Genomic DNA, 57569 nt, shown 5'->3' with positions numbered 1-57569 from the left:
TCTTTAAAGGGCGCATCCACTTAGAAATATGATTTTGATGCATACTTCACTTCATGACATCTGCGCAGATGTTGTTCGTCTGCTTGCTTGAACACCTGCAGCTTTTATGACATCACAGCTATTTTTCAGTCACTTGGGTTCGAGCTTTAAATGTGAAACGTTTAGATTAAAGAAGAAATAAATCTCAAGTTAAGCTGGCCTACATGCCCCCATGGCACAGAGGCAGGCTGTCCTTAATTCAAGGACAATAGAAGGGTGAAAAGTAAGTTGTAGCAATGAATCTTTAAATCATGCTTTATCAATTTTAATAATGTAAAATATATATGGTTAGATATTTAATGATATGAGGTGCGTCAGATTTTGACAAGCTCTAGAGGTTTCTGCTTACTAATGAGAAGTTTTTTACTTTAATAACTAATAACTCTTTTTTTAAACTATTCTTCATTAGGTCAAAAAATGTTGTTACATGTGTTTCCCTGTGCATATTATTAATATAAAAGAGATTATAAAAAACTTTCAGATAACCTCGACATTCATGGTATAAATTTAGGAGTGGCAGAGAAGTACATGAAGGTTGTGCAGAGGCAGCGCTGAGGTGTGCAGTAAGAGTGACAGAAGGCTTTGACTTTACACCAAGGCTCAACTCTGAGCTGCTTCTTGTTTGCAGTGGTGATGATGAACAGGTTGACAGATGAGGTCAGACAACAGTCTCTGTGAACTATATGTTTGCAGATGATACTGTGATCTGTAACAACAGCAAAGAGCAGGTAGAAGAAAGCCTGTAAGTAAAAGGAATGAAATGTCCTGGTATTACAGCACACATCTGTGAATGAGAAAAAGGTATAACAGTGAAGCTGCACAGAGCACAGGTGGTGAAGGTGGATGAGTTTAAGTACCTGGGGTCAGCCATCCAAAGCAGCAGTCAATTCACAGGAGAGGTGAAGAGGAACGTGCAGACAGGGTGGAGTGTGACAGAAGGACAATAGCAGGAGTGAAAGGGAACGTTCATATCCACCAAATCAAAACACACACACACACACACACACACACACAAACAACTAAATTATGCTGAAAACACAGTAGACACCAACAAAACCACATCACTGCTGTCAGAGCACATTCACCGACCAAACACAGCCTGGCTAACTGCTGCAGCTGTGCAATGGTTTCTCAGGGGAAATGGGTGGCAGAGGAGTTCAGGGAAGAGACAGGACACAACAACAGGCACACAAGGCTGAAACTATGTTTGGATCAACAGTTTTTATTATGGAAGGTATCAACAGGAAGCAAGCATTCTTGCTGGGTGAACAAGTGTGTTTCCTGTATTTGGCAAAGACAGAATCAAAGAAAAGATAGCGTACTGCAATGTACAAGAAAGGCAGTTTTTATTTATGCATTTTTAGCTTTGCTGATGCTATAATCTAGCAATAAATCTGCCAGCAGAAATGGTGGGGAAAGAAAAAGTAGTGCCACAAAGCAAATACCTTTACAGCAACAGCTTCATTTGGCCGGACTGTGAGAGCGCATGGATATTGAAAAAGCACAGCCTTTAAATCACTCTTAATTCAAACACAAGTTAATTAAAAATCTCAGAAACTTGGCCGTTGTACATGTAAGCTCACTGTTTTCAGTCACTGCACAAAAAAAGCACATTTATTAAACTGTGAGATGGGGTGCAGATATTCTTCTGCGTATGATGTTCAAAGATGAGGCTTAAAAATGAGGGGAACTGAAGAAGAGCAGAGAAACAGTCTGAACAAGCAGCCAAGTAAAGCCGATCCTCACTCCTGACATTATTTCCTTCTGCGGCTCCGTGGCCTTGGTTCCTTCTTCCGGTCATCTCCCCGGCTGATTCCACAGTAATAAACCGCCGAGTCGCTCTGCTTGGAGCCTTGCACCACCAGTGAGCCATCGGCCGCTATAGAGACTTTACTGCGGGGAACACCGTTGCCGTATTTCAGTTTGAGTCTATCCATAGACCTGAAGGAGACAAGGAGCTGTGGTCCCTGTCCTGGTGCTTTCCTGTACCAGCTGAGGGTGGTGGGCGCGGTCGGGGCAGTGGTGGTGGTGAGCATGGTGAAATTGGAGGTGTCCAGCAGAGGGCACTGCAGGGTGGCATTCTCTCCAAGCCTCACCTGGATGGTCGATGAGGGATCGACAGCTGCGTGGTTCTGTAAACCTTTACATGAACAACATCAAAGCGTTTGATATTCCTCACATACTGAAATGTTGTGTACAGTAATATGAACACGTAAAAAAAGCTTGTAGTGGAAAATCAAAACCTACAAAGTGAGTGTTAAAAATAAAAAATTAACATGGGAAAAAATGTTATAACATGTCATAAAATCAGAAATGTTTGGGTCCAGATTTGTTGAATAAATGTTAAAGAAGAAAATAGCTTAAAAATGAAAGTATGTTAAAAAAAATCTCAAAATATTACCATTATGATCAAAAACTTTAACCTTTTGGAAACGTATTAAAAAATGTGCCTGTTTTCTTTGCATTCAACTTTAAACAACATCAGCGTTTAGTTTGTTTGACCAAGATTTAAAACAGAGGAAAACCTTCTAAATTAATTTTTAATGAATGTTTATTCAATCAAACCTGTAAGTCTGTAAGCCAATAAACATTTTCTCTTTTGCACTCTAATCTCTTAATCCTGCACACAGGAAGCTTCATTTTGAACAGATTTTCACCATAAAATCCTTTTAAATTGGCCTAAAGTGGCGAACAGAGCTTCAGCCTGTCGACAGCGTCTTCGTTAAACATCCAGTTTTAAAGTCGGTGAGTCAGTGAAGTGTGAATTTGAATTCATTAATTGACGACAGAAAAGACAGAAAGTAGAACTCACCACTGAGAGCGAGCAGGATCACCCGGACCAGCAGAGACTCCATCATCAACTGACTGAGGAAGCTGCTGCTGCTGTGAAACCAGCAGAGTGTTTCAAAACAAGACTAACGGATAACAACACATGGCTCAGTATGTGAACGCTGGATGTTTTTCCCTCATGTGAGACCTTTAGTTCTCATGTATGTAAATGTGGTAACACTTCATTCATATGTTAGCTACATTTAAAAAAAATGCTGAAAATTTCAAGATATTTCAAAGAAGGTTTTGTACTAATCAGAAGAGACATACTTTTAACATTTAACATAGTTAGGTCCAGATATATTTGGACACTGACACAAGTTTGTTTTTTTACCTGTCGACTGAAACATATAATGGACATGGACATAACTCTCAGCCTTCGTTTGGGGCTATCCACATTTCAGTTCGATGCAGGGTTTAGGAGTTTCAGCTCCCTAACATGTGCTACCATCTTTTTAAAGGCGCCGAAAGTAATTAGACAACTGACTCAAAGAATATTTCATGGGCAGCTGTGAGGAATTCCTTTGTTATGTCATTATCAATTGAGCAGATAAAAGGCTTGAAAGAGTTGATTTGAGGTGTTGTGTTTGCATTTGGAAGATTATGCGGTGAACAGATAACAGTCAAAGGAGCTCTCCATGGGTGAAACAAGCCAATCTTAAGCTGCAAAAACAGAAAAAAGCCCATCCGAGGTATTGCTACAATATTAAAGGTGATAAAAACACTAAGCTTTGGTTCAGTCAAACCCCAACCCATTTGACCTTAGAACTGAAGAAGCTTCTCGGATGAGAGGTGAAAAGTCCAGACGCTTTTCTTTGCAAGCTCCTTTGACTACAATGACCTGGATGACTGAGAACCTTCACAGACATGACAGCATATATTGCTCTGCACACCTTTCAGCACTGATCATGCTTATCTAGACGTGCAAGCTGCCAGTTCCATATGCACTAATGCAGCGGTCTCCAACCTTTTTTGCGCCACGGACCGGTTTATGCCCGACAATATTTTCACAGACCGGTGTCCCAAAGTAGGTATCCCCGACATAATTTGTTTCCCCTGTGCTGGGAGTATGCAGGAAGTACTGATGTTTTCATTTTGTGAAAAAGTGAAAAATTAGTATCGTTACGTTACCATTCAGTTTGAAGGTTACAACAGAAAATTATATATTTATTGCTCACGAGGTATCAGATGGGATTATTTTAATAAACCATTAACATTTTGGCTGATAAATATTTTTATTCTCCTGTAACTTCACTATATAAAGAGCTAAATCCTCCAAAGTTTCAGGAGTAATGCGTCATAATAAGAAGTGTTTGTGAACAAAAAATCAACAATGTGGGACACTGTTTGTCCGTGATTTACACAGGGGGAACAAATTGTGGCAGGACCAGCCTGATATTATTTGTATCCCACTATAACTTCGTTGTATAAAGAGCTAACATCTCAAAAATGTCAGGAGTAGTTGGTCATTATAAGAAGTGTTTGTAAACGAAAAATCAACAATGTGGGATACTGTTTGTCCGTGATTTGGACAGTCCAGCGTGTGCTCCCTACGCAGGGGAAACAAATTCTGTCGGGGATACCTAGTTTGGCACAACACCTGTACCGGTCCGAAGCCCGGGGGTTGGGGACCGCTGCACTAATGCACCCCTATACCAACAAAGATACGGGCTGTGGACTGAGTGCTGATAACAAGCCATATGGTCTCTTTCTCTGACCTTTACCTCGATGGATGCAGCATGCATGTTTTACAAACAGAATTACAAATCTCGATTCTTCTGACCATAGAACAGGTTTCTACTTCCCCACATTTTAAACGAGCTTTGGCCCAGAGAGGAAGGACGCATTTCTGGTAACAAATGGCTTCTTCTTTCCATGATAGAACTTTAACCTGCATTTATCGATGGCATGGTGAACTGTGTTCACAAACAATGAAGTGTTCTGGAGCCCATTCAGTCATTTTCACCACAGAATCATGCCTGTTTTTATTGCAGTGCCAGCTGAAGGCCCAGAAACTGAACGAATACACAGATCACTATTGATGGTCACAATTTTTTTAAAATATAATTTTAACAGAATTTTGTTAAATGATCACAGTGTGTATAAAATAATACCATGAATAATTATTGAACTCTTGTCTGTGTTGGGAGTTTGAAGGTGTAGAGTATGTGATCTTCCAGCAGGTGGTGCTGTAAAATCATCACTGCTTCGGAATCAGTCCGAGGTATGAAATCATGAGATGATGAAGCCTCAAAGGGCACACAGGGACTGGAGACTGTCACAAGCCAAAAACAACTTGTTTCAAATCTGAGCTTGTGCAAGGGGTTGCACAAATCTCTCCTCACAAAGCGACAGTACTTCACTCACTGTCTGACATGCTGGATTCTTATGCGTTCTGTTAAACTGAACCACATTATCTCATTAGTGATGTCTTAGTGTCAGCAGTAACACAACGCTGAACAAAACAATTAGAAACAGAAATGAAAACTTTGGTTGTTTTTGGACAACACAATCAGCTGCAGAGCACAGCACTGCTTTTATTGGTAAGCTGGAATATGAAGCCACTAACACACAGCCAGCAGGAAGTGTGACAACATGACACTGTTTTAGTTTACCTGAGTCACCCACACATTCACACACACATTCATCCAAGCACACGCTCACACTCCTGGTGGATTGGGGGCATTTCAGGGTTCAGCAACATTCAAGGTTGCTTTGGCAGACAGGGAGAGCTCGGGATTGATGAGTAGATTAGCTGCTCCTCCTCTTAAGCCTCTGTTTTTGGTATATCTGCTGCTAACATCAGCACCACTGTTCCTGGTTTGAATTAGCTCACTTTGCTGAGACTGCTTTTGCACTAAACTTTAAACGTGTTCATTTGTGCTGTAAAGTTTTGTATTTTAAAATCAGAGTCAGTGGAGATTGATTCACTTTTGACACCAACACCAAGCGGCCATCAGAGCGACTGTGGATGTGTGGCACTGATCGGCTCATCTCGTTTCCAGGAAAGGGAGGAAAACAACCTGAACCTTATTAGAAACTACATGTTAAAATGCATTTAGATTTCAAAGAAGGTTTTAAAGAAGTTTAAAATTGTAGGTTTGAGTTGATGCGACCATGTCTCTGACCGCCACGTTTCTATCATTGGTTAATACTGCTGCACCATCAATAAATAACAAATACAAGGCACTTGATTCATAAGACAAAATTCACATTTAGATTATCCCAGAGTGACGGAGTACAACACCGTGTATCCAGTACTCTCATCATATGGAACTAGAGGGTTGTATTTTTACTCAGTTGTATATAGTATTTGTATTTGTATTCTATTTTTATCTTATTGTATATTTATTTTATTTTATTCTACTGTATATAGTATTTTATTTTATTTTATTCTGTACAGTTGTGTACTGTATTTATTCTTATTGTATTCTAATTTTTGCCTCATAACTTTTGCACTGTCCACTTCCTGCTGTGACAAAACAAATTTCCCACGTGTGGGACTAATAAAGGTTATCTTATCTTATCTTATCTTATCTTATCTTATCTTATCTTATCTTATCTTATCTTATCTTATCTTATCTTATCTTAATTTAATTTAAAAAATACAATCATGGACATATTATTTCCGGTCTTGGCTTAGTATTGCCATGCTGTGTGAGAGTGCGGTTAACCCCTGACCTCATCTGAATGCACAGCACTTCCTCTGTTTGGACAGTAGAAAGGAGGGTCAGAGGTCAGCTGGCTGTCTGCCTTCAAGCCAAAAACATCAGATCTGAGAACAGAGGAGTGTTTTCTTTCTCTGTTCTCATGTTTTCTCTGCATTATTGGGTCTTTACCTAACAACACGAAGCCCCTCGAGGAGACCGATGTTGTGATTGGTCCTATATAAATAAAAAGAATTGAATCGGTTCACAAATCTTTATATGGTGGCAAGAAAGTGATGCTGATTAAACATTTCCTGTTGGCTTTTGCTGCAGCTTTTGAAGGTTTGAAGAATTCAGATAGTTTTGTGTTTGCAGGTGGTTCATATTTTAAGGTATACACACCATTTGGCTAAAGTGATAGCTACTCTGTTTCTTAGTTTAAACGGTGATTTTGAAAACCTGCATTCAGGATGGCAAAATGAGAAAAACATACGGTAATTTTAATGAATGATTTATTGCTTTAATCAAGAAAAATAATCAGTTTCAGCTTCTCCAAAGTGAAAGGTTGGTGCTCTCAACTGTTCTGCATCCTTGTATATTTAATATTTTTGGAGCCCTAAATGAACTAAACCTGTGAATGTAAATATCTTTTTCATGGCACTAACATATAATTAACTAGTGTAACTGAATTGTAGCTATCGAAGCATGCAGAGGTCCACAGCATTGTTAAACTTGACTTCCTTTGAGTCTCGATTTCTATAAAAGAAGTTAAAACTGGACTGTAGCTCTGATGTGACTAAATGAGTCGCAGCTCTCGTTTGAAAACTAATTCTAATGGGACAGTCGATTGGTGTAAATTGTAGAGAAACATATTTTATATTTTTCAGTCGGTTTTCTCTTTTTAACTGAAGGATACACAAACACCTGCAGAATAATAACAATGGGATTATTTTTCAGTATGAAAATGTGCATGTTAAACTAAAGCATCCTGTATAATGAATATAATTAAAGGATTGAAACAAACCAACCTGGTTGAAAATGAGCTGAAATTGTACAGCAACCGATTTTGTGTACAGCTGTCGCTCCTCATAGATGCACTCAACCACCCAGCACTATGGCAGCTGTGCTGATGAACAGGCATATTTATCATTGACAATGATGGCAGAAAGCCACTGTTTCCTGCTCACTGTTTTTCTCTGCTATTTATGGACTTGGCCCAGGACACCTTCACTACACTAACTGTTTATCTGTCAGAGCAGTTAGCAAACACAGAACTAAAGGCAGAGGTCAGTGCATTATTGTTTGGACAGGAAAATGAATGTTATTTCCAGTTAGATTTGAAAAAAGAAGCATTTTTATTTAAGCTGTAATGCATTTTGATTCTAAAATCTCTTTAAAGCTCTCCCATCAGCAACAATAGTTTGGTGTTTTCCAGCTGTGATCAGCTGGTCCATTTACCAGAAGTGAGTGTTGTTTGGTCTTAAGGCTCTTTGCTTTCAGTAAGTCTCCCTGTTTCATCTATTCTGCAGACGCTGCCCGTAAACCTGCTGAGAAGTATTATCCACTGGCTTCTTTATGAAAACAACTTGCATGTGTTTGGCTCCATCCCTGAAAACTCTGTCCTGACGGGGTGGGGTAGGTGGGTGTTGTTAAAGGAGTGGCTAACCCTAGGTGATTCAGGGACATGGAGCCACAGCTGGACCAGGGTCCCTTAAAGCTCCTGGTAGGAGTTACAGATGTTTAAAAAGATGTTTGGCTAAACCACAGAGACTGTTGCCCCTGAGCCAATCACAGCGAAGGTAGACATGGTGGGCATTGGGGGCTGTGGTCTTGTGAATCAGAGGGTGGGGCTTGTGGGATCTACGTGCCAGCAGCTGGCATGAAAACATGAATGCGGCTGTAAAGTAGGTTTTCTTTCTGATGCTGCGTTTCTTTGTCTTTCTTTTCTCTGTTTCTCTTTTCTGAGTTTCATTTCTCTGCCTGGAGCATATTTGCAGTTTGAGTTCATCCAAGATCATCACTGGCAAGCTGGGAAATAGAAACAGAAAGCTTCAGTGTTCGACACACACCCACACACCCACAGACACCCTCCCTCTCTCTTTACATGTAACTTTCCAACTTAGCTCTGTGTGAGTGTTAAACTCTGCTGGCTTCACTCTGATGTTGTAACTTTCCTGTTGATCGCTGCATGCTCTCTGGGTTTGATAACACCGACACAGAGAAGGAGGGCAAGGTTCAGGGTGGGATGGTTCCTGGGGGTGGAGATGGTGAGGTTTGCCGTCCTCCTGTCATCGTGTGAGGGAGCCCCTCCCTGTGTCCCTGCCCAGCCTGAAGGGAAACTCCAGCTCACTTCAACCTGAGAGACTTACTGAGAGCAGCTGCTCCACCGTTCTCCACCGTTCTTCATCGTTGTCATCATTTTCATAGCCTCCAATCCCCCCGATGGCGGCCGCCTCCAAGTCCTCCCAGATGGTAAAGAGTGTGGTGATTGCCCTGCTGGCGCTCTGGTCCATCATCTCTCTCATCGTGATCGTGGTGTGGGCGACATCTCCCGACATGAAAGGCGCAGCCCAATGCCGCGCCGAGCTGCAGGAGGTCACCGAGAAGATGGAAGGGGCAAAGGTGGTGTATAACAAGAACAAAGAAGCTCTGGAGAGGATGGTGTTGGAGGAAAGGAGGAAGACAGAGCAACAGAGAGCTGAGAACCTGGTGCTCCTGGGCCAACTCAATACCACCAACGTCACACTGGAGGAGTGCCGGCAGGAAAACGTGAGTTCAGTCATTTATTTATCATTTCAGCACCTCCTCTGCTACCCATGGGTGGCATTTATGTCAGACTGATTATGTAGTTTACAATGATGTAGACTTAGTTGAAGAAATAGAAAAGAATAGAATAGAATAACAGAGCACCAGTTGGATCAGTTATCAGAGCCATGCAAAGCTCCCCTCCTGCTGTACCTATCTTTGCATAGTATGGTTGTTTCATTAAAATGGTGAGCCAGCCTTTGCTTCATATTAGAAAATGTTCATATATCGTTGGACCAACGAGTAATTTTCTTTGAGGTTAGTTTGCACGATGGTCGGTTGGCCTTACTACACCCTTAACTCCACAAACCCTTCAGAAGCTTCTTATTGTATCTAAGACATTATAATAATTTTCAGCTGCAACATTGCAGTCATATGCACATGAACAAATTACTAAATATTATCCTGCCATATCATGTGCACGACAATTAAAAAGCTCTACGTCTTTTTTAATAGAAGTATGTTGTGTAGGTTGGCCTGCTGCTACAGTGGTTAGCACTGTTCTCGTACACCAAGAAGGTCCCGTGTTCCTGTGTGGAGGTTCATGCTCTACTCATCTCCGGGTACTCCTGCTTCCTCCCACAGTTTAATGATGATTCCTAATTGAATGTTAGTGGGAATATTTGTCTGAAGGGCATACCTGCCTCTTGCCCTTTGATAGCTGGCATAGCTAGGCTCCACAAAGTAGAAAGGGGGGAAAGGTGGATGTTTGGGTGGCAAATTTCAACTAAATTAAATGACTAATATGCTCCTTTCACTTTTTAGACTTTTAAACCGGTTTAAAAAAACGCTCTCTTTATCTTTGATACTGCGGGAATAAAAGTCAAAACCTTTTTGATTGGTTCCTTTCATCACAACCACCAATAGAACCTACGGTCATACGGTCGACACTGCAAAGAGCCAAATAGAAATGCATTAGATTCACCTCAGTTTTTTATTCTTGCCAGCTTTAGACTGAAGCTGAAGTTGTGCTTAACTCACAATGAGTCCCAAACATCAGCAGACTTCCCAGCATGCACTGGAAGCTCCCAAGAATGATAGTTTGACTTAAATTACAAACTGATACTGAAAATAGCATCTTTTTTTAATCCAGCTTGCAAAATTGAAACCAAAGCTGCCCCACCCACCTCACCAAAACACTAATGGCTTCCATCTGTCCTCAAAAAGAAAAAACGCTGAGACATATCAATAAATGTCATCAGAGAGGGTAGACGGAGACCAGAGTTTGGCATGTTTAGGAGTCAAAATGTGAAATATCCACAGTGACGGTGCAGAGCTGAGTTTGATGCAACAAGGATTTCTCTGAGTGTGAAAATGAGCTCAGATATGAACAGAGTGGGATTCTCTCCTCCTCTTTGCTCAACTCTTTCCACTTTGGGAGACCTGATTTTCCTTCGCGTAAAACAACTTTTTTCCTCCCTGCAGGCTTGACTCAGTGTTTATAGGATAAGAGGCATTCAGTTGCTTCCAACATTTCCAACTCTGTATTCTGAGAGTCGCTGGTTGGAAAAAATGAGTGTTTGCCTTCTCTCTCCCTCCTCCTGTGGTTCGTCCTGACTCACTCCCACTCTCCACTCCTTCACTCCTCCCTCCCTGCCTGCTCCTTACTTTTTCCTCAGTCTAACTTCTCCCCTCTTGACTCTGACTTTTCTACTCATCCAGTAAAAATGTTTGGCTTCTGCACACATTTTTGTGCTGAAGTAGTTGCAGGCGTCATTGCTGCTAGCTGTCCACAGCTATTGAGATTATGGAAATGGATGCATGCACAAACACGCAGCATTTTTCTAGAAACATGCTCACCACTGTGATGTGCGCAAATCAGGTCATCGCAAACATAAAAGCAAAATGAAACTCAAGGAAACAGAATCTTATGTTGAAGCTGCTTTTAGGGCTGAGTGCCAATGAGCAAAGATCTCTTAAATATGCATGTTTATGAGAATTATAGCAAGATGATCATCCACACTGACAAAGCAGACATTTTGGAAAGTACCAAAGAAACCAAAGTTTATTTTGTCCTTCCTGTCAGCTTCCTGTGCTCAACTTCAAGCTGGTAGAAGAAATCCTGTCAGATATCCTTCAGCTGCTTTTCAGAGGTTAGCAGTTATTCTCAACTATCTTCATCAACATTTCCCCAGCACTGCAATTAATGCTGTCAAGTCAACCGTGCAGGCTTTTTCTTTTTGCAGGTCTCCTGTGGCATCCCCACACAGACATACAAAGTTTTAGCAAAGTCCACCTAAACAGGGTTACCATTGTGAAGAGTTTCGTTTTACCCCAAAGTACTGGCTAAACCCTCCCAGCAAATGAAAGCAAAAGTAAAAAGTGAGGCACAACAAACAAACAAAATCCTCCTAAGAAGCTTTGAGCCTTGGATGCAAAGTTTTCAAAGGGACCTGACAAAGTTGCACCACCTCTATCCTTCTGATGTAGATTTCACCTGTCTATAAAAAGGAAAGGTTATCTTATATTACTGCAGCTGGTTAATCGGGACATTCAGTGAATATGCAGAGGGCATCTAACAACAACGGGGCCAAAGCTGGAATTCCTCCAGTACACTTACGACCTTTTGGAGGATTTTTAAAGGAGATATCTGAAAGATAATTCTTAACTTTACTAACATGTCCAAGACGTTTGTGCTGAATTCGCAGTAAATGAAATTGTAGTGTTTTTTTATTTATTTGTTTTATATTTTATGTATTTGTTACTTAGGACTGTGTGCATGAAACACCCACCCAGTAAATGGATGCGGCTTGCTAACAGAGGCTACTTGGTAGCACTGGCTGATAACGCCTTCCGAGTCCTTTCTGGCTCCATAAAGCCTGCAGCACTCATGCTGAAAGTCCAAAACCTGTAACTCCACCGTGCTTGGATTTTTCTTGATTCTGATTAGTTCTTTGGGTGTGACTGTGCAGAGCGACGTGCAGTAAAGTCTGTTACCTTATATGACCATTACTTCTAGCCATCTAATAAGCAATAGTGTTAACTGCACCTGAGTAAGTGAAAATCTAATTAGAAAAACTGGTTAAAAAAAGGCAACAACAATGTAAGAGGTGGGAGTTTCCTAGGATTTGTCTAAAACCTTTTTCCAGGATTAAGAAAGACAAAAACGTCCTCTGTCGAGGGAAAAGCCTGGACGTGTCAGTTAAACTCCACTGCCGTAAACACACGCTCTTCTTTTCTGCATGTAAAGAACAACTGTCGCTCAGTCCTTCCAGTCATGCTCTGAGCTCTCAGATGTGAAACGTTTGGACTACATGTGATATTTGCAGTTGTTACGTGAAATTTTGAGATCTGGGTTTAATTTTAGTTGGTGTGTTTTCATGTTAATCAGCTGAGGCTGTCTGTAATGTTTGTCTTTTGACTTGGGTATTAACTTCCTTTAAGTGATTGTTATTGCACTTTTTTTTTTACTGTAAAAGTTATCAATGAGACCAGCAACATTGGAAGCACCTACCCGTGAACCATTTTTGCACTCCTTGTCTATCAGAAATCAATAATCAGTATGAATGTTAAGACATTGGTAAAGATCAGAAAGCACACAGTTAGCAGAAAGGAGCACTGCTGTGAGGGCAGAAGAACAGCAAACAGAAAGGAATCCAGATCCCTACATCGAGCCTTCAAAAAAGGTTCTACGAAAACAAGAAAAAACCCAAAAACTGATCAAACGGTAAAGTGAACCACTGAAACGCCATCAACCTGAGTCGTGTCTGTGAAGGTTCTCAGTCATCCAGGTCATCGTAGTCTAAGGAGCTTGCAAAGAAAAGCGTCTGGACTTTTTTAAGTTGCTTGAAGACGTTTCACCTTCATCCGAGAAGCTTCTTCAGTTCTAAGGTCAAATGGTGGAGAGTCCCAGATATAAACCTAGTGGGAGTTTCCCCCCACAGAGGGACAAAGGACCCCTGATGATCCTCTAATCGCCTGAGCCAAGGTGGGAAACTGGGTGTGGGTCCCAATCAGCCAGAGTTTCGGGTGTGTTCATTGTGAAACCTGGCCCCACCTTATCATGTGATTTCCTGAGGTCAGATGGCCCAGGATGTGAGTGGGCGTTAAGGCGTCTGGGAAGGGATCTCAAAACTGGATTATAGATGGCAGAGAGTTGGTGTCGTAAGCCCCGCCTCTGTTCAAAGATGGTCGCTCACAGTGGACATAGATGCTTCTTTCACTCCTCTTTCAAACCATCTGTCCAAAATGTGAACATTGGCATCCTCGAAAGAGTGACCTTTGACCTCTAGATGCAGATGGACTGCTGAGTCTTGTCCTGTGGAGGTGGCTCTTCTGTGTTGTGCCATGCGCTTGTGAAGTGGCTGTTTGGTCTCTCCAATGTAGAGGTCTGGGCATTCCTCGCTGCACTGTACAGCATACACCACATTGTTAAGTTTGTGTCTTGGCGTTTTGTCTTCCCAGATGCCTTAACACCCACTCACATCCTGGGCCATCTGACCTCAGGAAATCACATGATAAGGTGGGGCCAGGTTTCACAATGAGCTCACCCGAAACTCTGGCTGATTGTGACCCACGCCCAGTTTCACACCTTGGCTCAGGCGATTAGAGGATCATCAGGGGTCCTTTTGTCCCTCTGTGGGGGGTCACTCCCACTAGGTTTATATCTGGGACTCTCTCACGTTTGAGAACTAACATGAAAGTTCTCACTTTACATACTGAGGAGTCATTGTGATAACAATAGGGGGATTTTGGAAACCTGTCCTTATGCTCCAGTATTGATAAGAGATTGACGTAATAAAGATCTCTGCCTCTGCACAGCATCAGTGTCATTATCAGTGAAGTCTGAGTGGACAGATTATGTTATATTGTATCATTAAAAGGCCTCTCAGGATGGAGAGATTTGTTTGGACTGGTCCTTTACATCTAATAATAACTGTTGCCTGTGATGAAAGGAATTCTTCTAAAAGCCAGCGCTGCCCTGCTTTCAGTCACCAGCTTAGCTCTGAGAACACAAAGTTTGGTCCAAGTTGATGTCGTACCAAAAATGATATGAAACACTGAGTTGTTGCCACATAGAAGCTCTGTTCATTACAGAAAACAAAAAAGTCCTAGCTATATATTATTTATGTGAAGTCAAAATATCTAGATTTGTTTTACTGAAAAAAAGTTCATAATTAAATTCATGTTTCTACTGCTGACTTAAGCTTTGCCAAATTTTCTCAATTGCTCAAAATGTTCATGTTGCATGCTCCCAAAGAGCAAAGAGGAATCCTGCCATCACACAGCAGGAAGAAGGCAACAGAAAACCTTCAGTCGGAGAGTCTGAGTCATGATGTGTGCCAAACCCAACAGTCACTGAGATGGCATGAAGACCCAGCACACATTTTAGCAGCTGATTTACAGGTTTAACTAATCATATATATAAAAACAATAAAATTGTTGGAAAGAATCAACGTCATGAAAAACGTTGTTTACAAACAAATAAATCTTTTGTTAAACTTGAAAATCTTTACTGCATGTACAGAGATTCAAACTGCAACGTGACTCTTGGTGAGGCAACAGTTCTAGTTGTTACACATAAAGAACCTGTCAACTTGTCATGCTGGTTGTGAACATTTGAGTTCTACTGAAAGACTAGTGACTAGTTAGTAGAGGTAGTCCCGGTTCATCTACTTGTCAGTTTCTTGGTTCATTGCTTCCTTTGATCCAAAACACCTGTGAGGTTTGTTTACGCCCACATACTTGCCTCCTAAGAGGAGGAAGCACCTTGTGACAAAGTGGATGAGCAGTTGGAACACGCTCCTCACACCTAATCAATGCCCCACATCTTTAAAGCTTCTTGAAAATAAACGAGTGAAATCTTTCTCTCACAATACTCAGAAAGTCAACAATGTCTCAGACAGGAACTTTTTTAAACTCACTAAATCTAAATATGAATCCTATTGTATGACTAGAAATGAATTCTTACCACCAATAAACTGTTTGTGGTAAATTTACACAAAACATGGACATAACCCTGGTGATGCCACCCAGTGGTTAGTGAAGCTGCATGTTTTTGTCCACACCATCGTAGCCTCAGGGTGATGTGTACTCGGGCCATTAGGTGAGCAGTGGCATCGTTTTCCTACAGATTTTGATCAGAATTTTGCTGTAAGTTTTAAATTATTACAATATATATAAAATATGTGGTTGATAATGATGGAGGCATAAGAAAAAAAGGGCGTAGTCTTAAACTAACCACTGACCCTCTTGCTACAAGTTGCTGATAGTTGACAGAACCACGGTCAGAAATCTTGCTGTTAAAATCAAGGGATTTGTGATATAAAATGAAATATTATTGATAGGAAAAGCTAAACATTACACAAACGCAATGCACAGAACTGTTAACTCACAGTAACACCAAGGTTTCTTTTTCTTCTTCTCCCTTTGGGGTGTGTTTAATTCATTCTACAGGTCCTCCTGAACAGGAACATGACCATCATGCAGGAGGACATTGAGGAACTGCGACAGAAAGAAGCGAACCTCACTGTTCAGCTCGGCCTGCTGAGAGGTAGGAAAAACTCCATCACTGCCATGAAAGGAGACTTTTCCCCGGCCCTATTCTTAGCCATATTTTCCTCCACTGTTGCCATGAGGACAGAGTGTAAATAAATACACGATTGGTCGGTCAAAAAACAAAAAGAAGTGGAGGGCTGGTATTACCAGCAACAGCCCAAGTTGTAGGTGTTGTTGTCTCAACACCTAAAGCACCCATTACTCTGTCTGGATGTCGTTGTCAGTGTTGTGGTCATTTCTGTACGTTGTCGCAGTAGATTTGCCTCATCAGTAGAATTTATTCCTTTTTTTTATGTTTACTTTATCAGGAATTCTGAGATAAAAACCTGGCCAAGGTAGCAACTTTACACACAACACTGGTGCATTGTTCCTTTGTTGCCGGTGTAATTACTTTCAGAACAAACAGCGGGACCCGTCAGGTCTGAGGAATGTGGGTTTCCCTGTATTGAAGGATCACAACGCTATGCCAACAGCTCGCAGGGCAGAAGTGACTTCACAGAGCAGCTCAACATGTCACAAACTCCAACACCTGCATTTTAATTTAACTCTTACATATCTTCATGTTTCCTCTAATGATCAGGTCCAAAACCTGGTGCAACAGTTGTCTTTGATTCTTTGTGCTGTTTGCAGCAACACAAACTACAAAATTCTGTGTGAATCCAAGTGCTGGAGATATTTCAGTACCAGCAGGGTTGATGGTTGAACTGCATCAGCATTGTGTGGTGCTTCTAAAATTAATTAGATCATTTTTTGTTGTTTTGTTTTTCTTTCCAAAGCCAGGCAATGTCTCGCTGTAAAACAGCTGCCCATCGGTGTTCTTTCATATCCTTTGTTATTCTTTTAAAGCTGATGAAACAGTTATGTAAAAAAAAACCTTCGACTGAGCTGTTACAACAGGAAGCTCTGCATGGTTTTGAGTTTAGGAACCATTTATGTTTCACTTCCTCTTTTGTGCACATTCTCTCAGGGAGGCAAGTGGTTCACTTTGTGGTGTTTTTGGTGTATAAACTACCAGTCAAAGGTTCAGACACGCCTCCTCATTTAATGGTTTTTCTTTATTTATACTACTTCCTACATTGTAGATACATACTGAAGAAATCAAATATTTGAAGCCAGATATATAGAATTATGTAGCAAAGAAAAGATTGATAAGATATTGATATGTTTTATATTTTATATTCCTTAAAGTAGCCGCCTTCTCTCAGTGAGCTTCATGATGTAGTCACCGGAAATGGTTTCTACTTCACAGCCGTGTCTTGTCAGGGTTCATTTGTAGAATTTCTTTGCCTTGAGTGGGACCATCAGTTGTGTTATGCAGGTTGGTGCACAGCTGACAACCCTATTTAACAATTGTTATAATTCATATTATGGCAAGAACCAATCTGCTAAGTAGAGAGAAACAACAGTTCATCATTACTTTAAGAACTCAACGTCGGTCGGTCCGGAAAATTCACGAAATTTCAAATGTGTCCCCAAGTGCAGCCACCAGAACCATCAAGCGCTACAACGAAACATGATCACACGAGGACCGCCCCAGGAAAGGAAGCCCAAGAGTCACCTCTGCTGCTGAGGATAAATTCACCAGCCTCAGAAATAGCAAGTTAGCAGCAGCTCAGATTAGAGCCCAGATAAATGTCACAGAGCGTTTCAGTAGCTGACACATCTTTACATCAACTATTCAGAGGAGACTGTGAATCAGGCGTTTGTGGTCAAATAGCTGCTGATAAACCAAGACTAAGGAAAAGCTACAAGCAGAAGAGATTTGTTTGGGCCAAGAAACACAACGAGTGGACATTAGACCAGAGGAAATCTGAGCTTTGGTCTGATGAGTCCACATTTGAGATCTTTGGTTCCACCTGCGGTGTCTTTGTGCGATGCAGAAAAGGTGAATGGATGATCTCTACATGCATAGTTCCCACTGTGAAACATGGAGGAGGAGGTTTGATGGTGTGGGGGGGGCTTTGCAGGTGGCACACTGAACCAGCATGGCTAACACAGCATCCTGTAGCAACATGCCATCCCATCCAGTTTCCGTTTAATTAGTCCATCATTAATATTACAACAGGACAATGACCCCAAACACACCTCCAGGCTGTGTAAGAGCTAACTGACCAAGAAGTGATGGTCTGGCTTCCACAGTCACCCGACCTTAACCCAATCAAGATGGTTTCGGATGAGGTGGACCACAAAGTGAAGGCTAAAGGGCCGACAAGCGCTCCGCCTCTCTGGGAACTCCTTCAAGACTGTTGGAAACCATTTCAGGTGACGACCTCATGAAGCTCATTGAGAGAATGCCAAGAGAGTGCAAGGCAGTAATCAAAGCTAAGGACGGAAAGTTTTGAGTTATTTCACACTTTTTTTACTACATAATTCCATGTGTTCATTTTGATGCCTTCAGTGAGAATCTACAATGAAAATAAAGCAAAACCATGAAATTGGAAGGTGTGTCCAAGGTTTTGTCTGGTAGTATATATGTGACGTAGGATTTCTTTAAGCAGGTGTAAAGTCTATATATTGTCATTTTGAGAGTTGCACTCATGGAGATCTGTTTGTTGTTGAGGCAGTTGGGCTTTCTGAGCGTCTTGGAGATGATGTCTGGATTCTCTGTAATGTTAATGTTTAGTGTAAAAATGTCCCGGACACCAAATATGCAGAAAAGAATCACTATCGACTAAGGTTTTGGGTTGGTCATTAAGTTTAGTCATTAACACTTTCACAGCAGCTTAATTCAAACCACCTATTACTGACTAATCAGTTAAGTATGGGGTCATCTAAGATGTTCTAACCCTGGATAATGAAAACATGCATTTTTTAAAATTCTGATCCAAAATATTACCTGTGCCCAGTGTTTATTTTAACCTATTGATTTAGCCCTGGAGGGCCTACTTCTGGTAGCTAAAGATGCTAAAACCATAGCGTAGTCAGAGGGATGACAGCAGCATTTTTTCTTTGTCAAACCAGTTTGAACTAGTAAACGGCAACAAATAAGATAACCATCTCAAAAGATAATCTGCTTTAGTCTTGTTTGTCTCGTTTCATCGTAAACTGAAAATGAAACTAAAAAAGTGTTTGAGGTTCAGAGGCACCACTTTGTGGTGACACATAGATGTCTTCTCTCCTGCTGGTCAACTCAGCACTCACATTCTTAACTTTTGTTCAATGAGATCAGTTCTTAAAGCTGTTCATACTATGAGTTTTGAACCAAAGCAGCAGGACTTGGTTTAAGTAGTTCCTTTTTAAAAAGAGCTCATTAAAAAACAGATGTCAAACTAAAACTTCATTAAAGGACTCTTTGTATTGTTTAAGTGATTTTTTTTAATACTGTACCATAAAACACTAATCTTTATCATACGAAGGAAAGCAATTTTCTTGACTAGGAATCTCAAAAAATAACAGGGCAAGAACAGCGGCCTGATGGGAAGTGGAGACATACATTAATGGAGGTGACTTCCTGCAGCAAGCGGTTGAAGGGAAACAATAAATTCCTGTACGGAGGAGATATGAAAGGAGCATTGTGTTAGAAGGGAGAGGGTTGCTCTGATAAACATCAGTCACTATTTAATATGAACAAATCAGTGTGGAAGAAATCAGTCACAAAACATCGGACTAGGAAAAAACATGTAGCCAGGGCGTGTTTTCGTTTAAAATGTGTGCTTTTGATCCCTGAAATTTTTCTGTTTGCACCAAACGCTGTATGTATGTATTAAACAGACTAATAAAACCCCACTAATTGTTTTTCACCAAAACCAAAGTGCAGATGTCTTGGACAGTTATTCAGCGAGCCATGCTATTTATCACATAACTGCATTTGAGTCATACTGAATAGATTCAACACTCTATATTAAAAAGAAATGGGAAGTTGAACTGACCATAAAAATAACAGAGAAAGAATGGCTCAATATGTGTGAATTGCAACACAGTACAACTAATTCGCCGTTGTGGAGGGAATTTTGTTGGAAAAATTTGACACGTTTTTTCATTACACCCAAAATAAAAAGCAAACTGACCTCAAGTTTACAAAATTGTTGGAGATTGTGTGGAGAAATGGAAGCGGATCATTCTCATGTATTCTGGAAATGCATTAAAATTAAAAAGTATTGGGAAGACTTAAAAATGAATATGGATAATATTTTGAGTTATACATTCCCAAATACTTGCCAAGTGATGTATCTAGGAAACATAAAAGAATACATACAAAAAGAGGACGTGTATTTAGTCAAAATAATTCTGGCCGCAACAAAAAAAAGCAATTACAAAGAAGTGGTTACATCCAGATCCTCCCACCCAGCGGGATTGGATCAGTATTGTAGAGGATATCTCAGAGATGGAAAAAATAACACTCAACATTAGACTGATGGGAGGTAAATACGACAGACTATGGAGGAAGTGGAAAACATTCAGAAGTGACACAAATGAAATAACATAATAGGTTTTCTTTTTTTTTTCTGCAATGTGATAAATGGAGAAAGATATGTAAACTCCAGACTCTATGTTTGTTTATATGTATGTCTGTTTGTTATTTTCTTTACTGTATGTCCACAATGATAAAATAACCTAATAAAAATCAAAGTAAAAAAAAAAAAGAGTCATACTGAATAAAAAAAATTAAGTTACGCTTAAAATTTAAGAATGCTCATTGACTTACAAGTTTCCAGTCTCAGGCCATTAGGAAGCGGTTTCACAATCAGACCCGTGCCTTCTTGTCACTTCTGGTTTTTGAAACCAAGATGTCAATGGGAAAAAACCTAATCTCAGAATCAGACTCAACGAAACCAATGGATGATGTTAGGTAGCTACTTTCATCTTTTACACCATCTATGCACCAATGACTGTAGAAAACTTTTATACAGTCATTGCTATGAACCTACAGCTACAGCCCCCTATGTCTCTAGCTACCTGTCAGTCAAATAAGCCAAATGCCTATTAATGCAAACTTAATTTAAACTGGTAAGTTACTTAAAAGTTCACATACTTTACAGCTGTTATGAAGGATGGGATTTGCTACAAAGTCAAAATTGTTGTTTACCAGGTTTGGGCTGCAGTTTTTTAGGCTTCTGATTTAGGTTCATTTTCCAGCTTTAGATGTTGCTGCTTTTTTTTAAACATACTGAAATAATTTTGCTGTTTCGCAGAAGACTTTAGGAGCCTGGTTTTTGGAAGTGGAGGAATGTTGGAAAGAATTAAGTATGAAAGGAAATAAATGAATGTGTGTTGGAAACAAGTGAAATGATGACACAACTCTAGAAAAAAAATCCGGTTGTAGGATTGATGATGATGATCTCACTGAGCCTGAGTAACATTCTGCAAATGACGAAGTCAAAGTCCAGACAAGACGAGTGCTGGCAGCACAGCACAGGTCATTCCTCACATAGCTCCCACTGGAGGCTCTCTGATACCACTCCATGTTTCCTTATAAGCTAATGCAGGCGCAGACCTGAGACAAACCCTCAAAGCGTGTCCGGACTGAGGAGTTCCCAAGAAAACAAATGTAGGATTGGTTAGTTACTGTTGCTGGGTTGGAAAACTGTCTACAGGTCCAGAAAACTAAGCAGAACGTAGACTTGGAGTTTTATTTCTACTTCACAGATCTACATTTTTTTTAAAGCACCTGTTTCCAACCGCAGTCCTCTCAAGATCCTTTATGTTGTGAGACAATATAATAAGATAACCTCAGCTATCAGCCAATCCCATGTAAGGAAGCACTTGGCGACAGTGGGGAGGGAGAATCCCCTTTTAACAGAATCTGGAAGTATCCTGTATGTGTGCTGTTTGTGTGGTTCATCTGTTTTTGCATGGTTCCTTGCATTCACTGGAGCTTTCCCTGTTTTCTGTTCTCAGATCAAATTGACACCCTTGAGCAGAACCTGACCCAGGCCGTTCATAAGACCGAGGCTGCAGAGAGTCTGCAGAAGGCTGCTGAGAGCAACATGATGGCAGCTCAGGCTCAGACCAAAGGCTGTGAGTCCAGCAAGCAGGCTGTGCAGAAGCAGCTGTGAGTCCACACTGTGAGCTAAACTGATCATTGGGGGATTCTCCTGAATGAGGCGGTAGTTCTGACTCTGTCTCTGCTTTTGTGTTAACAGTCAGAAGTGTACAGCGACCAAATCTGAAGCTCCTCAGCTGACACAGCCACGGGCCCCCACCTCTGCCCCTAGTTCCACTGCTCCTCTGTTTGCTGGTATTCCTGCACTGATGCTGCTTGTCTGCAGTGCTCTGCATCTGATAACCTGTGAGTAGCAACAATGCTTACACATCTGTCTCACTGCAATGTTAATCCCTTATGCATGATGCCAAATCTGATCCTAAACAACCTGCTGCACCCAAACGTGTTCTGCACAGGGTGTAGCAGGGAGTCATCCTGGTTTTATCTTTGCTAAATTATTTAAAGTTGAGTTTAAGTAGATTTGCTTATTTCACTTAAGAGTTTATTGTTAAAAACATTTTTCATTTTACTTTAGTTTTATTTATTGTGTGTGTGTGTGTGTGTGTGTTAGTTTTTATGTCTTTAGTATTTACCAGCTGGCATCCTGCAACAAACACAGATTGAAACTCTTTTGCTTAAAAATGTAACAACATGGAAATGAATGATCTAATGTCACTTGCAAAAAACGTTCAACAGAAAAAACTCATTAATGGTGTAAAATAAATGATTAAACATGTCATTATAATATGCAACAACATAAAATGATGACAAAAGTCTGCATGAATCTGCAGTTACTAAAATACCATAGTTCATCACACAGGTTAAGTTCTCATTAAGAAAGACACACACTCACAAAATAAATAGTTCTCCATCTGCTGGCTGGAGTTGCTCACTGCAACGAAGAGGCTGCAGAAAAGCCGTAGAAAAGAGCATCCTTAAATTATAAGTCCTTTAAATTTTTGAGTCCTTTAAATGTTGGGGTGGAGCTAGACACTTCAGTTAAATTCAGTTTTATATATAAATCGTGCCAAATCACAACAGTTGCCTCAAGGAGCTTTACACTGTAAGGTAAAGATCCTACATAAATACAGAAAAAACAGAAAACAAACGGCCCCTATGAGCAGGAACTAGGCGACAGTGGGAAAGAAAAACTTCCTTTAAACAGGAAGAAAGCTCCGGCAGAGCCAGGCTAGGGGACAGGCAGCCATCTGCCACCACCACAACGTGAGATTTCATAGATTTTCATTGTTTTACACATTTCTGTTGTCCTAAATCAAATTCCATTTGCTAAGTTTCAAGCAAATGGAATTTAATCTGGCAAACTTAGTTATTCTGAGAGAAAAACAGTTTTTAGGTTTGAATATATGTGGAACTTTTTTCATGTATTTTTTCTGTATTGTTTTTTAATGTGAAGAAAAAGTAAATTCAGTGGAACGCAGAGCTCTGGTATTTGCTTTGTAAAGTAGACTCAAATGTCTTTATTATTATTATGACCAAGTTTCTTTTGCATCTTTTGTTAAAGGAAGTAAGCTCTTAATCTGCATGTGACATATATCTATGTCACTGTTTTAGTTAAATTTCTTCAGTTTTTTTTTTATCCATTTGGGAGATTTTAACAGCCTCAACAACTACTGATCAGTGGCCATGAGTACCATTCATAGAGAGTTGGTGAATGGCTACAATCAAACCATTGTAAGATGGCGAAAGATGTATCTTTGGTCTGTAGATGTTGATCAGTGGTCATGAGAATCTGAATGATCATAAACTGACCTCCCAGCCCATTGTTCCTTCAGAGGGCTGGTTTCAGTCATTATGCAGACGTACTGTTTATAAGATTGAAACCTGCAGTCAGCTGAGACTGAAGACGTCACCTGGATCAGCGACGAAACGTTTCTCCCACTGAAAACGTCCAGATAACAAAATCAACTTTTGGGACTGACTTACCTGGATGGTTGAGCATGCATCAAGACACACAGGAGATGTTCATTATTTATTTACTGTATTATGCAGAGTGAATAGACACCCACTTTATTGGTGGTAAGGTGACAAAGGGTTTAACACTGCCACCTCTACAGCAAAGAGGTCCTGGGTTCAACTCCCATCGTCCAGCTAGTTTCTTGTGTGTGGAGTCTGCATGTTCTCCCCAGTGTGGGTTCTGTCTGGGTTCCAGCTCCCTCCCACATTCAAACACATGCATTTTAGGTTAATTAATGATAACCATCACTTAACTTGTTTTTTCTGCTTTGTAGGAGTTGAACATGGAAAACGGTCGTACTAACAGCGAGCACTGCTGTCCAGCAGGAGGAGCGGAGCCTGGACTAACATACCGACTGCTGTACAAACGTTTTGCGTAACAAACGAACTGGTTACCGTGGGGATGCATCACGCTGAATGGACACAAACCTTGCTTTTTGTTTTTTACCCCACAGCTGAGACGTTTACTGCCCACTGGACGCTGTTGACTGTCTTTTTTACTGTTACATATGACCATTTGTAGAACAACCATTTCCATTAAATGAAATCAGATAAAGGTCGGATTTTTACTGCTAGCTGCGATCAGGTTCAAGTGTGTGAACGATGTTTTGCTTTTTGCATGCCTTTTTGTGCGCTTGAAGCTTCACTCATCCAAAAGACTTTTACAGGCTTTTCATGACTTTCATTAGATGCTTTTGTTTTAGGCAGAGGGGGTGGGGGTCAATGTTCCATTTAAATAAACCTGAGGATTGTTTTAGGTTAACACCATATTTTTTTTCTCAGTTTTGGATTAAAGTAGCTTTTTTTGTACATTTCAAGCTTTGCTCTTTCATTGGGAAATTTTGACGACTGAAATAACCTGAATGTTACTTCGTCCAAATCTGAGGATCTATTTTAGTGTTTTAATATTGCAGCTGTTGGTTTTGCAGGATATCCTCAAATGTTACTGTTGAAATGGAGGTTGAACATCTGAAATGTTTGTTGCAGTAAAGGTTGAGGCACTTGGAGTAATGTAAGTGTTCTGGAAATATTGCTGGTTTTAATTTCACTCAAGTACTTGTAAGGTAAACATGACAACATGTTCAGTGTGCAACTTTTTTCAGGTATTAAATGTTCTATTTGGTCACAACAAATTTTTTGTCGCCAGAAAATTTAATGTAATTTGCAATTTTCAACTTAATGCAAAAACTGGACCCTGTCTGATTATCTGGTTTTTGTACATACTTCAAACAAGTACAGACAGAAATTTGATTATCACAGATGTTACTTTGTTTTTAATGCTTTTCACACCGGCAGCTACAGTGCTGACGTCAGCTTCATTAAACATCAAACACCACACACTCTGGCTGTTACCAAGTGATCTTAAAATCTTTTAAAGTTGACTTATTCTGCTTTTGGTCATTTTTTTCACATGTACTGTTTCAGTGATTGAAACTTTTTAATATGAGTATCCAAGTCAGTGTTTGCATGTATGCAAAAGGTAGAGGTCAGACTATGTGCAAATAATCCCTGTAAGGCAAAAGTACAAACTTAAGACTGTCCCCGATATCGTTCCATCTGTTGTTCATTAAAATAACCCAGAAACTGATAAATAAAGATAACTTTGAACTGTGATGTGTAATCATGATTATAAATACAGTAGTATCTGTGCAAATTGAGTGAATAAGTTCATGTTAGTTTTGCTTCATAAAAAAGCTAAAAAAGAAACAAATTTCGATTGTCAGTGATGATTTTTTTTTTATTTGAGGTAATGTTTGTATAAAAAACAAACAAACAGACGAGAGGCAATTTTAAAAACGTGTCTTTATTCTCTGAACAGCAGGACTTTAGTGTTTGAACTTTACAGACACTTGAGGACACTGAAGTTACAAGCGGTTCCTCCGGGACAGCCACACAGCTTCCCGATTCTCGAAGCCTTACGTATTGCACACTGCTCACCTGCATCACACTGACATACAAAAACACAACATGACTTTCAGTCTGGATACAGTTTGATCATGATATTTGCTAGTACAGTATTAGTTGGACAAACAAAGCCTGACAAGTACATTGTTACATATTCATATAAAAAGAGATGTGAATCACCAGAAACCAAAAAGGTTTGTGTCTGTAAATCTTTCGTTTTTGTGGAAGATGGGAGGCATTTCAGTTTGGCACGAGGCCGATTGTCTTATCCACTCAGGATCAGTGGTACTTGGATGGCATCCTGCTCTAGAACAGCAGTGTGAGAAATGTGCATGCTTACTCTGGAGGTGGAAATCTGCTAACCTGAACACCTAAAATAAATCCCAAGCTATCTGATCAGCACTGGAGGAGGAAGGAGAAATGAACGATCGTACTTACAGCAGCAAGCCAGCCGAGTTTTTTCTCTGAGGATGGCAGCTGTTTGCCCTTTAGCTTCTCCAGAACTTCCTGCAGAGCTTCAATCTAAGGAGGAAACGAGATCATGTTAAAATCTGACTCAGAAATCAGAAGAACTGAAACTAACATTTTATTGTGTTTATGGCTACGCCCATCGAATTAATTTGAGATCCCAGAGGAGCATTTACCATCATCAGCCTTGGATTGATAATGATCAGTGGCACCTACTCTGTCGTTTTTAAGGGCTGTAAACATTGCATGAATTCAGACTTTGCTTCATAACTATTACAATTCTTGTATATCTAATTTTCATACTACATGTGGACAGTATTTCAAATAAAGAGAAAAGCATGTAAACTAAATCCTGCTGCTTGGCACCAAGTACAGCTGTCAAAGACTACGGTTTGCTCTTAAGGTTTCTGAGAGATCCGGCTTTTAGGCAGAGGAGGGGGCCTTAAAGAGGCCTAAAGCATTCAGCTTTGCCCGTGATAATCATTAGCATGGTAACACTAAACTGCTTCAATTAAACTGGTAACATTTTCAAGTCAACTTCTCATAATGAAGAAAATGTTAGCATAATTTAACAGCTATAGATGATGATGTCAGCATGATGGTTGAATAACTGAGCCCCCCTCTCTTTTACTGCAAAGGAAGCCTTTATGATACAGCCAGTACAAGAAGGTGGCTGGGAATATTCAGCCCTGAAGTTTGTACTGGATTTAGTTTATATCAGTCAAAGCCAACTCATTTTTAACATTTATTGCAAGTCCTGTTTGCAGGAAAGCCAAATAAAACAAGATAATACAACTGACCAAAATCTCAAATTTGCTAAACTCAAACTGCAGGCAGCAGCTGATGGACAACATGGTCATGCAGAATGGACGACAGACCCAGCTTCAGATTTTCTGTTCCTAAAGGCGTTGCTGTTGTGGGTTAGGGTTAAATAGTACAGACAAAACAATTCAGAAACAAAATTTGTAATGAAAAAAAAATTGTTGCAGCCCCAACAATCAGCCCCCTTTGTCTTTATAGCATCATCATGACCCATCATAAGTCAGCCATGACGTTGCTACTCACCAGCTCTTTCTCTTCTTGTGTCTCGATGGCGTCGTATTCGGCTGACCTCTCTTCGATTGGCTCCTCGCAACTCCCTAAAACAACGAGCAGCCAGCAGGAGGCACCGAGAAGCAGCATCCTGCTGCTGACCATTGTGCTGAAGGACTGCCGACAGGTAACGGACACTAAAAGATGCTGGCCAGCGACGCTCAGTGTGCTCCCTGATTCTGAGGCTTATTCTCAGATGTTTTTAAGTGAGCAGCTCTGACGTCACTCAGACAATGTTTAGTTTTCAATAATGAGACAATCAGCCATCTCACATCTGAGGTCAACTGTGAGAAGAACCTCTGCTCTGTCAAACAGGACATGAAAGCAAGATCTTCATTTTTAATATTGGATTAAAATCAGACTTAAGAGATGACACGATTCCTGCTGCCATACAACACCACCACACAATAATTTTAAATATTTTCTCTAATCAAATTCATCAGTGTTTCAAAATGATCAGTTCTTATTGCTGTGATTTATGGATAAAGCCTCTTTACAAACAGCAGCTTGATAGGAAGAGGTGCTACGCCCAAAGGTCTTCATGTGTCACCGTTTACGTCAAAGCACATAAGAAGCTTTAACATCTAATCAATCGAGTCAACATGTGTCACGCAAGCAGAGAAAGGGGGTTAGAGTAAAGTTCAGTGGCATGAATGAGGAGCAAATGTCAACCGGCAAAAATAAAACCATGTGCAGGATCAGAACCTGCCACAGGAAGTTGATCTGTTTTTTAAGACAGAAGAAGATGACGCTCAGAGGTAATCCAGCTTTCTTTTTAATAACAAAACACTCTTTTCTCCAAATAATCTGATTTAATTTGTCAACAGCTGCAACTTTGAAACAAACACTTCATATTCGCTTCAAAAAAAATAAACAACAACAAAAATTCCACTACGTGCACAGTTTCCATGACAACATTCAACTAAGAACAAATAAGATACTTGTAGAAATACAAACAATAATCAGAATACACGTGAGCTGTGAATGAAAGATGAACATCCCAACTGCATCTTGTCCCTTGATTCTCTCGACTCTACAGTAAAGAAATAAAAGAAATAAATGCATACATTTAAGATCAGTCGCGCTGCTCAGATCCTGCACTCATTCAAACTTTGTCTTTTTCCTTTTAATCAGGTAAGTCTGTAGAAACACAACTGAAGAGAAACGCTACTGTGAGAGAGATCTTCCAGGAACAGTGACACCATTATCTGGATAATCGATTGGTCAGCAGGCCGTGATTTCATATCTGCTTACCTCTAATCTGGAACCTAACCTGCTCCACAGGCCTATAGCATACGTTTCCAAGATGATTTACCCCAGTAAGACGTGAACCACCTTCACAGTACAAAACACCCAGGGTTAACCCCAATAAGCCAAAATTATGCTTATAATACAGGCCTCTGGTCCATAACTTGCAACGGTCATCTGAGCCAATGTTGGGACTTTTAAAGCTTTTCCTATTTATAAAGACCTCCTCAATGGCCATTTAGGCTAAACAGAGGAATTAAGTGACCGATGAACAATTAAATGACAGAAAAATAACGTCCATCTGGTCTTTAAGTCTGACGTCATCAGCTGTGTCAGGCCCAAACTCTGCTGCAGGTTATAAAGTCAAACGAACACTGCAGCATCACTAGGGTTGCCAACCGTCCCTTAAAATACGGAATCGTCCCGTATTTCGAAACAAAAGTACACGTCCCGTATTGAGCTAATAAGGGACGCACTTTGTCCCGTAATACAGTGAGAATCAAAAGTAGTCTATAAATGTTAATGGAATTAACGCTTTGTTGGAAAACATAATTCCCAGCCCCTCTCCTGCTTTGTGACCAATGAGCTGACAGCACACTTATGACAATTCGAGTATGACAAGTCAGATTACCGCTCATCTCATTGGTCGAGGAAAGGTCGCTTACGGAGAAAATACCGGAAGACAACCGATGACCACAACAAGAAGCATGGCCAACAGGGAAACAAACGCCGTCACTGCGGTGCAAGTCTCGGATGACAGTACACCTAAAGCTGGGCAAACACTGTGCGATTTTTTCAGTCACGTTATTCAGCTCCTGCTCAAACTGCACGATTGACTCGCAGGGGTTAGACGTTGGTAGGTCACGATGTACTCTCACACTATACCACCCGATGCTCTGATGCGACCTGAGTGCTCACACTGTGCCTCCATAAAATGAAGGTTATAACAGAAAATCTGTCGCTCCCTCTCTCTGTCTTTCACTCACACAGACACACCACCACCATCAACTTTGCTAAATTGCTAATGAAAAACATGATCAGGCAGCTGTGATTGAGCAGCATGTAAATCCAACTATTTTCACGGTTGTTGTGGTCGTGATAATTTTGTGAGGCCACATCGAAAAGGCTCGGATGAGCTTTTCAAAGTTCTACAAGTTGTGCCTCCATCGCTTGTGTCCAGATCACACGCTGCACAGCCGTGCTGCTCCGTCTTTTTCACGGCGTTTACGTGTTTGCGCGCGAGCAGTGTGAGCGGCTCACGAGCGATTGATGATCGGGAGCTGGTCGTGAGGTGTTAATCACTTCTCGTTACCCCACGTATACTACACGATGAAGGCCAAAATCGGTCCGATCACTCAAAAATCGGCTCAAAATGGGCCTAAAACCGCACAGTGTGAGCCCAGCATTAGAGCAGCAATGTTTGTTCCCCTCAGAGAAAGGGAAGAATGGGAAAAGGAAAACACCTGGCTGGAAAAAGTTAATATGGGCATGTGCAGTGAATATCAGCGCTATGTGGCCAGAAGTGTGATAATATAATTTATTTTGTGTAATAAACAACTGCAAGGATAGATGATTACAACAAATAGATGACTAATACATAAAAGTAATACATAGATGAATAATGATGATGAGTTATGATGCGTAATCATGGGAACAAGTGGGTTTACAAACAGGAGCAGCTGATTAGCTTTAGAAAAGCTGAAATAATACCTCAACTGAAGCCAATTGTACTAAATGCACTAAATGTGCACTGTTACAAGAATATTTTTCTTTCTATTGTTTTCTATTATTTTAAGTTAAGCAGGACAGAGTTCTTTTAAAGAAAGATTTACTTATATTCTCAAAAGTTAAGCATGACAGGCTTCTGTTTAAGAAAGAGACCTGTTTTACTGTGTTAATGTTGTCATTTTGAGCTAAAAATAAATGGCTAAATGATCATTTGTTTCACATGTGTTCATATCACAAAGAATACACATCTACTTAAATCAAATTCAAGTCAAAGGGTTAAAAAAAATAATTTCACACACAAAAAAAGAGCTAGAAAGGTGTCCCTTATTTATTTTTCAGGGAGTTGGCAACCCTAAGCATCACTGAGAGTTACAAACTGCCTAAATTCTTTCATCTTTAATAAAATGATCAGCGTTGCTGCTTTACCAGGTGTAACAATGAAGTTTAACATCCAGGCATCCATGAAAATAGAACTGATTACATTTAACAAAGTTAGAAGTTAGCAGGAAGTTAGCTCGCTAGCTTCCACCTAAACATGATATAGCATGTTCTGACTGAGAGGTTTCTGAATAAATTCAAACGTACAGCTCTGCTGTCACTTCCAACATAAATGAAGACAGAAAACTAAACAGCAGTGACGTTTGTAGGGTTACTGAAGTTGGGCTAGCTGGTATATAATGTTGTGCTACGTGATTGCTAGCCACACAGCTATGTTAGCATAAACATAGTGAAGCTGAAGGATGAAGCTAACTTTCTTCCACTGGATAAAAGTTAACGTGAGGGTTCCTGATGGTTAGAGACAAATGTAATGGCATGGCAGGATGCTGTAAACGGACCAAACTTCAGCAGGAGAACAACTGAGATAATCCATCCACAATACGAGGTTAGTCATTAACATACTGCTGCTGGGCTGCAGCTACATCGTAAGGGTTTAAACACTGAGCTGTAAAATGAACAGTGATGATTAAAACCGAGAGAGGCCGACAGTGATCACTGACTGTTTTTATGGGCTTGTTGAGATTAAACAGAACAAGATACAAAACATTAAAACATGTTAAAAACACAACAGCCTTAATAAACACAGAGTAGTTTGGACCTGAAAGGGTTCATCACGTCATCACTTAAAGACCAGATAGAAGTTTTGGTTATAGAAAACAAATATAATAAACTCAAACTGGAGATCTTTCACGTTACAAAAGTGTAAACCACTACTCTATGAAGCTATGTATACACTCCATGGCATAAATATACCTTAAAAAACTTTTTATATATACACTGACATGTTTTCCTGTGATGCCTTTGTGTGAAGCGCATTATCACGACATTCTATTCCTGCCTGTCTGAGTCTGCGCACATGTTCAGTGTGGATTCTCACCTCAGTCTCTGGAGGCCGGCTTGAACATCTGCTGAGCCTGAAACAAATTCACGACACATAAGTTTAAAAGCAAGTGTCACATTCTTATATTTATAACTGAGCTACAAAAAATTTATTTAATGACACAAGCAAAGTCCTGAGTGTCACCCCCAGCTCTTACAGTGTTCACTACTCAGTTACATTTCAATGCAATCAGTATCATTTACTGTTTTTTTTAATACATCTCTACGTTCTATAATTCAGCGGTCCCCAACCCCCGGGCCTCGGACCGGTCCGTGAGTCGTTTGGTACCGGGCCGCGAGAGTTGAGGCTCAGGTGTGAAATGTCTGGTTTTCAGGGTTTTTATCGGTTTTCAGCGTTATTATGTTATCGTTTTTATCGTTTACTCTGTTTTCCTGGGTCTTTTCACATGTGTTATGAATAAATCTTCTTTTTTTCGGTACCGGTACTAGTTTTATTTTGTTGTATTTATCCGCGACACCTTAAAGGCCGGTCCATGAAAATATTGTCGGGCATAAACCGGTCCGTGGCGCAAAAAAGGTTGGAGACCGCTGCTATAATTCATCTAACACATGATGCTTTCTACTAGCTAGCATCTACTGGGCTTCACCTCAGGTCATGTTTGTGCTGCTGGTGACTTTGTAGCATTTCTGATGCAATTATCTGACAACTAACGCAGCTTTCAGGATTAACTGTTCCAGTGTTTCAGTGAATGGACCATTATACTGTCTGTTACTCACTTAATGCCAAACAGTTTATGGATGAAGCTTGCTAACGAGGAACTCCACCCACTTGTCTTGATATTGTCACTTCAGGCTAAAAAGTAGGTGACGTCAAGTAAGATCCACCATTTATGTTTGGCTGTTCTGAAGGAACAGATTTTATATAATTTCAGCACAATGAGCTGCAGTTGTGAGATTAATATGCAAAATATTACCAGAGGTCAACTTTTTAAGGTTTATTATAACCTCCCCTAACACTACATCCAGTGATACCCTTAACTGGCAGTTCATTACAACTGTACCATCAAACCAACTGGTCACATGGTTTGGATAAAACACGTGACCTCGCAAGTGCTGCGTACTTCAGAGATACCTCATATATGAAGACAACAGACATGGATGAAGATGTATTATTTTTTGTCACAATTGTCAACTTGTTTTGTTTAAATGGCAGTCACACATTTTGTGATTTATCAGGTCATATTCATTCATAAAGAGCTTTTTATACTCTTCATATGTCCTCAGGACGTGTGATATACGACCATGGGCCCCATAACGAGAACAACAGGAAACAGCTGGGGGTGAAAGAGCGTTGGAACCGTTAGTGAAGTATAAACTTCAATACCATAAAAGGTGTTGCAGCTAACTGTCATGATGCATGATAATATACTCTGTTTACGCATACAGGGCGTGTACAGCCATTTATACAGCCCAACATCAACGAATCGGGACACTGTCTAATAACCTGCTACTGACCATGAAGCTGCCCGTGTGGAAGCCACACATGTACCACAACATCAACATGCTGGATGTGGAATCAGTGCCAGGAGAGCCATCAGACTCTTTCCCACCAAACATCCACGAGGGAGGAGGAGGAGGAAAAGGGGGTGGAGCCAGGAAGGACACGCGATCCTGACGAGGGAGACACCGGCACAGGAAACATTATTATTACATTAAAAACAACATTGATAAACATTAACTTGATCCAAAGTAAAGAGAATTTGATTTCCATGTGTCACTGAAAAAGAAAACGTGAACAACGTCCACATTAAGCAGATAACGATTAGAAATGGCAGAAAAAATGGATACAGCACAGCATTGCAATGTTTTGTGTATCCATGTTGTGTTAACGCACAGAGACAAAATATTGCTATATTATTATTTAAATTGCTATTATAAATTTAACTTTGCGGTACTAAATTAAAATCACTTCCTTTTTTAGTCACCAGATGGTGCTGTTGAGTCTTTTGCTAGTTCCTACAGACAGGTTTATAAAACAAAGACGGAGACATTAGAGAAAAATCAGAGCATTTAAAAACATCTGGACTTATTTGGGATTTATTTTTATTTTTCAAGAAAGAAAAAAATCTCATAATTTGAATAAATGTAGGTTTACCTCTGAGCCCAAATGAGGAGGAGGAGGAAAAGGACGGAAGCTGTGACTGGTTGTCTTTTCTGCTCCTACTGTCTGCTGGCTTTCTTTCTTCTCCTCAGCTTCTTTCTCCACTTTGCGCTGATCACCAGGTCTCTCCTTATCCTGCAAAAACACAAGACAAAAAACACAAAATATCAGAGGAATCTTTTCTGTAAAGTAGATACTAGCTATGAGACAAATTATAAATAAATTAGGCTATACTGAGTGAAAACACTTGTAGTGTATCTATTAAACTTTGCTGAATTGACATCAAAGTGAACAGTGTGATCAGTAATCCAACCGGCATTTAAATGATTGGTTATATGACTTTTTAAGTTAGAAGTAGAAACTAGTTATGATTTTGGTTGCTTAGTCTGCAGTTTCAGGATAACATCAGTAGTGCTAGTGTCTTGATGCATACTGATGTCATCCAGGTAAGTAAATCCCAAAAGTTGATTTTGTTATCTGGATGTTTTCAGTTTGAGAAACGTTTCGTCATCATCCAGGTGACGTCTTCAGTCTTCAATCTTATAAACAGGACATTTGCATAATGACTGAAACCAGCCCACTGAAGGAACAATGGGCTGGGAGGTCAGTTCCTTAATCATTAATATGCAAATTCTCATGACCATTGATCAATAACCACTGATCAAAGCCCAGATCACACCAAGAAGGTCCTGAGTAAAGGTGGTTGTCCCAGCTGGAAATGTTCTTTGCCTAAAGAAAGCTCCAGCTGATCCAGGAAAGAAGGAGAAGCGCAGCCTAATGCTGGGCTCACACTGTGCGATTTTTGGCCCATTTTGAGCCGATTTTTCAGTCGTGCGACCGTTTTGGGGATCGGCCCGAGTTTGGCCTTAATCGTGTGTCGTGTTTCGTATACACGGGGTAACGAGAAGCGATTAACACCTCACGACCAGCTCCCGATCATCAATCGTTTGGTCGTAAGAAAATCAAACCTGTCTGAAATCCTGAAAAGTCGGAGCAGCACGGCAGCGCAGCGTGTGATCTGGACACAAGCGATGGAGGCACGACTTGTAGAACTTTGGCTCATCCGAGCATTTTCGATGGCCTCACAAAATTATCACGACCACAACAACCGTGAAAATAGTTGGATGGACTTTGCTGCTCAATCACAGCTGCCTGATCAATGTTTTTCATTAGCAAAGTTGATGTTGGTGTCTGTGTGAGTGAAAGACAGAGAGGGAGAGACAGATTTTGTGTTTTAAGCTTCATGTTATGGACGCACAGTGTGAGACCTACGAACTTCTCACCCCTGCGAGTCAATCGTACAGTTTGAGCAGGAGCTGAATAACGTAACTGATAAAAATCACAATCACAGCTTAAGCGAAAAACAGCAGTGATCCCGTACTAGAGCAGGGCAATGTGACCAAAAATATTTATCACAACATACATTTGAAAATTTATGATAACGATATAACTGACGATATAATTGACACGAGACAAAATACTTTACAACTCCACAACTTTATTAGTGCAAAAAATCCCATCAATGTATTTTCACTTAAACAAGCAGCTGTTTTTTGCATTAAAGTTATATAAAAATGTAACAGTGCAAATGCAAATTCCTCGCTGACAGTTTAACCAAAAGGCGTTTCCAGTGGAAACTGGCCGACATATCCTCAGCATAACCATGTATAATGTCCACAACACTTAAAAAGAGGTTATACACACACAATACGGTAACATTATGTTGAAGCGCAGTACGTTCTGAACCAGAACCAGTTCTGGTTCATCCGTTTCATTCAACGATCCGCTCTCGCCCTTCTCATTCCCCGCCGCCGCCATGTGCGTATGAAAACAAAGGCACTGCGCATGCGTGTTTTACCCATATTCTATCGTGATATTTCATTTTCTTATTGTTGCCCAACATTATACCGCTATTACCGTGAACAGTATGATATGGCCCAGCACTACCCCGTACGTGTCAGAAGTATCACAATAGTTGAGACGTATTTTTTTCTAAACACAGAGTCTCACGCTGCGCCAAAAATTGGTCCACTCCAACAATCGGGTCCCCGAAACAAACAGAGTAGCATAGTGTACGCTGTGCCAGGAGGATTGGCAGGATTTATACATCGGGGAAACCAAACAACCTCTGGCTAAGCAGATGGTACAACACAGCAGAGCCACCTCGTCAGGCCAGGACTCTGCAGTCTGTTTACACCTACAGGCCAGTGGACACTCTTTCAATGATGAGGATGTAACATCCTGGACAGGGAGGAACGCTGGTTTGAGGGCGGAGTCAAGGAGGCCATTTACGTGAAAAGGGAAAGACCATCTCTGAATCGAGGAGGGGCCTAAGGGTACATCTGTCACCATTCCCCAACTCTCTGTGAATGGGACTCATGGCCATTGATCAGTGGTCATTAGAATTTGCATAATTAAGATTAAGGAACTGCCCTCCCAGCCCATTGTTCCTTCAGTGGGCTGGTTTCAGTCATTATGCAAATGTGCTGTTTATAAGATTGAAACCTGCAGTCAGCTGAGACTGAAGACGTCACCTGATGATGACGAAACGTTTCTCAAACTGAAAACATCCAGATGAACAGAATCAACTTTTTAGGCTTTTATAAACCTCTTGAAGGCTCTAATGTTTTGATCACTCACCCATGAATCACTATTTAGATTCTTGACCACAAATGGAGACTCACTCTGGAGTAGTTCTGATCATCTTTCCCTGCAGACCTCCTCTCTGCTCCTCGTTCTCCTTGGTTCTCCCTACTTCTCCGCCTGCTTGTTAAATTGGACCTCCAGTTGCTGGCCTACAGGAGAACAACACAACACCTTTTTTTCTTTATGGGGCATAAAGACACCGATCAATGAAATTAAAAACACAAAAGAGAGCAGAACAAACAAAACAACCCAAAAACATCATTTTGAATAGTTAAAACAGAAAGACTGCGCCTCCACTTCATATCAATGATGAGAAAAGCTTTTAGACCACATCAAAGAGGTGAGATTCTGCCCTCATCAGACAGCAGGGAGGATCAGAAGTGAGCTACATCTAATTAAAAGAGTCCTTTAATAAAGAAATGTATTTTGTTTTTTATTATTTTAGTTTAACTGCTTTCATATTCGTGCAGTGGTTCAGTTATTTTTTAAAAATGCACACAATGTTGGTCCATAAATCTAAATGATTTTTTGTTACTATTGTTTCTCTACTGCTTTGAAAAGTCCTGAACACTTTCTTTCATCCTGAACATAGATCACATATAAAAGGTAGACATCACAGCTTCGGTGACTAGCTTGATTAGCATGTTATATCCACCTATACTGCACAGGTGCAGATAACTGCCGATCAGAGCTAAACAACGTACAAAAATAATACCAGAATTTCACTAAACTCAAGCAGAGACAGCGAGAGCCAACCTCAAGTTATCTTTAAGGGAACTGCAATGTTGAGCTGACTGAGACTGCCGCTTCGCTACAACAAAACATTTTTTCTCTAGTGTTCATATCCATATCAAAGACAGGAGCTACTGTATAATTGTAGGGTCTTTATAATATAAAGCACTTTGATTTGGTGCTATAAAGTTGACTTCAACTGAAGTAATAACCCTCTGTAAAACAACTGAGTAGCAGCACAAACAGCTGAAAAACCACCTGAGGTGGTATTAACTAGAGATGGCACGATACCACTTTTTTATGTCCGATACCGATATCATAAATTTGGATATAAATCTGATATAGTGTGTTTTTTAATTAAAACTGTTTTTTTAATATCTTGTTTCATTTTGTATAAGTTCAAATTCAAGTTAAAAAACAAACAAACAAACAAACACTAAAGCTATTCTGTTACACCTGTATGTAAAAAACACACTGCACCCAAAATATTTCATAGTTCAGCAAAACTGATCAATCTAATAAACTTAAACCTGCTCCAGCCTCCCTATTCTGGTATTTTAAAGAGTAAGCAATCTAATTAATAGGGTTGCAAACTCCCAGCAAAAAAAAGAAAAAAAAAAGGAACCACCCCCCCACGCTACACCTCATGATGCTTAATCGACGTAATCAACTTTAATTTGATGCAGTGTGAAAAAAAATGCACAGAAATCAATTATTTTTCCACAATAATTAAATAGATTCAACATCTTTCTTCAACAGAACTGCAGACTGCACAGATGGTACCTTCCCAAAGGAAGAAGTACTATAGCTTACTAGGGTATATATATTAGACTTAACAGTTAGTATATACAGTAATGGACTTCTATACATTTTACATCAAATTAAAACTTTGGGTGTCAGATTCAGATAATTATTTATTAAAAGCTCGACATTTTAAATGAGAATAAGAAAGAAAAGTATGTCTTTGTGCCCCCTTTTCCCTGTTCATGCCCTCTCGGCCCCCCTGGCTAAACTTTGCTAGATCCGCCCCTGCACAGTTACAGCCGTCAGCTACGTAGAAAAAGATCCTCGAGTAGAAAGTAATATTAAATACATTCTAACAACAGCTGATCAAGCTTAAACGTGCTGCTGTTGTTCAGCCGCTGGGTTCCTCTTTCTGCTGCAAAGTGGGACAAAAACAAAGAAGAGACGGACTCGCGACAGAAAAGCCGATCAGCTGATCATTGATCAGGGAGGGGGGGGCAGTCGCTCCATATATCGGTTGTTAAGCTTAACGCTGGAATGCTTTACAAACATTCAGAGATGAACTTACACACTTGCTTTACTTCTCTCTGGGATAACTTTGTCGGAGATGAAATGCCGGGTTGGTAGCGAAGCTCCAAATGCTCAACCAGACAACAGGTCTCGCACGCCACAGCCGCTCTATCACGTGACCACACTGCTCCGACGTGCTACGGTTATGAGCAGAGTTATGCCATGTCGCAAGTTTTGTGAGGTGCTCTTGTGATATTTAATGGATCGGATTACATTTTTTATTTCTCTCCGATATCCGATCCAGTAATTTAGGTCAGTATCGGACCGATACCGACACGTAATATCGGATCGGTCCATCTCTAGTATTAACCTGTGATCTGGACCAGGAAAGGTTCTTAGACAAACAAATTTCCCACGTGTGGGACTAATAAAGGTTATCTTATCTTATCTAGACTGTCTCACTTGTCAATACTGTCTAGACTCTTTATAGACATTTCCCCATCACTCAGAGCCTGGTGTGGGTCTCTACCTTGATTGTGGCGGCTCTGCTGGGTCCATAGAGCTCATCGGGACTCAGCAGGCAGTTAACATCTTGCTCCTCCTCATTGTTGTAGTCATCAAAGCGAATGCGGCAGCGTTGACCTTTTACCCACAGAACCACAGCAGGATAAAACAAACCATCCTCTGAATACACCGCCCGACATTGAGAACCAGGCTTCCAGTCCTGAAACACATATAACCAGTTACTGAATACAGATTTACATTTTCAGGGCGATCGTGGCTCAAGAGTTGGGAGTTCGCCTTGTAATCGGAAGGTTGCCGGTTCGAGCCCCGGCTTGGACAGTTTCGGTGTTTGTGTCCTTGGGCAAGACACTTCCCCCGTTGCCTACTGGTGGTGGTCAGAGGGCCCGGTGGCGCCAGTGTCCGGCAGCCTCGCCTCTGTCAGTGTGCCCCAGGGTGGCTGTGGCTACAATGTAGCTGCCATCACCAGTGTGTGAATGGGTGGATGACTGGATGTGTAAAGCGCTTTGGGGTCCTTAGGGACTAGTAAAGCGCTATACAAATACAGGCCGTTTACCATTAAAAAATGATGTACTTTGATGTATATTGTGATTCCAACTGGTTTTCTGTATTCAATCAAGTGGATACAAAAAACTACTTTTATTAAGCTAAATTTACACCAGCACTACTCTAAAAAACTCGCAGATTTAACGCTGTTCATGAAGCAAAATTTAAAAAAAAAAGTGTTTTAGGTTATGGTACTTAAAGCATGTATACCACCATCCTGCCTAAATGGCATCACTAGATTGGCTGATTGTCTGTAGTCGATAGTTTATGTTAGCTACCTAGTCACAGAACCAATAAGTCAACGGAAAACAAGGAAACTAAAAAGCAGTTTATGGTCACTCTTGTGTTGGTCCTGACTGCAGCAATACATTTTATGTTTCAGGAAAAACAGAAGGAAAACAAGGAAAACTGTCCACTTTCACTCTTAAGCAGTAAGTGGCTCTTTATTGTTACTTGCAAAGCTGGTGTTTGCAGAGAACTAATAAATTACAGATGTCTTGAGGACTGTGAGGAGAGGGTGCTTGAATTAGATGCTCTGTTGGTTTGCCAAGCCAACAACGTGAGGTTGATGCTGAACCCTAAATTTGATTCCTCATTGGGTTGGGTGCACAGAGTGTTTGACACAATCAGCTGACATAACAGATGTCCCCAAGACACGATGAGTATCACTTTATGCAATAATAATATTTCCCACCCATTACACTGGGTTATTGTGACCATAGGACGACGGAAGGAACAGTCAATAGTGAGGAACCACTTACTGCTTAATATTTTTAATATTTATTATTATTACTATTATCATCATCACAACAACAGCAACAGATACTGACAATATTTGATGAAGTATTTAAGGAAAGTTAACACACAAACTATGATGAATCATTCTTCACTCTGAATGTGTTGCTTAACAAAACTGAATTAAGACATTTTTTCCGATTGATCTTTTGACTACATACCACAGCCAAGCAGAGCTTCCTCAGCTGTTACCATGTGCCTTTAGTTGTTCTTCTCAAATAACTAATAAGCAGGTATCGAAAGAATTTTTAAACGATGATTTTAAAAATACTGACAACTGCCAGTGATACCCCTCAACAAGACTTTCAGAAAACTCACTCTGACATAGAGATCAAGGTCAATACCCCATCAGCTTTTTACAGCTGAGGAGTCAAGAACAACCACTGACTTGCACTTTAACCCATTAAATATTGCCATAATATGTTAAAGTGCATTAACCTGAGCATGTGAGTTCTCCATTTGTGGTGTAGCATTAGGACTCTTAAGCGCACTCAGTTCCATGTCCTCCTCATTGCCATAGCCAGTGAAATGAACTCTGCAGTTGTTGCCATCCACAGACACCACAGTTGCTGGATACTCCTTCCCATCTACAGACCACACTGCCCGACACTGAGCTCCCACGACCCACTGTGAGACATAACAGGGGTTTTTTTGCACAACATATTATTTATTGAAATCACCAAAATAGCAATAGGTGTGTTTACTTAATTTTTTATTTTAATTGGTCAGGGAGTAGTTTGTTAGTTGATCCTGCATCAAGTTATGAAAAGACAGAACAAATTCTGAGACAGTAATTTAAGTGACAAAATTATAAGCTCACAAACTTGTAGTTCTCTCAACTTCTCTGCAGTTCTTGATCTCTGTCTGCAGAGTGCAGCAAAGTCCCACGTATCTGCTCCGAAGCTCTGGGCTACACTTAAAAACTGCTTCTGCAGATTAGCCCTCACCTGTCTGTGAGGTCATTACCTTTGACTCAGGATCAGCAGAGTCAGCTGAAGATGGACAGGCCTTCTGTCCGTCATTCTGTCCAGCCCCATGTTCTGGCTCCTCTCTGCTGTCTGCATCCTCTGAGGCTTCAAGCCCTGTCAAAGTCACATCCTGTGTATACACACACACACCTTATCCAAAATTTGTACAATTTTTACTATGACATGGAAGCCACAGTATTATAAAAGCTGGAAAAAGACCATTTTACCGCATTCTAGTCACCTTCATAAAGCAGTTATCCACTGGTTATGGTGGAAATGTCTATTTATTTACAATTTAAAGCACAAAGCATTTAACTTTTGGCTCAGATACTCAGATTCTGTTTTCCTTTGTGCCATTTCTTTGGAAAGTAACATCCTTAAAAACAGAAATGCCTGTTACGCTGAACAAATGTCTTCTTTTAATTTGGACGCTCCCTTTAGGGGTCACCACAGCAGATTATCTGCCTCCATCTCACTCTATCCCCAATATCCCGCTGTGTGTGTCCTCCTTCACTACGTCAGTCAATCTTCTCTGAGGTTTTGCTATTTTCCTCCATCCTGGTAGCTCCATATTCAACATCCTTTGTCCAAAATATTCACTATCCCAGCTCTACACATTTCCAAACCATATCAGCCAATCTTCTCTAACTTTGACTCAAAACTGCTCAACCTGAGTTGGGTCTTCATCTCTGCCACATCTCTCTTTTTTCCCTCAATAAAATATACTGTAAAAACATAACCAAGTTGAAGAACAAATCTTTCAGTTAAACTGACAGAAACTGCAGAGGTAACCCAGAAATTTACAGTAAAAAAATTATCACATTTATTATTATGCATTGCATACCCTTAACTTTGAATATAATTTAATGGGTGGTCTTTGCAGTTTGGTGCAGCTTTGTGTTAAAAAAACAAACAAACAAAAAATGTGATTCTTTTCCCTGTATTAGGATATCTTTGGGAATAAATGTGCAATTATAGATTCTGTACGGTGACAGGGGAGTTTCACTGGTCTGGCCCGCTTAAGATTAAAGTGTGCTGTATGTGACCCACAATGTGAAATGAAGGCCACTTGTGGAATAATGTAGATATTTAACTTTCAAACCCACTTGGGATATTTCCAGGGCATCCCTGAAAACTTCTGCCAGAGAACTTTGGTCTTTCACGGACTCCTCCTGAGGACAGAAAACTGTTAGCTACTCCAGCACACAGGCTAAACTCAGCACATTATAAAATATCTTCAACCCTTCAGGCCCTCGGTTTGGTGTGTAGCTAGCTAGCTGCCTTTGAGGTTTGTTGTACTGTTATTAGTCGCCGTCTGGCTGTTTTGTTCATTAAAATAGCAAATACACATAATACACAAATAAATAATATAAACACGTACCAGACAGACTCCGTTTTCGGCCAGTTCAGTCATGGCTGTAAATAGTTACAGATACAACCATTTCACAAACCTTAAAAAAACGCGCCAGCACCTGCGTTAACGAAACAGCTTCCGGTCCTGCATTTCAAAATAAATGTGGGACCGGAAATAAATCTTTTAATAAAGAAGCTGGAAAAATCTAAGAACACATTTTTCGTTTGTTTGTTTTTTTTTTTTGCTTGTTTTTTTTTTTTTAACGTCACGAACTTCTACATAAATCAGTTTTTTTAATTATAAAGTACATTACTTTCATTGTTTCCCTCATATCATAAGATAAGATAAGATAAAACTTTATTAATCCCTCGGGTGGGCTCCTCTGGGAAATTCGGTTTCCAAAAACACAGCACCGACAGAAGTTACAGAGTTACAGAGTTATATATATATATACACGAAGGGGATAAATAGAATAAATAGGAATGAAAATAAATAAAAATACAAGTGAATTGCACATTTCAAGTATGGAGTCTATTGCACCGTTGACTATTAACAAAAGTATTGCACAAAAGGTATTGTACAGTGAGGTGAAGAGGCACTACAGCTTAGTTGTTCCCCCCTCCTTTGTCCTCCTGTTTCCCCTCCCTCTCCCCTCCAGAGAGGAGTTAAACAGTCTGATGGCGTGTGGGACAAAGGAGTTTTTAAGTCTGTTAGTTCTTGTCTTGGGGAGAAGCAACCTGTCACTGAACAGACTCTTCTGGTTGTTAATGGCCGTGTGCAGAGGATGCCCAGCATTGTTCATAATGTCCAGCAGTTTTTTTAGTGTCCTTTTCTCTGCCACCTTAGTGGCATATCATCCCCATGCTGCGCCAGGGCATATTGGGAGCTCATCTCTGATCTTTATCATTCAGCTTATTGATTGATTGATTGATTGGTAATTTATTTCAACATGTGAACAATATACAAGTACATTTAGAAAAGAAATGAGAGAAAAAAATATACTATACAAATTACATACAAAAAAACATTCTGATTAATTTACATGTTGAAAGGGAGTGGGAAGAAGTATACACTTATTTAATCCCACCCCTGTCCCATAAATTATCAGTGAATATTTAGTCAGCTTCCTTACTGATATAATTTGTAATAAAAATAGTGAACAGATTTCTGATATACTATATACTATAATATCACATCATGAATTTTTTGTTTGTTTGTTTTTAAATAGAGACATTCACTTAATTTAAATATTTTCCTTTTCTTTATAGTTTGAGAAGATCATATTTTTATAACTCTTTTTGAACAGTTTTATGTTTGGACATTGCTTTAATTCCATATTCAGTTTGTTCCATAGTTTCACTCCATGAACAGAAACACAAAAGCCTTTTCTTGTAGTACGTAGCTTCATTGTTTTGAAGTTACAAAAACCCCTTAAATTATAACTTCCTTCTTTCAAAAAAAACATACTCTGAATATTACCTGGCAGTTCTTTATTTTTTGCTTTGAATAGAATTTGTGCTGTTTGGAATTTCACTATATCGTCAATTTTCAATATTTCAGACTGCAAAAATAGTGAGTTTGTATGTTCCCTATAACCTGCATTGTGGATGATTCGAATTGCTTTCTTTTGAAGAGTAAAAAGTGAATGTAATGTGGTTTTATAGTTATTGCCCCAGACCTCTGCACAATAGCTTAAGTATGGTGAAACCAGTGAACAGTAGAGAATATGAAGTGATGTTCTGTCGAATACCTGTTTTGCCTTGTTTAGTACTGCAATGCTTCGTGATACTTTGGAATGAATATATCTTACGTGAGCTCTCCAGTTAAGTTTTTCATCTATTATTACCCCCAGAAATTTATTTTCACTGACTCTTTCAATATCAACACCATTTATTTGAATCTTTGCATTTGTATTTAAACTACTATTTCCAAATAACATCAGTTTAGATTTATTCAAATTTAATGATAATTTGTTTTTATCAAGCCAGAACTTCACTTTACTTATTTCATTAGTCATATCCTCCAATAAATTCTGCAGATCATCACCAGAGCAAAAAATGTTTGTATCGTCAGCAAAGAGAACCATTTTTAATACTTTGGACACTTTACAGATGTCGTTAATGTACAAGTTGAAGAATTTTGGACCCAAAACTGACCCTTGGGGTACACCACAAGCAATGTCCATACATAAGGAGCAACCACCATTTATTTTCACAAACTGCTTTCTGTCACTTAAATAACTCCGGACCCAATCTAAAGCGACCCCTCTGACACCATAACGTTCCAGTTTTCTTATTAATATATCATGATCTATGGTGTCAAATGCCTTTGTCAAGTCTCTGAATAACCCAGCCACATATTGCTTTTTGTCTATGGAATTTGTGATGTATTCTATTGAATCTAATAGTGCCGATGATGTTGATCTGCTTGATCTGAATCCGTACTGACTCTCAGTGAGTAGTTTATGTTTATCTATAAATTTTTCCAGTCTGTTTTTAAACAGTTTTTCAAGAACTTTTGAGAATTGAGGTAGTAAAGAGACAGGCCTGTAGTTTGTGAAATGGTGTTTGTTCCCAGATTTGTATAGAGGTATAACTTTTGCTATTTTCGTTCTGTCTGGAAATCGACCAGTTTGAAATGATAAATTACAGATGTATGTAAATGGTTTTATAACAGCCTCAATGACTCTTTTAACCACTATCATATCAATATCATTACAATCCAAAGATTTGTGATTTTTACATTTTTTGACAATTTCAAGAACTTCATTTTCATCAACGGCTGTGAGAAACATAGAATATGGATTTCTGTCAATCAGTGTATCGGGTTTTTCCTGTGCTTTCCCAGGATGAGTGATTGTTCTTGCTAAATTTGGTCCAGCAGTTACAAAGAATTCATTGAGACTATTTGCCACAACATCCATATTGTATTCTTCATGGTCATTACAAATGAAATACTTGGGATAGTTCTTTTGTCCAGTCCCACATTTTATAACACTGTTCAGGATTTCCCATAATCTTTTATTATTATTTCTATTTATATCTAATTGCTTCTTATAGTATTCCTTTTTACTAAATCTAAGTATATTAGTTAACCTATTTTTATATCTTTTGTATCTGATTTCAGCATCTTTAGTTCTCGTTCTTAAGAACTCTCTGTATAGAGCATTTTTCTTTATACATGCATTTTGCAGACCTTTTGTTATCCATGGACAGTCCATATATTTCTGTTTCCTACTATATTGCTTTATTGGACAGTTGGTATTGTACAGTAATGTAAATATTCTAAGGAATTTATTATAAGCACTATTAACGTCCTGTTCCTGATATACTTCACCCCAGTTTTCCTTCAATAAATCTTTTTTAAATGCATTCATTCTTTCTTCTGTTCTTACTCGTCTGTACTCTTTTTTACTGTCCATTTTATTGATCTTGTAATTCCTATCATAGATTGTAAAAATTGGAAGATGGTCACTTATGTCGTTAATCAGGAGTCCACTTACAGTCTTATTTTCAATGTCATTTGCAAAAATGTTGTCTATGAGAGTTGCACAATGTGATGTAATCCTGGTAGGTCTAGTAATTTTAGGGAATAGATTCATACAGTGCATTGTGTTTATAAATTCCTCAGTGGTTTTATGTTTATTTGGGTTTAGCAAATCAATATTGAAGTCTCCACAAATGAAAACTTTTTTGCGAGCTATTTCAATAAATGTTTCTTCTATCCAGTCTTTAAATGTCTCAATACTACTATTGTCAAATGCTTAGAAACTAAATGAGCAAATGTGCAATAAAACCTGAAGAGATTAATTTTTTACAGAAACATCGTTAACTACAACCCCACAAATCTGATAAATTACAAAAAAAAGGGAAAAAAAAGAAAACGAATCACCTTTGTTCACTCATATGTCTACACCAGGATGAAATTCCAGTAGCTGCTGGTACAAAACTGTCAAAGCCTTTTCACATTTTTTTCTTTAAACTGAGGATCTTGCCACTCTTCAATTCTAGATCCTCTGAACTGACGCGATTAGCTTTGTAAACGTAACTATGGTCTTGGAGGTGCTGCAGACAAACCCACATTGTGCACGCGGAGATCACGTTTGATTATTAGTTTGTTTTTTTCGTTTTAACTGCTTTTTCTGCCCCATGTTCACAGGTGGTCCGCCTACGTCTGATTTTTGCTACCTTTGCAGAAGCTAATCATCAGAAGAAGACTGCACGCGTATTTCCTCGTTTTTGCCTTTGTTTACAAGACCTGTGCTGGCAAATGGTATGGGGACAGTAATTAATTTCAGTTCACTTTAATAGGTAATTGCACTACCGAGCATCAGGATGAAAGTAGAAACGTTATAGATTCACACGATTTGAGAGTTGTGTGTTCACAACTTGTGCAGGAATGCGGGAGTGAACCAGGAAAAGAAACAATCGCTCTCACCGGGGGCTAAATCTAAAGCACGGTCCCTTCTCAACAGTTTTTGACCAATCAGATAGACGCGCTTTCTCTTTTATAAATAAAAAGAGAGTGTGTGTAAAATAAAGGAGATGCCTATCAGAGAGTGCCATCTCTGCAATGACTCGTAATTACGCATTGACAGGATGTTCCGGTCCCATTTTACACCGATTCTTAGACCAAGTTACTGACCTGACCTCTATTTCCGTTTTTTCCCCGCATATTTAGCACCAGCGGCAGAAAACTGTGGAAGTTTTCTTTTTACAAACCCATCTTCTTAAGTCATGGTCTTGCAGTCTTGACTTTAGCACGTGAAGAAAGCTCCGGTACACACACACACACACACATCGAGACGGGTTTATCGTTTTCCTTCCACACCGCCCGGCTAGCTCAGTCGGTAGAGCATGAGACTCTTAATCTCAGGGTCGTGGGTTCGAGCCCCACGTTGGGCGATTCCTGTTTTCTTGGAGCAAGCAACTTCCTCACGTGTGAAGTCTTTGCACGCATCCAAGAGTTAACTCAACCCACTACAACTTCCAAGCTAGGTTCAAGGTTCTTTATTTGTCACATGCGTAGTTATACAAGTATAACACACAGTGAAATAGCCTGACACGCTCCTCGACATGTGCAAAAATGATGGGGGGGTTAGAGGAAGAACATTATATATATAGTATATACACTGGGTGAATGTGCAAATCAAATCAAATCAAATCACTTTTATTGTCACATCACATGTGCAGGCACACTGGCACAGCACATGCGAGTGAAATTCTTGTGTGCGAGCCCCACAAGCAACAGAGATGTGCAAACACAACAACACAACAACACAAACGAGCAAAATACAAGAATGGCCAACCTGAAGTAGTAGTAGCAGCAAGCAGGTGAATTCTGTACATTAATATGAATAGACATCTGACTATTTTACAGGATAGACAATATAAACATATTTAAAATTAAAGGAATTGAAATGTACATTGTGCCTGGGTTTAGAGTGTCTGGAAGAGTCCTGTCTCAGTCAATTATAGATGATGTGAGAGGGCGGGTGTGTGTGTTTAGGGCACGGATGGCTTGGGGATAGAAGCTCCTCTTGAGTCTCTCTGTCCTTGCCCGGAAGATGCGGAACCTTCTACCAGATTGCAGAAGTTGGAACAGTTTGTTGCCAGGATGGGACGGGTCCTTCAGTATCTGCGCTGATCTAGTCCGGCATCTCTAGCAAGACTAGAGCTAAGCAGAAAAGCTAGCAAGACTTATCTGTTCAATCTAGCATTAACAGCTCCATTAATATTCAATTCAATTCAATTTTATTTATATAGCGCCAAATCACAACAAAAGTCGCCTCAAGGCACACACGTACCACATGTTCACAGCATCTAGTAAAGACAGGCGTAATTATGATAATAATGAACTAAAACACAATCAGGAACTTCAGGGTGGATAAAGATAGACAGATATAATTAGTGTTGGAAAAGAAATGACACCGACCTCTCCCACAGTGGAATTGAAGAAAAGGGTATGATGCCTTCATTAACATCGAAAACAGATTTAGACATCAGACAGTAAATTACAAAAATGATGTTTAATCAACATCAACGTGATTTTTTTATACAATATTATGTGAATGAAACACTTTAGATTTATTAGTGAAAAATAAAAAGAGGGGAACGAGTGAAACTGTGTTAGCTGACCACATTCCATCATGTAGGGGAGACCGGGGATAGTTGTAACATTTTTGACATTTCTGTCTGTAAATTGGAGCTCGTTTAAGGTAGTGGATTCAAAATGTAATGCAAAGTCTGTTATTAAATAGTGCAGCTATTTTCTCTGCAGCACAATTACCCATTGCATGGTATGGCCTCAAACACAAAGAGTGAAATGTTACAATTAACCCCATAGTCTGGGTTAGTTGTAACACATCCTGGGGTAAAATGTAACACAATGAAATAAGGGTACTGACAAAATATTAACATGTAATCTTTGTTTATTCAACACATGAATGCACTTAGAGCCATTTATGTAGCTACGTGTGTGTGTGTGTGTGTGTGTGTGTGTGTGTGTGTGTGTGACAGAATGCAGAAATCTAGCTTTTGAACATATTCCAACCCCCCAAAAAAGACAAATTATAAAATTTTCTGCAACTGAATATTTCATTAATTTTGGTTGGTCTTCCTTGAGTTTGGCCTCATTGGCTCAGTGGGCATTATAACCTACAACTCTTGCACCAATTTTGAACATAACAATGAAGCTGAAAAATTGTAGTTGTGCACCAGCATCGCAATTCCATTACTTTTTATCCTGGCTTACCTTGGTGTGGTTTGCAAAGTGCTTCAGAAAGATGAGGAAATATGTTTCTTGCACCCATCCTGACTTATTTCCACTACCAGTACTTCCTACTGGTCCATCTCTGACACAGAGGTCTGCATAATGTATGTGTGGGAACACAAACAGTGGAGGAATTGTGTTGCCAATGGCATTAACCGCATATACAAATGCGACCAGTGAACCTCTCTCTGCTGATGTCGTTGCCCCAACTTGTTTAATATAAGTTAAAGTAATAGTGTGGTAAGTTGTAACATCTGCATTATTGTTACAACTGACCCAGACTGTTGCTGTTACAACTGACCCAGACTCCTATAGCCATGAACTAGCTAACATTACAGCCAACGGCTAAAACATTAGCACTAAAGACCTACACAGAATATATCCCCATAGACATACAAATAACATAATTTAAGTTTGATGAGTTTAACTGCAAAGCAGATAATGCTATTAGAAATTGAAATAAAGTAGAAAAACGTACTTTTTGGCATACAAATTACTTTTTTTCATGTTAAATTGTCTGTGTTTGACAAAATGTGCTGATTTTTCACATGTGATAGCAAAACTGAGTTGGGCATGCACAGGATGAGTCACATCATTTGAAACTTAGCCCTGATTGGAGAAATTGGAAGTGTTACAACTGACCCACGTAACAACTATCCCCGGTCTCCCCTACGAGCAATGTAGGGAATACTGAAGCACATTCTTTCAGTTGATAAACTGCAATTTATTTTGCATGCACTGCTTAACAAAATGATTGCGTTTTAAAACGAAATCGTCCTCAACTGCTCTATTAAATCTGACACGGGTCTGGATGAACCCTCTGCCGGCTGCTGTTCGAGTTTCACGAGCAGTTCCTCGGTTTTCCACCCGTCCACTCAGGTCACATGTCTAGACATTTTCTCACACACCTCTTCGTGGCCTTCAGCTTCCCGTCCTGAACCAGATCAAACTGAACTCCCGATAAAGCAAAACCCCGTTACTCTACTTGGGCCAGTTTCCATTAATTCGAACCGCTCTGCAGCGGTCTAGTTTAGGTCAGCGGTCCTGCAGCTCAAGGTGGGGGAGACACTCGTACCTGTGGCGGCTCTCCTCGCAGAACCTGGCGACCTGCTGAAGAGCCTCGCACTGCAGAATCTGTTCAGAAGTGTTCTGCAAAACAAAGCATGGTTGAATATTTATGTTAACCAGAGTTTATCTAGAAAATAAGTCGGGATCCACACTGGCAAAGTTTGACAAATGCAGTGGAGCAGAATGAGGCGTTTGGACTTACAGTGACCAAGATGCAATGCAGGTCGCGGGATTCGCTTCTGTTGCTGGTTTCCTCTAGCAGCTGAGCGAGCCGCCTCATTCCCGTCACTCGCAGGATGTCGAGGTAATTGTCGTAGCAGAAAGCCTGCAGCAGTTTGAAGTGAATCTGCAGCGCAGCGTCATCTTCATCCTCCTCATCAAGGGCCAGCACACACAGCACCGCGCCATCCGGGTATCTGCGGGTAGGACAGGAGAATAATAAACCCCACATAGCGTCAAAATCACTATTATTCTGACAGTACAAATGAATTGCTTTACATTAATACTTACTCATTCAGGAATTTTGCAGACTCATAAACTCCCACAGTCAGACAGTTCTGATGATGAGCTGTGACCAATACATGTTCCAAAGTCTGGCTGATGGTCTCCATCTACAGAAACACGAAGGAAAGTAAGTATAATACAGGCTCTAAACAAGGGCATAAAAGCTTATCAAAGTGCACTGTAGCCGGATTCAAAATGTAACTTGTGTCAGTGCGTAATTACGCACCAAACATGCCTATCTTACCTTTTTCTGTGTGCTGCTGGATTCCAGAGAAGAAGAAGAAGTAGTCGGAGACAAGTCGGTGGTCATTGAGCAATGACGAATCTCTGTCTCTTCAGGTCAAAACTTTCATACCTGCTCTGGGACGTCACACCTTACCACTCCCTCTGTTACTGGCCAGCTGTACCCCCGTCCCTTTTCAAACTTCGCTCCCTGTCTCCCTCCTCTTCTTTCTGCACACAAGTTTGTTTGCTTAAATCCTTCTCGTTAAAAAATAATAATTAAACTTTGGAGAAGATGATTTTAGCATAGGGATAACCTCTCAAGATAAGGCTGTATATTAGCTTTGTTTTTTATGGATGAGCCACTGCAAGAAGAGGCACGCAAAAATATTCAAAATAATATTCTGATATCTATATTTCAAATGTATGTGCAGCGTCTCTGTTCCTGTCATGCTTCACATCACGCATGTTTGACAAACATGACTGGAAGCGCCCTCTCCCTCTTTGATCAAGTCACGTAGACCTGGAATGGACCTTTTGGAGATGTGCACAGTGAGTGGGTTTAAACGGGTTCTGCTCTTTTGTTTGGTGAATTCGAAAAGTGTTCCGGTGGACGCGTGAAGGGCTCGCAGAGATTAAAGTGAAAACAATGCAGAAAGCTGTGAGCTGTAGCTGATAGCTGGTTGAAAGTGCATTGATTGTTTCTTTAGGCTGATTCACTCAAACATTAAGGACATCATGTGTTCACTGTCCCTGCAGGGATAAGACCCCCAGAAATATCTGGGCTCTGTACTCAATCTCTGGACTGTGTATTTAGATAAGATTTATGATTTTAAATCTCTGCAGTTTCTTTCACTTGTAAGTATTTATCTTCATATTCAGTGTTTATTACATTAATACGTTAATATCAGATAAAATTACAAGATCAATTAAGTGAAGGAATCCAGTTTACACAAGATGTGGGGGCATTTTATGTTAGTTTATGTCAGTCTTTGAGTGATTTTGGGGTTTTCTGAAAACACCTCCAGGAAATGTTTCAGTTGAATCATGGCTATTGTGTTTAATGAATGAGAACATTAAACTTGATGAAGCCCCTAATAAGGTCTCGTGCGGAAAACACCTGATTGATTAAAGACTTAATCAGTGGCGCTGATAAGGTGAAGCTGTGAAATTTACTAACAGGGTCGCTGTTACAGGCATGCACCCGAAATGCGTCCACAGTCTTTTTTTTTTTTTGTTCAGTTTCAGTTTGCTCGTTATGAGGGGATGTGGGTTTGTCTGTCTCTGTCGGCAGAGAAAGTGTGCGATAGTTAGACAAAGGTGACAAAAAAACTTAGTGCCAATAAAAATTCCAAGATCACATGAAAACTAAAACTAAAGATTTTCTTAAAACATTTATTTTAGTTACATTTGCAAGCAGAGAATAGCCCGAAGTCTGTTTGGTTTAATTATTTTTTGTCATCTGGCCTTGAAGCATTTTGTTGTCGTGAAATTTCTGTACAGCACTGACAATGAAATGAAACAGCGAGATGATCAACTTTATTTGGCTTTAGTTTTATTTTAATTTTTGTTTTTCTCTTATTTTTCATCAAGACAGCCCCAGGACGCTTTGGCGCATCCGTTTCATTGGCAGAGATATGACTTTGTGCAGTTTTCGCTTTAAGAGGCAGTAAATCCCTCGTTTTAAAAATAATACATTGAAAGTTTGAAACTGAGGATTTCACCTTTACCCCATTTTTTTTCTCTTTGCAACTTTAGAACGTGGATTCAGAAACAACGAACACGCTGAAGAATTAAATCCTTCACTTTTATTTACAGCAACGACAACAACAACAACAACTGCGGCTTGGGTAGCGATAAGAACAAACGTAGTAACAAGAAAGGCAATGCACCGACGAGTCCCTCCGTCGGCTTTCTTCGCAGAAGCTGCTGAGGATCTGCAGGGCCTGGCGTGGAAGCGGCTTCACTGGAGGGACCTGCGAAACACAGCGAGGAAGGACGGTGAAACTCCCGGAAAACACATCACTTTGCTTCTTATTCGAAGTAGCCTATCATGAAGCCAAGTGTACAAATTACAACGATTTTAATAGAGATAATCGGCAAACATGTTAACTGCGCAGCAGCACAAATGGAAATTTGGCTTACAGTGACCAGAATGCAGTGCAGGTCCCGCGAGGCCTCGTTGCCGTTGATGTCATCCATGTTCACCAGCTCTGCCAGCCGTCTCGTGTCTGTCGAACACATGATGCTGACGTTCTTCTTGTAGCACATATCCTTTAGCTGGATTAGATTCATCTGTAACATAATGTCACCCTCTGTTTCGCTGGCAAGGACGCACAGGACGACTCTGTGCGGGTTTCTGCGGGAAACAGGACGACATTAATGTCACCATTGCCACGTTGTTCCACTATTAGATCAATTACTGCATTTGAACTATATTTAAACGTAAAAATTAAAATACTAACGCTTTCATGTATTTGTAGGACTCAATTACACCGATTCTGAGGCAGTTCTGGTGATAAGCTTCCACGAGCAGCTCCTCCAAAGCCTGACCCACCATCTTGATCCTACAGATACGCAGACGGTTAGAAATGCGCACAAACTAAGACAAAACAGCCCCAAAGTCAACAAATAACCCCAAACAATGAGAATACACCCTAACCCATGACTCAACATTAGAAACTGCTATAAAAACCCGAAACTGGGATGAAATTTGAGCAAACTTACAATGTATCGTGTAGCAGGGGTGCGTAATTACGCACCACTGAGATACAATGTAAGTTTTAATTTGGAAAATTGAGACTTACAAAATCAAGTTAGCGTAAACAAATATAGTGATTAAAGAAATCAAATCCTTTTTCAGACACCGCAGAATGTTTCACTGAACTGAAACACAAGCAAACTGTGGAAACCCCCCCGTGAAGTCTTACATCCACTGTTCGGTCATCTTGGATGTAGCAAAAGTGCAGAGATCCAAAGCAGGAGCAGAGTGTATGTCTTTAAGAGAAACTGAGCCCAGTGGATCAGGTCCTTCATTTATACTCAGGTGGGGTGGGTTGGCCCACCTGAACACAGCAGGCGACAGTTTTAAATGGTTTTAAAAATGTATTTGCAAGTCACGTGTGCGAATGCTTGGTACAAAATTCAAAAGTCCGAAACAGAAAATGTCTTCTTTAAACGGGAAGAAATGTATAATTACACTTTTTTGGACGGGAGGTTCTGACACTGTTATACAGCTATAATCATGTGTAATTACCTGACCTTACTTCGACCGAAGCAAACTTTTAGACCAGGCACCCAGCCCACGATTATTCTAATATTTATCGACAATTGGAAATTAAAAAGTAAAATAAAAACTTTAATTGAGGTCAAACAAACATGTCTGTGCGTCCCCCTTACCCCCTCGTCTCCTACAGACTTGAACTGAACTTCGTACAGCAACACCAGGTCTCGGACCCCTACCCCCACCCTGCCGGTGGTGGGGTGTAACTGGGACAGAGAACCTTGCTCTCTGCATTGTCTCTGCAGATCTCATTTCCCCCTAAATAATTTAGACACTGCCTTAATATGAAGTGTGTAGGAAATTAAACTCGAAATTGAAGATCAGCAGTTTCCGTAAATGCGTGTTGATTAGTCTTTGGAATTGTGAGATGAACATATGTATAATTCAATAAAAGAGTGTTTCATTTCTTTCTCTTTTGTTGTGCATTTGTGGACTTCCTGAGGTTTTTAAATGGGTTGGGGTTTCCTGGATTCAACTTCATGATTTACAATGATATAAATAAAACACCCCAAGAGAAAGAAAAAAAAAAAACTGTTATGTTTAACATCATGTTTAAACATTTCCGTTAGGAGAATTAATCAAATCTTACAAGTATCAATATTTAGACTTCCAGAGAGCAATGTAAAACACTTCCGTTTTAAAATAAAACATTTTATTTGTCATATTTCTAAAAACAAAACAAAAACAAAAAAACAACTTGCAATTTTTAGAATGCACGGAAAATAAAATTTTATTGCTCTTATTTATTTTAAATTTTCTTAACAGGTTAATTGCTACTGGGGTCAGAAAGATCCTTCTACAGGTTAAATAATAATTCATACATTACATTTGTTATAGAAATTCTGTATGTATAAACATAAAAAAACAAAACAAAAGCTAAAATGAAACAAATGTTCCCCCTGACCCTGAACAGCGCAAACACCGACAGTGTACCTCAAAGCAAATATGAAACTTAATTTGTCACGGCTCTTTCAGTACCAAATTCAGCTGAACGACTGTTTTCACACTGAAACACACTCCACCCACTTATTAACGTTTCTTTTATTTTATATTTTCTGTATATAACTTCTGCATGTCCTTTTGTGTAGATACATTCCCTGTGCAGGTACCTCTTAAACGTATTTTATCTTTATTAATCTAATTGTCTTATCCGAAAAATCTGAATGCAAAAACCTAAAAGCTGCAGAGAGACGCCAAACAGTGACAATAAAGATCTATCTGTAAGACAGATAAGAAAACAGGTTGGAAAGTGCCAGACTGACTCACTGTTACAGGGATTCACCTGAGAGAACCTGTGGTAGGACTCGACTTAAGCGGTCAAAGAAGTGCAGGAGACTGATGCTGTCCAGTAGTGATGGCCCGCTTGAAGCTGGCGCTCCGGAGCGTGTGTCGAAAAAAACAACACACTGGTTCAGAAGCACTGTGTCGAGGCTTGCTTCGTTTGGCAAAAGTCACGTGACCAGTGACGTCCGAAGCTTCATTACGCACGTAACTGCTTCGGTACCTGATTCAAACGGATATAAGGAAGTGAATCATCCACGGGATTCGTGGAGTGTGTTGATGGTGACAGAGAGCGACGAGGTGATCATTCCACTGACAGATATGGAGCCAGCGAGGAAGAGAGGACGTTCTGGCGTGTGGGAATATTTTGAGTTGATTTTGCTCAATTCATTTTATCTGCCGAAGTGAAAAACTTGAAATGTCCAAAATCATGTTTTCATAATGTAAATATCATTACAGCATATGACTTTAGGAACACTTCCATGTGAATTAAAGCTAATGAAGACTACAAAAATGTATTTGACACTATACGTACATTACATTGCTACAGTTTAGAAAATCATTTTGTTTATTGTTTTTAGGTGATAGTCTGCACGACCCAGGAATACCTGCATATCTACCAGCTTGCAGTGTAGTTCCTGCACTCCACAGCCTCTTCTGTTCCATGCAAGTGGATTTTCTCCAGGGCAGGAGAAACTATTTCTAAGAAAAGAAACAGACTCAGCCAGCGCACAGTAACACTAATCCTCTTTTTAAATGTAAATAAGCTTCAGTGCCACGAAGCTTTCCGAAGCACTGAGGGCTTTCCGTTTTTCAATACAAGCTTCAGTGCTTCGGAAAGCTTCTTGGCACTGAAGCTTGTATTGAAAAACGGTTCATTACTCGAAGCTTTTCAACACAGTCCACTCCGGTGACATCTGGTGGTGAAAATTTTGAAGAGCAGCTTGAATCTGCAAAATAAAACGGACTGCTCAATCATCACTGCTCACTCAAGAGTGGAGTTCTCTCTGATATTGGGCCACCGTTCCGTTGCTTTGAACATGTAATTGGTTTTGTTTTCTCGATTGGGGGGCTGAAAAAAATGTAATGCGTATCTGCGCAATACATTTTGATCAATAAACTTTCCCTATTTAAACATGCACTATGGTGGCCTTTCTTTGCTCATAACTCCTTGATGTTGGTAAATACAATAAGTGAGCAATATATATATAATATACATATGAGAATGCACAGCACATTATGGAGTATGCCCCTGCTGTGAAGTCCTGCCTCCATCTACTTGTCATTTAATCACTGGACAGCTGGACAGGTTCATACAAAATATTAGATTAGGCCAATTGTCCTATACATATTTTTGACCTAGGGGTGGGATTGATTGTGAACTGGAAAGGGAAAATGCTTAGGAAGCTGAGTACGGCTGCATCGTCACTGATTTGTAGAATCATTTTGATTCGATACAGGATCCGATTCAATTTGATTGGAATCTGGAAAGTTTTGCCTCAGTCAGAAATATCACAAGTCTGATCATTTAACAGTATATATCCATAATTTCGTATCTATTAAAAGAAAGCTGACACATGTGAGACTTAATTAGAGATGTAAACAGAGAGTTATGAAACCTGCAGCTGCAGAAGCCAGCGAAAAAAAAGAGGCAAACACAGCGCGCGGACCCGACGACGCACCAAAATCTGACTCTGACGCGTCGGGTCCGCGCTCTGTGTTCACGTTTGTATGCAGAATCCGTAAACCTGCTCCCAGTTACTGTTTTAGCTGTATGGTGTTTGACGACATGTTGTGAGGTTTAACCTGAGATGCTGGCGTTTCAGGCATGACAACGTTAATTTACAAATCGACACGGGATTTTAATGAATCAATATCACTTTATTCAATTTAGCATGGATTGTAATCAGAAAAGCATAGTCAAAACCCACCCCTAATCAAGAACTTGCAAAGTAAAAACATGATCAA

The 57569-nt window shown here is 40.0% G+C and overlaps 6 protein-coding genes and 1 non-coding gene across 8 annotated transcripts; 2 read left to right on the top strand and 5 right to left on the bottom strand.

Moving 5' to 3' along the window:
• Positions 1–1253: 1253 nt before the first annotated feature.
• Positions 1254–7665, bottom strand: sid1 (secreted immunoglobulin domain 1). Its single transcript, XM_086264856.1, has 3 exons — positions 7544–7665; positions 2852–2922; positions 1254–2179 (listed from the first exon to the last, which is right to left on the bottom strand). The coding sequence occupies exons 1-3, from the start codon at positions 7663–7665 to the stop codon at positions 1794–1796; spliced, it is 579 nt and encodes a 192-aa protein (XP_086120982.1). The 3' UTR covers positions 1254–1793.
• Positions 7666–8573: 908 nt separating this feature from the next.
• Positions 8574–25329, top strand: LOC147313729 (uncharacterized). The gene is made up of 5 exons (XM_086263500.1): positions 8574–9284; positions 15717–15813; positions 21657–21810; positions 21902–22047; positions 23991–25329. Coding segments are annotated over exons 1-5 (726 nt in total). The 5' UTR covers positions 8574–8957; the 3' UTR covers positions 23993–25329.
• A 192-nt stretch (positions 25330–25521) lies between these two features.
• On the bottom strand, positions 25522–27650 carry LOC147313728 (cocaine- and amphetamine-regulated transcript protein-like). Its single transcript, XM_086263501.1, has 3 exons — positions 27154–27650; positions 26059–26142; positions 25522–25663 (listed from the first exon to the last, which is right to left on the bottom strand). Exons 1-3 carry the CDS (start codon positions 27283–27285, stop codon positions 25556–25558), a joined length of 324 nt encoding a protein of 107 aa, XP_086119627.1. The 5' UTR covers positions 27286–27650; the 3' UTR covers positions 25522–25555.
• A 287-nt stretch (positions 27651–27937) lies between these two features.
• LOC147313727 (uncharacterized) lies at positions 27938–42636 on the bottom strand. 2 transcript variants are annotated; one of them, XM_086263498.1, is made up of 10 exons: positions 42500–42636; positions 42225–42290; positions 41117–41248; positions 40589–40777; positions 38817–39011; positions 36340–36450; positions 33650–33790; positions 33010–33165; positions 31532–31568; positions 27938–28213 (listed from the first exon to the last, which is right to left on the bottom strand). In XM_086263498.1, the coding sequence occupies exons 1-9, from the start codon at positions 42530–42532 to the stop codon at positions 31533–31535; spliced, it is 1059 nt and encodes a 352-aa protein (XP_086119624.1). In that variant the 5' UTR covers positions 42533–42636; the 3' UTR covers positions 27938–28213; position 31532. The 2 variants fall into 2 exon arrangements, with proteins under 2 accessions (XP_086119624.1, XP_086119625.1); XM_086263499.1 differs by lacking the exon at positions 40589–40777.
• Positions 42637–47303: 4667 nt separating this feature from the next.
• On the top strand, positions 47304–47376 carry trnak-cuu (transfer RNA lysine (anticodon CUU)). Its single transcript has one exon. It is a non-coding gene; the product is annotated as a tRNA-Lys (tRNA).
• A 2902-nt stretch (positions 47377–50278) lies between these two features.
• LOC147313725 (growth arrest and DNA damage-inducible protein GADD45 beta-like) lies at positions 50279–51125 on the bottom strand. The gene is made up of 4 exons (XM_086264702.1): positions 51060–51125; positions 50822–50922; positions 50514–50727; positions 50279–50392 (listed from the first exon to the last, which is right to left on the bottom strand). Exons 1-4 carry the CDS (start codon positions 51123–51125, stop codon positions 50279–50281), a joined length of 495 nt encoding a protein of 164 aa, XP_086120828.1.
• A 1720-nt stretch (positions 51126–52845) lies between these two features.
• Positions 52846–53984, bottom strand: LOC147313724 (growth arrest and DNA damage-inducible protein GADD45 gamma-like). Its single transcript, XM_086264701.1, has 4 exons — positions 53968–53984; positions 53503–53604; positions 53183–53396; positions 52846–53013 (listed from the first exon to the last, which is right to left on the bottom strand). Exons 1-4 carry the CDS (start codon positions 53982–53984, stop codon positions 52846–52848), a joined length of 501 nt encoding a protein of 166 aa, XP_086120827.1.
• Positions 53985–57569: the final 3585 nt, after the last annotated feature.

This window comes from Aulonocara sp. 'chitande type north' Nkhata Bay, linkage group LG15 (assembly GCF_057382095.1).
Source record: "Aulonocara sp. 'chitande type north' Nkhata Bay isolate Kocher_YH1m ecotype deep benthic linkage group LG15, A_spYH_male_GT1.1, whole genome shotgun sequence".
NCBI classification, from domain to species: domain Eukaryota; kingdom Metazoa; phylum Chordata; class Actinopteri; order Cichliformes; family Cichlidae; genus Aulonocara; species Aulonocara sp. 'chitande type north' Nkhata Bay.
The sequence above is the reverse complement of the archived record's forward strand: the minus strand, read 5'-3'. Positions and strand labels throughout refer to the sequence as shown.

What these genes read in the sequence shown, in the direction of transcription:
- sid1 (XM_086264856.1), bottom strand. Translation starts at nt 7,665, where the DNA reads ATGATAAATATGCCTGTTCATCAGCACAGCTGCCATAGTGCTGGGTGG. An exon ending in TTCAGCTCATTTTCAACCAG is followed by an intron (nt 2,923 to 7,543) that starts GTTGGTTTGTTT and finishes CTGGTTTCACAG; the next exon opens with CAGCAGCAGCTTCCTCAGTC. An exon ending in GATCCTGCTCGCTCTCAGTG is followed by an intron (nt 2,180 to 2,851) that starts GTGAGTTCTACT and finishes GTTCATGTAAAG; the next exon opens with GTTTACAGAACCACGCAGCT.
- LOC147313729 (XM_086263500.1), top strand. Translation starts at nt 8,958, where the DNA reads ATGGCGGCCGCCTCCAAGTCCTCCCAGATGGTAAAGAGTGTGGTGATT. An exon ending in AGGAGTGCCGGCAGGAAAAC is followed by an intron (nt 9,285 to 15,716) that starts GTGAGTTCAGTC and finishes TTCATTCTACAG; the next exon opens with GTCCTCCTGAACAGGAACAT. An exon ending in CAGGCTGTGCAGAAGCAGCT is followed by an intron (nt 21,811 to 21,901) that starts GTGAGTCCACAC and finishes TTGTGTTAACAG; the next exon opens with TCAGAAGTGTACAGCGACCA.
- LOC147313728 (XM_086263501.1), bottom strand. Translation starts at nt 27,285, where the DNA reads ATGGTCAGCAGCAGGATGCTGCTTCTCGGTGCCTCCTGCTGGCTGCTC. An exon ending in CACAAGAAGAGAAAGAGCTG is followed by an intron (nt 26,143 to 27,153) that starts GTGAGTAGCAAC and finishes TTTCCTCCTTAG; the next exon opens with ATTGAAGCTCTGCAGGAAGT. An exon ending in AACTCGGCTGGCTTGCTGCT is followed by an intron (nt 25,664 to 26,058) that starts GTAAGTACGATC and finishes TTTGTATGTCAG; the next exon opens with TGTGATGCAGGTGAGCAGTG.
- LOC147313727 (XM_086263498.1), bottom strand. Translation starts at nt 42,532, where the DNA reads ATGACTGAACTGGCCGAAAACGGAGTCTGTCTG. An exon ending in CCGAAAACGGAGTCTGTCTG is followed by an intron (nt 42,291 to 42,499) that starts GTACGTGTTTAT and finishes TTCTGTCCTCAG; the next exon opens with GAGGAGTCCGTGAAAGACCA. An exon ending in CTGCTGATCCTGAGTCAAAG is followed by an intron (nt 40,778 to 41,116) that starts GTAATGACCTCA and finishes TATGTCTCACAG; the next exon opens with TGGGTCGTGGGAGCTCAGTG.
- LOC147313725 (XM_086264702.1), bottom strand. Translation starts at nt 51,125, where the DNA reads ATGACCACCGACTTGTCTCCGACTACTTCTTCTTCTTCTCTGGAATCC. An exon ending in CCAGCAGCACACAGAAAAAG is followed by an intron (nt 50,923 to 51,059) that starts GTAAGATAGGCA and finishes GTGTTTCTGTAG; the next exon opens with ATGGAGACCATCAGCCAGAC. An exon ending in TCTGCAAAATTCCTGAATGA is followed by an intron (nt 50,728 to 50,821) that starts GTAAGTATTAAT and finishes TCCTACCCGCAG; the next exon opens with ATACCCGGATGGCGCGGTGC.
- LOC147313724 (XM_086264701.1), bottom strand. An exon ending in TCCTACAAATACATGAAAGC is followed by an intron (nt 53,397 to 53,502) that starts GTTAGTATTTTA and finishes TGTTTCCCGCAG; the next exon opens with AAACCCGCACAGAGTCGTCC. An exon ending in TGCACTGCATTCTGGTCACT is followed by an intron (nt 53,014 to 53,182) that starts GTAAGCCAAATT and finishes TGTGTTTCGCAG; the next exon opens with GTCCCTCCAGTGAAGCCGCT.